Raw genomic sequence first — 72,089 nt, 5'->3', positions numbered from 1 at the left:
GGTCTAGGCCTCAGAGACCCCTACATTCTGAACCAAGTAATGGGAGAAAAATTATGGTGGAGATGATTAGGAGGAGGGATGGACCTTTGGAAACAAATATGGACAGGAAATATAACATGTCAGAGATAACAAAAGATATTATTCGATATAGGGACCCTCCCAAAGGATAGACGATATGGATCTTGGCAACCCAAAATAGGAACCTCATCTAACATCATGCTTTTTGGGAAATTCGCAATGGAAAAACACCACTATTCTGGCAAGACTCCTGGCAACAAAGGGAGCGACTAATTGGAAGGCAAGACCTGAGGGACATACTTACATACACCAGAGATAGGAACATCCACTCGATTGAGCAATTCTGGAAAGAAGGACATGGGGAAGAAGGACGAAGGAGATGGAAGAAGCAAGCAGATTGGCCATAGGCACCCACGAAAGAACAGTGGAATCATCTAGACAAAGAACTGGGATCTAGAAAGTTAACCATCCTCATTGGCCCCGATATATTAAGATGGGGACACACCACTAAAGGCACTTTCACCATAAAAGAGGCATACGATTTATAGATGGGGAAAGATCTGGAAGGGGAAAGCCTTATATGGAAAAAGATATGGAAGGGAGGATGGTGGCCGAAGGTGTCACACTTCTTATGGCTAGTAAGTAGAGGGCGCATTTTAACATGGGACCAACTCCAAAGAAGGGGGTTCCATGGCCCTTTGTTCTATTAGTTGTGCAGACAACACAGTGAAGAGCTTGAACATATGCACAACACTTTCCCGTTTGCAGGACAAAAATAGAGACAACTGCAAGGAGTATTTGGAATAATGGACCAGGGTAACCACAACATCCGTGAAACAATACTCCTATGGAGAGCCCATATATTCTCCAGCCCTGTGGTAAATGGAGCTTGGGGGCTGGCTTTGGGATTAACCTTATGGGCCATATGGAAGGAGTGTAATCACCGATTTTTTAAGAATCAATCCTTATCCCAAGAGAAAGTTTGGGAAGGAGTCATCCAGAACATCCGGGAAACGATCCTAGTGGAGCAATGGCATCAAGAGGACTAGCAACTACCCCCCAGGAAGCTCGAATCTTGCAGACATTGAATCTATCACCGAAGATGATAACTCCCTCATCTTGGAAAAAACACAATATGGGAATGACATCCTTGGACCACTTCATAGCCTCGATGGAGGGATTTATAAAGCTGAGATTCGATGACGCCTCAAAGGGAAACCCAAGATTGGCTAGACTGGATGGTCTCTTTAGGGGTTCCCAAACAAATACCTGGTTAATTTATGCTGACTCCTGCGGGTTCACTAGTAATAATGAAGTTGAATTTTCTACGGCCAAGCAAGGCCTACAAATAGATATTCGAATGGGATATAGAAATCTAGTGGTTGATGAGGATTCCAGCTTGGTCATTAACATAATGACAAAATTGAACCATGGAACCAAATGGGACAAGCTCAACCACAACTGGCGAACTTCCAGACTAATCCAAGAAATAGGAGAGATGATTCATAAGTTTGATTACATAATGGTCAATCATGTTAGATGAGGGGGAAATAAAATGGCAAACTTCCTAGCCAATTGGGGATGTAGTCACCAAAATGACCCTGTGGAAAAAATATGGTCAATTCAACCCTGGGACGAATGGTACTGGGCCTTGGAAGAAATCTTGGTGCAGGATCAGAGACAAAGTTTTTAGCATGGCCAATCAGTAGGCCAAACCCCCAATCAGGGCGCGAGCCAATGGATTACCACATTAATATGGATTTAATGGTTAGTATTGCAAGGTACAAAACCACTGCCCCCACACGCTTGAGGCGATGGGTGCGGTAGGAAATGTGGCAACGAGAGGAAGGGAAGTGTTGGAGTTTGTAATTTCCCCGGAGAGAAGTTTGGTGAGTATCAGAGCAATTGTGGGCAAGGAGACTAGAGCAACGGGCTGGTTCTGTGGATTACGGGCATGTTATCAACCATCTCTCTTCTCTCATTATGCTGCCCTGTTTCTGGTTTCGTTTGAGGGAGAGGGAAGGAATTTTGGGGATGGATCATAAGGATGTGGGGGGCTGGGGACATGTGTCTGCTTCTTCTTTTGTCTTTGGCACCCGATAGACACCCTCTCCATCTCGCTCTGCTTCGAGATTCTCCTCTCCCATATGGGAATTTTGATGGCTCTGGGCAGGGGGCATAGTGTTGAATCATGCATGTGTGTTGCTGGAGAAGCTAGGGGGTTGGGCTATGGGGATAATGTCTGCAAGTTCACCCACATTTTGAGAGGAAACCTCTGTAACATGACCATGCACAGCTGGAGGGGGGTTTGTAGAAACCTAGGAATGGGGGAGAAGGAGGAGAATTACTGCGGGCAAGAAACCTAACAGGGAATTGAGATTGGCTATGGTAGGAGGGCTGGTGATGGTAGCGTTATGGGGCTGAGGGATGGGTGGATACCTCTGTTGGGTGCTCTTTTTGCTAACTGGATGGATAACAAAGGGCATGCTAGCCAGGTTTGGCCGACGACCCATAGGCAGTTGCACCTCTTTACCTGGTATTGGGGAGACAATGCATGCTGGACTGCTGCTAACGGGGGGATTCTTTTGAGAAATACAACCTCTGATGCAGGTCATGGGACTATCCTTTTTGTGGAACCCCCCTGTAACCATGAGGGGCATGATATTGCAATTCACAGGGGGGGTTTGATGTTGTCAGGATGGAGCGAGACAACCCTACCACCTGTGTGCATGCACCTTGTTGTAATAATTTGAAGTTTAATCAGGTTATAGTTTGCATCATTGTACAGTATTGGGCAAGAGAGACCATGGCACAACCTGCAAAAACTCGAGGCCGCAGTAAGAAACCTCGCACGACAAGGAAAGACATGAAACCTGGACCTTCGGGTGGTCGACGGGGTCGGAAGTCTATCAAACGGTTAATTAGTTAAGTGGCAGTTGCTTACAAGAGGGAACCAATGAAGAAATTTGAAATTTGTTAGAAGAATGGGAAGCAGAAGTGAAGCAGGAGAGTGAGACGAATACGGAATTGGAGGATTGGAGAGTCCTCGTCCCAGACCCTGGAAATACAAGAGGCAGAATCACCCAATTCAAGCAAACCCTCTACCTATACTGGCTGATGAAAAGCCTGCTAGGAAAGGCGATGGAGCAAATCTCGGTAGGCATGGCAGTCACAGTTCAAGGAATGTCGAATTACAAGAAGGAATTTCAGAAGGTGTAGCTTCAACTGGACAAACAGGACGTCCTCCTTGGCTGAATTGAGCAGCACTTGCCATGTGTCTTGGTCTAGACAGAGTTTCCTGGTACGAAAACTAAAGATCCAACACTGGTGGAATCAGCATCAGCTGGCAACATGATTAGCATGCCTACTTTCTGAAAGTTTTGTTTATATATGTGGATAACTTTAAAATTTGTCTATGCAATTATATACCTAGGGGGGATAATATGGGGTACCAAGGGAGGTACCCAAGGTAATAATGTAATAATGGGATGGGCCATAGTAATAAATAAGGTGGTTAACCCATGTCATGTAAGGGACCACAAGTAGTTAATAATAATGTAATGGGCCCATGGTATTAGTTGATGGTATGAGGGAACCATGGTAATGACCCATGGTATTGTATGTATGAGGCCTATATAGAGGCTAAAGACTCCACATGGGAGATAGTGAAGGGTTATTGTATGAACAGGCATATGGCTTGTGGAGTGTTCTCCTTCCTTAAGGAGTGAATGTATGGTGTTGCCCTACCTTAAGGGTTTTGATAATAAAGAAGCATTTCTATCTATTTCTCTCTTATTGTTTATGGGTTTATTGCTATTATCTTATATTTCTGGGTCAGATCTATAACACAAGCCCTCTACCTATACTGGCTGATGAAAAGCTAGCTAGGAAAGGCGATGGAGCAAATCTCGGTAGGCATGGCAGTCACAGTTCAAGGAATGTCGAATTACAAGAAGGAATTTCAGAAGGTGTAGCTTCAACTGCACAAACAGGACGTCCGCCTTGGCTGAATTGAGCATCACTTGCCATGTGTCTTGGTCTAGACAGAGTTTCCTGGTACGAAAACTAAAGATCCAACACTGGTGGAATCAACATCAGCTGAACAACATGATTAGCATGCCTACTTTCTGATAGTTTTGTTTATATATGTGGATAACTTTTAAATTTGTCTATGCAATTATATATGTATGTAGAACTCTAGAGTATGGAAGTGGACAAGAATCTGAAACTTATATTGCTTGGATAGAGAAACTTAAGATTTTTTTTCTACTGGGTGGCATATAATGTAGATAGGTGGCCAACAAACTTGGTTTCCCACTGGGCAAGTTGAGGCCACCTAGCGAGTTCTATGTGGTGTAAATTTTCTCTATAATTAATGAAAAAGGAGGATCTACCAAGCTTAACTAAAAAAAATTATTACTAAAAAATGTTTTAAATTTAAAACAATTATAATACAATATCATATCTAATTATTATAATGTTGCTATATTAATTATAATTGCTATATTAATAAATAGAAATTTGAATGAGAGGTCGGGATTCGATCATCAATGTCTCAATTTTATGTACTCGTTCAGATTGACGTTGGTTGAGTTGTAAATGATGGTCAGTGATTATCAATAAATGAAGAGGCATCAATTCGTGCACACAAACATGAAATCGATGTGCCTAATCCTATATCATTTCATTTTAAAACCATTTGAGTCCATGTGAAAATGGAGTGGGTCAACATAGCATTGGCGTTAGTCGCGGGTGTCGTTTTCTCGACATGACAATATAGTTGTCCATGATAGTGACAACAATAATAAGTATTGAATTGTCAGGTTAATTGCTAAGGTAATTAACGGTTAGGACATTTAGTAAAAGTAAGATTTATTTTTTATTTAAATATTTTTTAATCACTGACAATTCTATTTAAAAGTTAATAAAATTAGTCAAATATTGTACATCCACTAATTAGAAAATAGAAATTTACATTAAAAAAAATCAAAAAATATTTTTTAATTTTCAAAATATTCAAGTTTTATAAAAACTTTAATAAACTTTATAAATTGTTTTGAAAAAATTGCAAATTAATTGAAAGTCAAATATTTAGCTTGACAAACTAATTACAATACATCTTACCTTTCGATAGATATAAAAATAAACTATTTCAATTTTATATAAATTTGGTTGATTTACAATAGCATGAATATCCACCATTACATATATTTACTTTCAAATAACATTCAATATTGTATACACTTTAAATACATATCTCACAACCATTTTATTTAATTTAATAATTCCACATGCAAAATGTTGAAAATGCAACAAGATGATGGAGCTTAGTGAAAAGAAGTCGCCTTGACTAAGTGGGCCCGCAGGCTATTTTTGGCGCAAAGTCTATTTTTAGACATATGGATCATGGTCTACGAGTTGCAAGATGCTATTTATGGATGATTGGTCATGTTGGTAAAAATAGATGGACTTCTATTTTTAGACATATGGGCGGAGTCTATTTTTAGACTGCCAGTCTAAAAATAGAACAGTCGAATATTATTAGCTCTTAATAATGTCTGGACTATAAACATTATCTTATCCTCTTGCAGCACTTTAGTTCGAGCTACGGATGTGGCACATGCAACTGCCAGAAGGAAATACGCTTTTCTTATGGGTTAATTGAGCTATTGCATGATGGACTTCAGTTAGAACTCAAGTGATTGAGTTTGGTGGAGTTGATTGAGGAGTTGATGGAGTTGTGTTCAGTTTGACTTAGTTGAACTAGTTGTATTTAGTCTAACTGCCAAATACACTAGTGATGAGTGATGTGAATTAATTATTAATTAATTCACTAATTATTAACTCATAAAGCAACTAAAGAATACATCAGTTAACTCAATGCATGGACAGTTCAGTGGAGACAAGTATTAGAGGTGGGTGAAAGGGTGAGACTACTATCAGTTGTGACTATAGTTGTTTATGAGATTTGCACAATCATTGATTGAGATTGCCAATGAAGATTGCGTAGTACAAGCCAAGGGAAAACGATCTTGGATCATTCCTATTCTCACATTAGATTGCGCAGTAGAAGCATGCAAACATCAGAGGAGATTTGAACCTGTGACTTGATTCAGATCTGAGCTAGTTTGTGTGTAGCAGGTGGAGATAGTACTGAGTACTTGTGAGGAGTATTTTACTATGTATTGTTACATGTTCTCTATCATTATAATATACAGATAGTTGGGGGTTTTCAATTGTATGCTTTCCCCAGTACATACTGTGTTGATATGTGTGATTGATGTTTCAATGTGCGCATGCGATTGTTTTTAATTCTGCAAATTGATGATCAACGTAGAGGAGGTTATGTATTATGCATGCATTCCACAAATAGTGTATAATCAGGATAATCTCTGTGAATAAGTGTTATATTATTCAAAATTTGTACATGGTATTAGAGCTAGATAATTTGTAGAAAAAGTTCTACATGGTATCGGAGCAGAGTTGATCATCAGATCTATTATTCAGAAAGTGATTACATTTTATTTCTTCAGGTAGAGTCTGTAATCGGGCCAGGTAGCCTTTGGATTCATCCTTCTTTTGGAAGGTGAGATATCCGGTGAATGTCCATACAGTCAATCTCTGTACGAGAAATACTTTGTTCTCACGAATTTTAGATTAGAAGCGGTTGAGTTTTGAGCTGGTGGAATTCGAATTTGCAGCAGTGTTTTCTTGGTGTCAAAGTTGAAATGTCTTTCAATAGATTGCGATTGGAGTATGCCCTTGAAGGCAGCTGGAATTATATTGCATGGAAAGATAGGATGGAGGCGGTGTTAGATGACAATGGGTTGAAGGAGTTCATAGATGTTGAGGTCCCAAAGCCTACTGATGCTGCTCACATTGAGGCTTGGCAAAAGAAGACAACAAAGTGTCGAAGGATTCTGTTGGAGGGCGTGAAGGATCATATTGTATCCAGCATGCATGGAAAGGCTTCTCCATACTTGATGTGGAAAGCGTTGACAAATTTATTCCAAAGCAAGAGCGACCAGAGGAAGTTGGAGCTCAAGGATAAACTCAGAAACATTATGTGTGAGAATGGAGACAGTATGCCCAAGTATCTCACGAAGTTCACCCAATGCTGGGATGAGCTAGGAAGTGTGGGGGTGACTGTCGATGATGAGGACTTGGTGAGCTTGGATCTCCTTGGTCTTCCGAAGAGTTGGCATTCCTATCAGGACTGTCAATGGTCGGGAGAAATTGCCAGGATGGGAGAGACTTTGGTCGGATCTTGTGCAAGAGGAGATCAGGCAGAATACCAAGGACGGATCTTCATCAAAGGCATCTGATGAAGAAAATTGCACTTTGGCTGCCAAAGCAAAGAAGGGGAAGGAGAACGGTTCTCTTTCCGAATCCAGTTCTTCCAATGATGGGAAGAAGGCTGACAAATCGAAAGTGCGATGCTTTTGTTGTCATGAGGTGGGCCATTATGCTGCAAATTGTCCACGGAGGAAATCCAAGAAGGGATCCGGGGAAGGATCTGAAGGTGAGGCACTTGCTTCACAGTTTGAGTTGGATTTCACACTCTTTGCATGCATTGTTTATCCATGGTGGGAAGTGGTTGGTTTCTTGACAGTGGAGCTTCTTTCCACATGAGCGGTGACAAGAGTTTGTTCAGTACTTTGGAGGAGAAAGATCTCCAGATACTCATAGCGATGGGTAATGATGAGAAGTATAGTGTCTCAGGTGTAGGCACGGTTATTTTTCAGAGGGAGCATGGAGCTCGCCTTACCTTGACCGATGTTAAGTATGTACCAGGACTGAAGAGAAACTTGGTGTCGATCGCGATGCTAGAAGACAGAGGCTATGATGTAGTCTTCAGTAAGGGAAAGGTTTTCCTTAGACACATCATCACTAGACAGGTGAAGCAGATTGGTTCACAGGTCAAGAACCTGTATGCTCTTAAGGTTCAAGATGCATGCAAAGCCTTGAGAAGCGAGGCAATTGATGGAGAATTGGTGGTTGAGAGGGAGCGTATATTACCTCTCAACATGCAGAGCCAAAAGAAGTCTCAGACGACTATGGAGGAGCCACGATTGGTGCATCAGCTTCAGGAGGTTGTGGAGCAGCCACAACAAGGGAAGCTGAGAGGAGATCGAGTAGAGACATCTACTCATGCAGAGACCTCCAGTAGGGGGAAACTTCGAGCCAGGTGGGATGAGGGATCACATGCAGCCATACCTCCAGGTAGGAGGTGGGGCGATATAGAGTGACCGTCTCAAGGAGGAGGGGCAGGATCCTTGAGGTACCCAACCTCTTGGATGAGACCTTGCTACGGGAGCCCCGATGTGGAGTAGCAGGAACTGACTGATTGGGTAGAGACATATGCGGATGGAGCGGCAGAGAGAGAGACAGTGTAGGGAATCCCATGACATCACATAGTTAGCAGGCTGCAACAATGCGAGAGGCACAAGTGTTTTGCACAGTGCTAGGTGGCACAAAGAAGTGTGCAATGGTGCGAGATGCATGGAGATGTTGCAGTAGCGCAGATGTCAGAGAGGGAGTACTTGTCAGCAGCAGGTAGAGCTTTAGCATCAGAGTATGTTCCTAGCCCAACAGAGTGGTCAGTTGGGAGTGTTTTTGTTCCAAGTGTTGTTGGAGCAAGTGGACCGGGCAAATGTGTTGCATGCAGAACATTCTAGAGTTGCAGGATAGGGGTTGCAGATAATCCATATCTTGTTGAGAGGGAGTGTTGAAAATGCAACAAGATGATGGAGCTTAGCGAAAAGAATACGCCTTCACTAAGTGGGCCCGCAAGCTATTTTTGGCGCAAAGTCTATTTTTAGACATATGGATCATGGTCTATGAGTTGCAGGATGCTATTTATGGATGATTGGTCATGTTGGTAAAAATAGATGGACTTCTATTTTTAGACATATGGGCGGAGTCTATTTTTAGACTGCCAGTCTAAAAATAGAATAGTCGAATATTATTAGCTCTTAATAATATTTGGACTATAAACATTATCTTATCCTCTTGCAGCACTTCAGTTCGAACTACGGATGTGGCACATGCAACTGCCAGAAGGAAATACGCTTTTCTTATGGGTTAGTTGAGCTATTGCATGATGGACTTTAGTTAGAACTCAAGTGATTGAGTTTGGTGGAGTTGATTGAGGAGTTGATGGAGTTGTGTTCAGTTTGACTTAGTTGAACTAGTTGTATTTAGTCTAATTGCCAAATACACTAGTGATGAGTGATGTGAATTAATTATTAATTAATTCACTAATTATTAACTCATAAAGCAACTAAAGAATACATCACTTAACTCAGTGCATGGACAGTTCAGTGGAGACAAGTGTTAGAGGTGGGTGAAAGGGTGAGACTACTATCAGTTGTGACTATAGCTGTGCATGAGATTTGCACAATCATTGATTGAGATTGCCAATGAGGATTGCGTAGTACAAGCCAAGGGAAAACGAGCTTGGATCATTTTTATTCTCACATTGGATTGCGCAGTAGAGGTAGGCAAACAGCGGAGGAGATTTGAACCTGTGACTTGATTCAGATCTGAGCTAGTTTGTGTGTAGCAGGTGGAGATAGTACTGAATACTTGTGAGGAGTATTGTACTATGTATTGTTACATGTTATCTATCATTATAATATATAGATAGTTGGGGGTTTTCAGCTGTATGCTTTCCCCAGTACATACTGTGTTGATATGTGTGATTGATGTTTCAATGTGCACATGCGATTGTTTTTAATTTTGCAAATTGATGATCAACGTAGAGGAGGTTATGTATTATGCATGCATTCCGCAAATAGTGTATAATCAGGATAATCTCTGTGAATAAGTGTTATATTATTCAAAATTTCTACACAAAATATCTCTTAAATGTGACAAAATCTCATAAATATGAGCAAAATAAATTAAATAAAAATTATACAAAATATCTATGCTTTTGAAATTCTTTGAACTCATTCCAACAAACCAAAAACCACATTCTACATCTTCAAAACATTTTATACTCTATATTAATGTATACGTCCTTGGATGTAAAGCAACCTTAAATATGACGAATATAGAGCATTGAATATGTGTAATAAATTTCTTATTGCTTGTACTTGTCCCCACTCATGACCTACTTGAAGGACGTTCATGCATGCTTTTGCGCTTCAAAGAAGCTCTTATGATCAGAATAAAATATTATAATTTTAATCCAAAATATCGACTCATTTTTTGAAATTTCCTGTATCTTTCGTGTTGAGTTCAAACCTGGGTGAAGCCATGGCTCGCTTAAACGTATAGGCATACACACACAATGCATTGTAAAAAATCAACATAGTTCCATCTTAATTCTGAATCTATCAAGTATAAAAAAGGATTGAATCAACATAGTTCCTAAAATTTTTCCCTGAGAAAGAGGATCACAACTTCAGATATTTGATGCCTTTTGGTTTTTGGTAAATATGGATTTTAGATGAATTTATGATAGTATTAAAGAAGATATAACTATTTTGATTTTTTGTAATAAACTTTGAATTAGAAAGTGAATGAGTGATGTGTTTTCCCCATGGTGAGTGCTCGCATGGGGGGAGACCTCTGCAACTTGATATGAGTGACATTCTTTTAATTTTAGGTAGCAAAGCGCCTACCAAATGGTGCTTTGCATGGGATAAGGTATAGGTGCACCTGAAGGAGAATTCAATTTGTTCGTGGGAGGACACTAAGGTGATGACCTTCGCTTCGTGGGAGTTTAGAGAAGAACAATCCATCTTGCATTCAACTTGCAGAGGCATCCTAGTGGCAGTCATGGAAACTAATGGGAGATTGATAAGGTACCATGACATAGGGTAGCATAAGAAGGTTAAAAAAACGCAGGTTGATGCTCTCTTTACTGCTTATTTCACTCCATACAATTGTTCCTTGTGGGCACTTTCAGGCTTTTACAGACTTACCATTCCTAAATCATATTGGTTTAGGGGGAAGGAATTTTAATCTCCTACAATGGAGATTTTGCTACATGTAGGCATGGCTATAGTTTTTAGTTGGAAATTAGCCACTATGAGGCGCACAATCTTCGATTCATTTCAGAATTGGCGATTGCGTTCCATTTTTGTTGTAGTTGTCATTTCTATTCTAAACAATCCTTCAATTGTGAATATCTTGCTCTCAATGTTCTTCGTGAGTTATGGGTTTATTCTTTTATTGATTTACCTCCCTTCCCTTGGACTCTTAATCCTGGGAGATTTGTTCCTTATGACTTCCCTTTGAGTATTTTTCCCTAAATGAATACCCCCTCAACTCACATGTTTCTCCTTACTTGGTGATTTCAGGTTTGCTATTCATTTCCTTATCCTTTTATGGCCAACTCTATTTTCCATTTACTCATCTTGGTGTGACTAAGGTCCCTCCCTTGCCTCTTCACTTTGTCTACTCTCTAATTTTAGTTCTACCCTCCTTCCTTGTATTTCCCGCCTTTGTTTCTCCTCTCCCTAGGCACCTTGGACCATGGCTAGATGTTGACTCTCCTCTACTCAATTTGGACGCATAAGAGGTTGATTAAGGCTCTCCATAACCTGCAACCTCCCCCGCCTCTATTGGCTAGACCCGTGCTTAAACTACAACGCGTGATACCCTTACCAGATACATGATATCATCCTTAAAACGGTCTTGAGAGTGATCTTCGAAGTGGAAGATCAAGTTAGCCAAGTTAGAAGGTTTATTATTGATAGACAAGTAGATTGAGATACTAATGAATGGATTCCTTATGTGGGAAAATCCAATAGAGCACACTCCTCCTACATGCAAACTATTAATCTTTATTAGCATATCAAATCTCTTATGGGTAAAGTGCTTACTAACAAAGCATACACTCAACAAGAAATGATAATTAGCATGGTTGAACTAATGGACAAAGTGGATAGGCTCAACAATAAAATCACAATTATGGCCAAGAAATTAGCAAAATTTGATTTTTCCTCATTGGACACTAATAGTAAGCCACAACCATCATACCCGATGGACTGTCCAACTGAATTATGATCAATCAAGCCATATATTTCAAGCAAAAAAACTATGATATTGCAACCATTGTCATGTGCATTATCTCATGGATTTTTTTTTAAATGAAACAATTATCATATTATATTAAAATAGGGGCTAGTTACAAGGCCAAAGCCTTCTACATCTCTTAGTGTTTTTAGAGGCTTCACTATTACATTACATCCATAAAAGTATTTTCTTATCTCTTTGATATATTCTAACTACAATTCTACATTGATATCTACCATAATATTTACAAAAAACTTCTAGATACAAAACATATTTGAAGAACATTATCCATATCTAAAATTTTAACTTGTGTTTGATGGCCCAACCTTTGATGTTATGTCCATTTTTTCCTCTACTGCATTGTGCACCCTTTCTCCTTGCTCAACCACTCCTCTAATATCTTGCCCTGGTTTATCCTCTTGACTTATCACAATCTCCTGGTTGGGGGGTGTCTCCATTCCATTCAGTCTAAGCTTCAACATTGCAATCTCTATCTCAATAATTGCTCTAACTTCTTATGTAATTTCTTGTGAAACCAATCACAATTTTCTTATCTCTTTGAAAGATTCTAACTACAATTCTACATTTATATTTACCATAATCTTTACAAAAAACTTCTAGATACAAAACATATTTGTAGAACATTATCCATAGCTAAAGTTTTAACCTACACTTGATGGCCCAACCTCTGATGTTGTTTCCATTTTTTCCTCTGCTGCATTGTGCACCCTTTCTCCTTGCTCAACCACTCCTCTAATATATTTCCCTGGTTGATCCTCCTGCCTTATCACAATCTCTTGGTTGGGGGATTTCTCCATTCCTTTTAGTCCGAGCTTCAATATTGCAATCTCTGCCTCAATAATTTCCAACTTCTTATGTAATTTCTTTTGAAATCAATCATATTTTTTCTCTAGCAATTATAGCTTTTCCTCCTTCTCTTGGTTTGTCATCTCAATTCTGTTATTCTTCAACTCCACTAATGAAACCACCACCTTCGTCAGGTTGTCTATAGATTGACTTAGACACTCCTAATCTTTCTCACTCGAATGTACCTCCATAGTTGTCATTTCTAATCGACTATGGCTTAAAACCCTTGAAATAATTCTATTCTAGTTCCATAAAACTTGTATTGTGCTCACAGGTGCATATTGTATATAATCAGACACTCAACTCAAGTGGTGATGTTGCCAATAAATTAAGTTTATTACCGAATCTATCCAAATCAGCTCATCGTGACGAAGATCCATTCCTGGCAGAGGATTAATTTCACTAGTTAATATAAGTATGATTGCATTTAATATTGATGTGTGAGATCTTGTTTCTTTGATCCATGCTATTAATGGATAATGTTAGGCATGCTCATAAATTCTCCACGTTTGTCCTTGTTGGAAATGTAACTAGGTTTGCTCTTCATAATTATCATTGTACTTGTATCAATATGTATTTCATGTAAAATAAAAAAGAAGAAAAATAGATTATTATTATTATTATTATTTATTAGTTATATCATGTTCTTCATGCTTATAGGGTCATTTGAGTTGAAAGATAATTTATTATGAGTCAAAGAAATATAATTGACTCAAAGTCTCATTTGGAGTTTTGAATATTAGAATTTTTTTTTTTTGAGTCAAAAATGTCAATTTGTCATCCACAAGACCAAGTCGGCCCTCTTGGACAAATTAGCTTAAAGAGGCAACTATTCAACCTCTTGGACATGTATAATTAGAAGGCAATTCAACTTCATTTTCTCACCAACTCATCACATCGATTTATGTGCAAGAAAGAAGAATAAAATCAACGAAGTCAAAATAGAGAGAGAGAGAGAGAGAGAGAGAGAGAGAAGTTAAAGGAGAAATAAAGTTATGCTTTTTTCCCTAGTTCTGCTCACATGTGCAAATTTGTTTTAGGGTATTGTAGGCCCGATATTTCAAGGAGCCAAAATTTCAGGAATTGACCAGATTTCAAAAGTTTGACTAGCATTGAGTTTTATTGACTTTGACTTGTTGAAGAGACTTGGAGGAGGGATGACTTGGGATCCTTGTGGTAGTCTTGGCTTTGGTCTTTGGTCTTTGGTCTTGGATATCTAACTTTGATATGATTCTTTAAGAAGAGGATTTTCTTGGGTTTTCCCCCTTGTTGGATTTTTTCCCTTGGTTGGAGCCTATATCTTTGTGTTCTTGTCTCTTGTGATCTTCATGTTTTGTACTTTTGGTAATTGCTTGATGAAGAAGAGAATATAAAATTTAATAAGAAGCCAACAAACATTCACAAGTAATTATCAAGTAAAAGAAACCTACCCTGATCTATTAGCATCTTGGTTTCTCAACATGGAATCAGAGCTAAGGAAGATAGATTGAAGATCACATCTTGTTGACTTATTTGAAGAATCCATTGTTGCAGTTATACTTCGAGATATCATTACAACAATTACATATCTTTCTATCTAAGAAAAATAAGAAGACTTGAAGTGACAATCATCACTTACTTTTGAAAAGGATTATTACAACAACTATATTTCTCTCTCTTGAAATCATTAAAGGCCTCTGTCTCTCACTCATCAACACTCAATGCTCTTAGAACAACTTCTCCTTGACAAGTAAGTGCTTCACTATATTCTATGTCTTATTTGAAGCATATATCCGAGCTCATCAATGAATAAAGGACCATATCCATGCGTGTGCTAGACATATTGTATCTTCTATATATATATTCTAAGTCTAATATTTATAATGAGTGCAATATCATTGCAAGGGATAATCTCTCAAAAAATCAAAAGCAATCCAAGGTCACTAAAATTTGGCATTCAATTTGGAGTTATATTTATCTTTGTGGCACCCTGTGTGAAGAAAAAGGATACAAGACATTTATTATCTCTGTAATGCAGTAATGCAAGATACAGGAAGGCGAAATAAATTTTGTAGCATACGAACTTCAGTGGCATGCGAAGTACTACTAAGCATTATATATCTGAGGTATCCTCTCTCCCTATGAAATGCAAGTCTGTTGTGGATCATATTTCTGTGATTTTACGTCTCTATGATCTGAGCCTTCTACATGAATATATACAAGATTTAGAAGAACCATTATCGAGCTACTAAAGATTACCATATTTGTGAGACAAGGATCATAACACTCAAGGCAACGAAGAATAACGAAGAAAAGAGACTATTGAAGGACGAATATAGAGACTATATTTAAACTTTTGACTATTATTTTTTATTCATTTTAATTATAATCTTTTTATTTTGATGTTTCTATTTTTAATTAATTTTATTAAATCAAAATTTGAATAAATTCCCAAAATTTTAATAAAACTATCCGAAATTGCATTTTTCAGCACTTTGGCAGTTTTGAAACCCAATCTTTGATTGGCTTTATCTTGAGTTTTACTAAGCCAAATCAGACCGAGGATAGCTCGTTATAAGCATAAAATAATGTAGAAAAATATGGAGGCATTAACTCATGTAAATATGAACATTTAATATGCCTAAAATTTAGCAGTGTATGAAGCTTTAAATTTGCAACAAAAAAACCAATTTTCTAAATCTTGTTTTTGGAATTTCATGAGCTAATAGTTTTGTTGTTACAAAATCATTCGAAGGTTGCCTTCTTGGGCCATAGAAGATTTGACAGAGATCAATAGGAAGCATTAATTTCGTTTATTTTATTTATTTAATCATATTTTAATTGAAGAATACATTTTCCCAAATTTGATATTTTGTATTTTCATGTGCATTTTTAATTGGTTTCAATTTCAGTTTTTGATTGTTTTTTTTTAGGAGATTTGTTGAAGAGGATGACGCAAAGAGATGTAGAGCAATATGATTGAACTAGCGGAGAAGGAAAAATAGGATTTGCAGCTCCAAATTTGATGGATCAAATCTATTTGCAATAACTCTCCATTTTTGATAGATTTTTGTAAATTATAAATATGAATTTGGAGAAGGAAGAGAGGGTTTCAAATATGAAACCTTGGGGGGGATTTTCTGCAAAAAGAGGGCTTTTTGTACTACTGTAGACAACAACAGTTTTGAAGAGAATTAACTAGTTTGAACCGGTTAGAAAGAAATGTATTACAACTTGAAAATTTCATTCTATCATGAAATTTTGATAAATTATGTGCTCGAGAAGCTTTGATCGAATCTTTTATTTTTTGTGCACTTTTTTCAGAGACAGAGGCTGATTGTTGGCCTACATTTAATAAAAAAAATTGATGCAATTCTTGATCCAGATGAGTATGTGATTTTTTGGGTTTTGCACTATTGTAAATATTTTTTATTATATTCTCATCTAAGTCATTTGAAAGCTATCTTTTAGAGATGGATTTAATTCCTATAAAGTTAAATAACAAATTTTAATACATAAACATAACATAATTTTTAACTATTTAGCAAATTCATGCCAATTTTATATTTGTTCTAATGGTGATTCCTTTATGAGAACTATTTCCTTAATGCAATCATATTATTGAGTTTGAATTCATTTTATTTGAATTTGGATGTATGTGCGACAAAGATCTAATGACTATTCATTAGATAGCTAAATGTGTATACTTGTTTGAATTAGCAATAAGTCTTGGAACTATGTCCTTGGCTTATTGACTTCATTTTTTATTCTATATTCAGAGTTGGTCCAAATCTCCTTTTACCTTGCTCTTGATTTAGAGAGGGACTAGTCCTTCTTTTAATAGAGATAGATTTAGAATTTATTATCTGTTACTTGCATCTTAGAGTATATTTTCACTTAGAATTAAATTCATTGCATTGTAGAAGTCTCCTTACGTAGGAGAAATTTTAGGTGCAGCTTGGTTGAGCCATTAAATCAGCTTAAGGGTTTCTTTCATGCAAGAGCTCCGCAAGAGGGTAGATCCAATTTCTCTCTTCTTGTTGATTAATAATTTAGACATAACATAAGTCAACAGGAAGGGTGAGGGTGTAACTGGACACAATATAACCAGTTGGAGCCATAATCATAAACGGAAAATAATCTGATTTGGGACTCTGACCGGGTGATCTTCCTAGATGTTGATGAGGTAATTTTTGGCCATCATCATTTTTGGTGCTAGAAGGAGGGTTAACATTAAGTTGTTTTTTTTGAAGTTTTTGTGTTTTAAATTTTTTATCTCTTTATAATGGCCCAATCTAAACTGCCTATTTGGAGTTGCTTAACTGGACTTTCACCCGCCACCACTCCATTTATTGTAGTAAAGCTTTTGTAAAAAACAAAGTTTAATGGTAAGGAAAATGTTTCTGCTTATAATCATATCCTTCAATTTATTTTAAATTGTAGCAATTTTAATATTGATGAAGGTGTGATGTGCAATATGTTTACACTCACTTTGACAGGCTTAACTAAAGGTTAGTGTAAATCATTTCCATTTTCCTCCATACACACATGGGATGAATTCACAGAAAATTCCCTTCACACTTTTCAGAATTACAACTATGAAAAAGTTTGTGATCAACTTGAGGAACTCCGTTGATTTGAAGATGAGCCTCTAGATGATTTTCTCATTAGATTTAAATTGATTTGTTTTCAGTTTCAATCTGAATATTTACCTTCGAGTTTCATTTAACAAGATGTTTTAGAAAGTTAGTCTCTCTTTCTTGCATTCGAAATTCATACAATGAAGCAATTTCAAGCTTTGATGAGTCACCTAATGTTTCTAATAACATGATTGAAAATTCACCTACTGAAGATGCACATGTCAATCACAATGAAATTTCATCAACTATGTAGACATATTCTTACAACTTGTACATACTTCCTACAATGCAAATGATGATCCTAAAGAATCCTTGAAACACGTTGTTGAAGATCGCGATGCTTCCTCTCATGTTACTAGTCTACAATCACAAAGCTTGAAAGAATATAACGATCAACTTCAAAAGAATATAGAAAACATACTTGAAAAATCAGCTACTAATAAATCTGAAAATCAACAAGCAATAAATTTAGCAAATAATATGCAACAAGTATTGCGAATTGAAAATTCCAACAATGAACTTTTTGCGGTAAATGATTCTACGCTAAAATTTGTGATCAACCATAAAGATTTTGGTCACTGAGCATTAATCTTCAAGAAAGTACGATCAACCAAATACATGATCATGAATTTGAAATTTTCATGATGGAAAAGGAACAAGAATAGACAAGCCGAGAAATTTTCAGGTACATTTCTTCAAACAACCACTTTTTCTTTATCGTGATCTTTTTGCTAATGATAATTCATTTTCTTTTCATTCAACATTTTTTCTTTGCACAAATGATATTTTAGAAAAGATAGAGGTTTCCATATATACAAATGATGCATTTCCAATTAGTTATGATCAGTATAAAGAGCCATTTAATGATCATTCTTTCAACAATGCTGAAAATTCATTTAATCTTTCTTCTTGTTTTGATATATCTTTTGGGAAGGAAGGGAATGCTAGTGAAATTAGGCAGTTCAATAATGACGATTATTTAGAGTTGGAGGGAAATCAATCAATTCAGCCATTACCAATTCCTCACACCCTTGATAGTTATTGTATGTTTCAAAATGAAGACTCTCATTTTATCGATATTACTATTGAAGAGTTTCATTTTGAAATCACATCAAATCAAGATGACTTTTCCATTGCTCTTTATGATTTTGAGAATCTTCAAGTTCCCATTTCTAGTCATAGTCCGAGCCTCTTCCTCATTTAAATGAGTTGCAAGTAATTCTTCTAACTACATTATTATGTCCAAAACTTGTGAGAAGGAAAATATTTTAAACAAGTCCCAACTGTGTTGTAGCACTAGCTGTAATAATACTGTAAATAATGATCAGATTTATTATGGTCATCTTCATATTTTTTTTTCTTTCATTTTTTTTTATAGATATTCTACACTGGCATATTGAGCAATTCAACATTAAACAACTGTCAAGTGCATTACCTAAATGTGAAAATCAAATACAAAGCTATAGTCATGATCATTGTGAACTTCTTTTCTTCCAATTCATTTTGATGATCACATCCTATCAATTTACTCTTTCTTCTATAATAAATTTTCCACATGAATCAACACTTGTGTGTGCATCATTACAACGACCATCCATTTAACCCAACTAAAAATCTTCTGATAGATTCATTAAATTCACACTTCATTGATCCATTTGAAAGTTATTTGGAAAACTCAATTCAACTGAAGATTTCTAATATTTCACCACATGTACATAATGCTAATTGTTTCATGCAAGCTCCAACACTAGAAGGTATATCGTTAAAGCTTTCCATGTTATCCTCTCTTTTTTTGAATTCATTTCAACCATTAATTTAGATTCATCCATATTTTTATGATCCCATAGAGTTTTGGTTGGAGGAAACTTTTCAAGAGAGAGTGATTGTAAATAAGCTTCTTTTTGTAGATACGTTAGAAATAGATGTACATATTGCATTCATGTTTATTTTTGTTAGTTTAATCATATTTTTACTTTTGTTACTGATTTTCGATATGAACATATGTGCAGGTTGTAGGCTAAGTGAATGGCTTCACTGGAAGTATGATTTCACTTGGGTTTGGACCAGTTACAAAGAAATGTATTACAACTCAAAAAATTTATGCTATCATGAATCTTTTGAGAAATTACGTGCTCAAGAAACTTTAATAAGATTTGTAATTTTTTGTAAACTTTTGTTAGAGATAGAGGCTGATTGATGGCTTGCATTTTATTAAAAAAAATGATGCAATTCTTGATCCATACAAGTATGTGATTTTTTGGGTTTTGTACTATGGTAAATTCAATTAATTATCTTCTTGTTTAAGTCATTTGAAAGCTATATTTTAATGATGGATCTAATTGTTATCAAGTTAAATAACAAATTCGAATAGATAAGCATGGCATAATTGTTAACTATTAGCAAGTTCTTGTCAAGTTTATCATGGTTCTAATAATGACTGTTTTATGAGAACTATTTCCTTAATGTAATCATGGTATTGAGTTTGAATTCATTTTATTTTAATTTAGATGTATGTGCAACAAATATCTAATGACTATTCATCAGATAGCTTAATGTATATACCTGTTTGAATTAACAATAAGTACTGGAACTATTTCCTTGGTTTATTGACTTAATTTTTATTCTAAATTCAAAGTTGGTCCAAATCTCCTTTTACCTGGCTCTTAATTGAGACAGGGAATAGTCATTCTTTTAATTGAGATAGATTTAGAATTTATTTTTTGTTACTTGCATCTTAGAGTAGATTTTCATTTATAATTAAATCCATCACATTCCATATCATTTAAAAGCCTAATTACCTATCATTCTGCGAGATTAATTCATCAAAATATCAACTTAAGAGAAACATGTATTCTTCCTTCATATTTATTCTTTTGTTGAGACATTTTCAAAATCGGTCTTGTTGGAGTTTTCTTTCAATCATGGCTTTCCATTTACCTTGTCTTTTAGGTTTTCATTATCTTTATTTATATTCTCCTGTTCTTTCATATTTGCATTTTCTTTCTTTGATTGTAGCCTTTGAAGTGTGGTTCTCTTTATATTTTGGATTGGATTGAGTGATATTTCTGAAACCTTAATGGGGGAATACCTTTAATGTTTTCATGTTCTACTTAGCATGATTATTGGACAATCGGTTTATGCTCTATTATCCATAAGCAAAATCTCATCTTTAAGGAATATTTCTGCAAAGATGATGTCATTATGCTAACTTTCAACTTTCCTAATTAGTCAAGTCCTAGATTTTTTTAATAGTTGTGACACATTGTGCTTAAATCTTGTTGTCATTGTCCAATGAACTATCTCTTAACCCCAATTTTAAGAAAGAAAAATATATTTATCAACAATTATTTTATGGTAAGTAGCTCTTGGGAAGCAAGGTTATTCAAGTAAATATTAGTTACCTAAAACTTGTTACGTCATCCCTCTCTCTTAAGGAGCTAATCTATCTCCCCATCTATTAAGTAATCTCTAAGATATTAACAATAACCATTGTATAACACACATCAATGCGCAAGCTCAAGGGAAAAATATTTGACGATACTCCCACACTTGCAACAATAGAAAACATTAAAGGCCCAAGTACAATTTCCTAAAGGAAGTCAATGATCAAGACTTTTCTCTATTGCCCAAGTTGTTTCACTATGCATTCTTGAATGATTGGGTAGTGGAAACATTGTGACTTTAGCGTAATCAAGAAAAGATTATAGTTTTAGAGTTTTGTATTTCCATTTATTTTGTATCACTGAAAATTTATTATTGTAAATATTATTTAGTACTACACAAAACATCTCATAATAATATAGTTATAGTAACAATGATGGAAAAATGTCAAATCTTTTGAGCTTTGGATTGTATTGTAATATTCAATAAATATTATGCAATCTTGTGCATTGAATGAAATTATTTAGAGCTTTACCACTTGAATAAGATATTTTGTGCCATTTCCAATGAAATCAGATAGTAAGTCTCTATATGTTTATGACTATTATAATTCATTTTGTGGCGAATACTTTAGATAACATTTCAACTTTTCCAATAGTTTTCATGGGTTGACAATACTTGAAGGAGCTGACAGAAAGGCATTTGAAAGAACAGGAAGTTTGGGAGCCTTGGTGCAATTGAATATGTACCGACATTGTCAATAAGGTATGTGACCATCTCAGTTTTTTATTTTCAAAATGCAATCGATTCCTTGGTTTTCTCCTTTGCTTAACCCCTTTTGTGTTCTTATGGTTCACTCTGTGCCGTGAGGAATATGTTTATATAAAAGCTCATGGTTTTTCTTGCCACTATTGAAAAATCCATTTAAAAAAACATATGTGTATTTAGCATTTAAACAAGACTTTACACTTTCATTGTCCATTGTCTGCAGTCAGGCTACCAGATATGAATATTTTCCACATCTGTTTCCATTTGAGTGTTGTAGTTGCATTTAAAAACATTGTAAACATTAAGTAATGTGAATATTTACACTAGCTAACTTTAAAAAAAAAACTTTAGAGTTAGTCTCATGTACGACAGAGAACATTGCTACACAACCAGGAAAAAATTAGAAAGTTATGCCATAAACAAACTTGAATTTCCTAGGAAGTGCATCTTCCTTTAGATGCTATAAGAAATTGCACATAATAAGTAATATCTTTAACCTACTAGGGAACATAAACTAGAGAAAGGATAATATGCTTAGTCCACACAATGGTCATTATTCCACTTGCTTGAATACTTCAATGCTTTTGTTTTATGTCATAAGTCAATAGTTTCAGAGATATAAACTCATATGAAAACTACATTGTTCTCTTTTGCGTTTGTGTTTTGCAAATACATGAAGGTGTCAATGTAGAATTAGTTGCATGTTTCATTGTATCATCTCTTTCTTTTTTCCCATGTTTCATTGTGAGTACAATTGTCACAAACACATGGAAATTTCAATTAGCTAACTAGTTTCAACGAAAACTCTCACGAGACAACTATACAAAAATTCCTGCAATAATTGATGTTGACAGTTTGTAATAAAAAAATCTATGCATCAACCATGCAACTATTGACGCTGTCTTGAAAAAAAATAATATTTTTAGACTTCAAGCATTTTCATACACCCCAGGCGATTATCTTTTCAATGCAATTGAAGTACTTTTGGAATTACACTATACGTCAACTGAATTGCGAAAAGGCACAATTGACCACTTCTTGATATGCCTTGAACAAGGCTATATAGAAGCAATAGAATCCTTTTATTATGAGATAACACTTGATTTCCTATATCATCTTCATGGACTTCATGAGGTTGAAACATATTTGTGGAGGATACGTCTTCCTAATTCAAATAGTCTCATTGACAATGAACGAGGACTATGGGGAGCTACATTTTGCATACACTAGTTGGCCAAATGGTTGAACTTGCAAATAGGGATATGGTCAAGCACAAAAAAAAGGTATATGCTCTTCAATTCAAGCAAAAGAACAAACCCATGGCATTCTTGTTCCATGATGAGAATCCTCTTAATGGTCACTATGAACCATTGTTGTACAAGAAAATAGGCGAAAGCATTGTAACATGCAACAAATACTTTTCTCCTTCTGGAAAAGATTTACAAATCTATTGCAAAGTGATCAATGACAAAATACAAGCCCATGAATCATATACGGTGACAAATTCTATATCCATTTGTGGAGAGAGCATGTCTTTGTACTTTGTCATTTGATAGTTCCTGAATTTGATACAGGGTCCTTGAGACTTTACATTGTCCAATCATTTTACAATTCAATAGTGCACAACCAATAGGATGCATTGCATTGTAATACCTATCAAATGATGTCTTAAAAAGTCAAAAAAGAGTTGCAAATTGGCAAGCATACCTTATTAATATGTCAATGCAATATGAAAAAGGTGGGTTTGAAGGTGGGCCATTTTTCTTGCGATGGGAAACAATAATATTCAGAGTGAATAGATAAGAGTGGTCCTTTCTAACTAGAAGCATTCTTAATTATTTCTAGTGCAACAATTGTTCAAGGCAAACATATGGTTTAATGTCACTTCGAACATATACACTGCATACTCATTATGCACCTTTTCCATTATATGAACATAACAATAGATACAATGTACAATGCCAAATGCTACTAATAGGAACAACCTCCTTGCACATTAAACATGGACCCATGCCAACAAATGCACATAGGCATCAAGACACATTTCAATGTGCCATGCTGCTAATGAAAACACAAAGAATAGTAAGATCAATGTCCATAGATTAAAACAACTTTTGCATTTAGAAACAAAGAACCATAAAAAATCACACAAAGAAAAATTGTAAAGTCAACATTGTTTCTTGTCTAAGAATTATCCATTGACAATTTACCTGGCCAAGATAGAAGACACACTTGAAAAAAAATGTCTGATACATAAACAATTGCAGTTCCATAAGGATGTAGTAAGCATTGGACAAGACTTGGAACAAATATATGTATATTTATCTGATAGTCATAAAAAAAACTTTATACAAGCAAAATATGAAAAGTTTGCAAAAGAAAACTTCAAAGTGAAAAATTGTTGCAGTTTGTGTTGTGCAACCAACTCATAACATAGAATAAAATATAGATCAACGACTTGAGAAATAGCCTCTTTGAGGGAGAAACCTCCTTTACATCACATAAATGAACAATTCTTGGATGATACAAATGACAAGGCCTCCTTGGTATATATAGGAATCTAAGGGGTCACAATATAATTAGAGCCTACATAACAATAATAATGTAAGGGCACAACAATAATAATATGGGGGCTACACTAATAATAACAATAAGGGGTTACACTAGTATTATAGGGACCTAACATTCCTCTCTCCTTAAAAAAGTGTTGTCCTCAATGCTTGAGTAGTTCTGGACACTTATGTATAAAATTCTCATCCTCCCATGTCGAATCTTCAACAGGTAAGTTCTTCATTGTAATGATATACTCTAAAATTGGTCGATTTCGTAGTTGTCGGGTTCTTGTTTCCGTGACTACTTCAAGATTCAATATAATTTTTCCTTCTTCATCAAGTTCTAGCAATATTATTTGAACTGAGAACTTGTCGTTGATAACCTTCTTTAAGCACGAGACATGGAAAATTGGGTGTACTCGGGAAGATGCAGGAAACTCCAATTTGTATGCCATAGTACCAACCTTTTGTAACACTTTGTAAGTACCATAATACTTGGGTGATAATTTATTATCCTTCTTAGCTTGCTTGAGGGACTTTTTTTTTGTATGGTTGTAGCCATAAAAATACCCAATCGCCTACATCAAAACTTATTTCACTGCAATGTTGATTTTCCTGTTGTTTCATTTGATTCTGTGCCTGAGCGAGGTTATCCTTTAAGAGTTGGAAAACTTGTTTTTGATGATTGATGTGATCTTCCACTACTTGAACTGTTAGGCACCTATACTATTAGTGTAACCTCTTATTGTTATTAGTACAAACCACTTATTATATTGATGTACCCGTGTAGTGCACATATTGTTACTATTGTGCCCCATAGAAGCCCACTATTTTTATTATTGTGCCCCTACATTATTATTGTTAGGTCGGCTCTGATTATGTTATGACCCCTTAGACTCCTACATATAGAAAGGAGGTATTTTCATTTGTATCGTCCAAGAATTGTTCATTTATGTAATGTAAAGGAGGTTTCCCCCTCAAAGAGGCTGAATTCTAAGGCGTTGATCTATCTTTTCTATCTTTTCTTGAGCTGGTTTCATAACATTTGGTATCAGAGCTTTGGATTCTAGGGTTTCGCTGCTCCAAACAGGTCATCGTGGCATTTTCGCTATAACTTTTTTTCTGCGACGTTTCAGAAGTTAAAAAAAAACCCATTTGAGCAGAAATCACGCTGAATCTTAGGTTCGATTTTTAGAGCTTTTAGCGCTATATTTGCGGAGATATGATCTGAGAAAGTTGGTCTTTTGCCGACTCCTGAATTACATTCCAAACAGGTGACCTAGGGAAAATCATCATAAATTTCTCTCTGAGCATCAGATTGAAATTTCGTGAGAAGGTACAGAAAGAGGACGGATTGTAGTTTCTTGTATATCGTTTTGAGATCCAAAGGTCAAAATAGTGACTCGTGGCACGTCGTACAAGTTCACTCTACTGAACTAGTCTATAATCAGGTCATCTTGGGAGATTGTGCATAACTCTTCCTTGGAGAATCCAATTTGGATCAGACTAGTGGCATTGGAAAGAGGAAACAGAGGGATACTACACATCGCAATTTTAGAACTCAAAGATCCGCAATTACAGAGTTACAGTCGTTTCAAGATCGAGCTCCTAAAATCAAGAAAAAGCAAGATGAGGAAGTTTGATGGCCAGGATCCGGTAAATTGGATACTTCAGATGGAGCAATATTTTGATCTACATGGTGTACCACTATTACAAAAGGCATGTATTGCATCTTCATATTTAGAACCAATCAGTTTTTATGGTATGAAGGGCTTTGTTCTCGTAAAAAACTTGTTACGTGGTCAATTTTCACGGAGGAAATGATAGCACATTATGAGGATACAAAGAGCAACACCTTCTTTAGAGCAACACCACAAAAATTGGAAAGAGTAAAAGGGATTTGTGACATAGTGGAAAGAAAAATTATGGAAACCAGGAAGCATACCCCTCACAACTATAAAGATGGAAGTGTTGTTTCTCCTAGCCTTCCACAACCTACAAGGGTTACACCACAACAATTGGAAGAAAAAAGAGAAAAAGGGCTTTGTTACAATTGTGATAGAAAATGCACTAAAGGTCATAAGTGTGCTGAGAAGAAATTATTTTACATAGAATATGAAGAGGAGGAAGAAAAGGATCAAGAAACATCAAAAAAAGAAGATATATGCCAGGACGCCACCCTAGAGAAAGAAGAAATGAATCAGACCATATCTTGTAAAGCATTGGCAAGAATTACCACTCAAACGCTCAAGATAGAAGGACATATCAAGAAGAAAAAGGTGCAAGAAGTGAAAGATCACATAGAGAAAGAAGAAATGAATCCAACCATATCTTGTAATTCATTGGTCGAAATTACCACTCCTCAAACTATCAAGATAGAAGGACATATCAAGAAGAAAAATGTTCAAGAAGTGAAAGATCATATCGAGCATCAAGAAATGAATCCGACCATATATTGTAAAGGATTTGAAGAAATTACCCCTCCTCAAACACTAGAGATAGAAGGACATATCAAGAAGAAAAAGGTTCAAGCAGTGAAAGATCACATCGAGCATCAACAACAAGTTCTCCAAATTTTAAAGGATAACGCCACTTCGGTGCACAATCAAATGAAACAACAGGTAGATCAACATCGTAGTGAAAAATGTTTTGATGTAGGTGATTGGGTATTTTTACTGCTACATCTCAAGCAAGCTATTTATGAGAAGGAAATGTTGGCAATACTACATGCACTTAAAAAATGGTGACCTTACCGAATGGGAATACTCTTCAAGGATGAGGATGTGGAAGCATTGTTTTGTGCTATTTCTATTATCCAACCAAATTGGAAAAACAAAGCAAGGGATGAATGGAAGAAGGATGAAGAAGTATGGCCACTTATTCAAAAGTTGCAAAAGATCCCAATTCAAACAATATTGCCAGAAATTGAAGAGGAAGGAAAAATCATATTGGAACCTGGAGGAGTCATAGAAACAAGAACTCAACAGCTACGAAATCGATCAATTTCAGAGTATCTCATCAAGTGGAAGAACTTACCCACTGAAGATTCCACATGAGAGGACAAGAATTTTATACAGAAGCATCAATAACTACTCAAGCGTTGAGGACAACGCTTTTTGAAGGAGAGGGGCATGTTAGGCCCCTATACTACTAGTATAACCCCTTATTGTTATTAGTACAACCCACTTATTATATTGATGTACCCATGTAGTGCCCATATTGTTACTATTGTGCCCCATAGAAGCCCACTATTTTTATTATTGTGCCCCTACATTATTATTGTTATGTCGTCTCTGATTATGTTATGACCCCTTAGACTCCTAAATATAGAAAGGAGGTATTTTCATTTGTATCATACAAGAATTGTTCATTTATGTAATGTAAAGGAGGTTGCCCCCTCGAAAAGGCTGAATTCTAAGGCGTTGATCTATCTTTTCTTGCACTGGTTTCATAACATGAACCCTATAAGTTTCTATTCAATATGATGTGATGGACGATGGATGATATCCATAAAGTACCATAAATGGGGTCATTTTTACTGCAGTATGGAAGGGAATGTTTTACCACCATTCAACCAAAGGTAACCACTTGACCCATTGTGTTTGTTTATCATATTTAAAGCAACGAAGATATCCTCCCAAACATTTGTTCACTATCTCAATTTTCCTATCAGATTTAGGATGATAAGATGAGCTATGAGCTAATTGAGTACCAAGACAAGAAAATGATTTTGTCCAAAATTTTCAAGTGAAAATAGGATCTCTGTCACTTACAATAATCTTTGGGTTTCCATGTAGATTTTGAATTGTTTCCATAAAGTTGGTAGTAACTGTACTAGCTTTAAAAGGATGAGATAATGCACAAAAATGTGCACACTTGGTAAGTCTATCAACTACCACCATGATGACACTCTTTCCTTTAGACTTGGGTAAACATGTGATAAAATCCATTGAGATATCCTCCCAACGCTGACTTGGAATGGCTAAAGGTTGTAACAAACCCAGAGTCTTAGTCGTTTCAACTTTATTTTGTTGTAAAACCAAATATTCTTCCACAAGCTTCTGAATATTAGATTTAAGTCCATCCCAAAAAAATTCCTTCTTGACCTTGTGGTAAGTTTTTAAAAATCCTGAGTGCCCTCCTAAGGGGAGGTGTCTGATTCCAAAATAATCTTTTGTTCGGGTTGGGGATTCTTATAGAGTTACAAGCGATCTTTATACCATAATGAATCATTTTTCCAGATAAATGTAGCAAATGTACTGGGATCTTCCTACAACTTTTGAATGAGTGTCCATATCTTTTCATCATTCTTCCATTCATCCCTTACTTCAGTTATCCAATAAGGTTGGATAATAGAAATGGAACAGAGAAATGCTTCCACATCCTCATCCTTTCTTGAGAGTGCATCTGCAACAACATTTTTCTTCCCTGTTTTGTAGATGATTTCAAAGTCATAACCCAAAATATTTGTGACCCATTTTTACTGTTGTTCTGAAGATAATATTTGTTCCAAAAAGTATTTAAGACTATCGTGATCTATTTTTATCTTGAAGTGTCTTCCCATTAGGTAAGCTCTGTTATAGCATCATTTAGCACTCATATAGACTTGATGCTCTTTTATGGCCTTGAGAAATCCCTTTTTCCTTACAAACTTGATCTTATACTAAAAAATATTATTTCAAATTCCATACACGACTTTTCCAACACTAAATCACGTACATACGTGGGTGATATAACATTTCACCCGCATATACCTTTTAAAATATTAAAAAATAAAATAAAATGTTATTTTTTCGAGCGGGGTTCTGTTAGCTACCTATACCAATAGGTTTCATATTTCATGATTGGCTATAGAAGTCCCAAATATGCTCTGCTTTGATCATGCAAAGATCACATATTTCCAAGAGAATCCAATCTGTGCTTATAGCTTGGTATGGACTCAAATTTTGATGGATGGTCCAACAGTCTAATCTGGACCATGTCATGTTTTAAATTTTCAGTTGTAGAATAGAGAAAGGAGTCTGTCCAAACTGTTTAATCTTGGCAGACAAGTAGTTTAGGTAGAGAAAAAAGGCTCCCAACAGCTTAATCTGGGACCTTGGAAGAAATAAGGGTAGAAGTAGATAGAAAAACAAAAGAAAAGCCAAAGAAAAGAAAAGGCAAGTAAGGGTCTGCAAGTCCAAGTGCACCCTCCAAGAAGAAATAAAAAATGCTAGGCAAATAGATGGGTAGGCAGTTGGGGTTGCAGAGGGGCCATTTCTTATCAGTTGCATGTGTGCTAACTTTGTTTACCAAAGCAAAATCAATGAATTGAGAAGGTGTCATTCTTCATCAAGTTGCAGCAAGCAGGAAGCATGTCTAACCTCCCTTCCTCCCCTCTCCATTTCATTACTAACACTCCCTCATCAGCTGATATTCATGGAAGAGATTATGGTTTCATGGTGGTTCTTAATCTTTTTAGAAGCCACATTTCTTGTCTAAACTCTTTTCATTTTGATCTACTCCCTAAACTAAGTAAGTTTCAAAAGTTTCAAATAAACTTAGTGATTTTCCCCCCTCATTCACATCTTCCCCCCCATATTAACTCTAACTTTACTATGTAAATCCCCTATATTACCTTTCCCCTACTAGTATTAACACCATGGTGTATAAACCCCAAATTTTGTATAAATATCCCTCCCCTTGGCATTATAGCCATATGTTTTCTAAAAAGGAGTCAAAATGACATCTGGTCACTTTGATGAACCTATGCCTCATCTCTCTCCCTTCTTTGAAGTCATTCCACTCATCAAACCATCATTTGTAAAGAAAAACCCTATAAAAACCCCTTCCTACCCCTAAACCCCTTTGAAATTATGAAAAAACCAAAAAAACCCCCTTTTGCCGCTTAACCAAAGTTGGCGCATATATTTGATTTTTCGAAATATATTGAAAAACATTGAAAAATACCATATCTAAACCTTTCCCGCTGAGCACGTGTCCCAAAAGAAATATTTGTTTATTCCTCCGCCCGCGTCCGTATCCACCGATCACATCGCCCTCCCGTCCACCGTCGGATCGAACCCGTGGGATCCAACGGCCCTCATTGATATCGGAGCGGCCCCCACGACAGACGATTATCGCCCGAGAAAATGACGAAGGGATACGTCATTGCACGGCCACGCGTCACCCTCTCGGGTCTCTCGGAGCGGCCTCTGACAAAACCAGGGCCGTATCGTAAGCGCTCCGAGAAACCGTAACCGCTATGGCACTTAACCGTAACCGCTATGGCACTTACCGCCCGGTTTGCTGGTCCCACGTCAGACCCACGTCATCGCCACCTTGCCATCGCATCAGTACTCTTGTCCGCCCCTGTGCCAACGTGTCTGCCACCGCATCATCCCCATGGACCAATAGTAGCTCGCCACCTCACCCGATGACGTCATGCTGACGTCATCTGAGCTTGACCCCACCCTATGACGTCATGCTGACGTCATCCGAGAAAAAGCGCCAAATTTCCAAAAGGTCCATATTTTGGCCAAAAATCACGTTTTGCATACCTTTTGCTCATTCGCTATTGTTTCCGCTGCATGGTCTTTTACGTCCAAAACTGCGCCACCCCGCTGGAATCGACCTGAAGACCTCCAGAGCACCAATCCTGCCCACATTTACGACCACTGCTCGCTGTTTACCAGGTATTTCTCATCATTTATCCTCCATACGCCTGAATTGTCTGTAAATTACTCAGAAGGCTCAAAGGACACTAAAACTCATCATTTTACCGGCAAATTCCCTCTGCAAAGCCTCTATTCCCAACTGCAAGCTCGAAAACCACCAGCTGAGCCTTGATTTCCCGAGTTCTTATCAAAAACTGTAAACTGCTCGCGCAATCGTGAGACAGTTGGTCAATCCATTAAAACCTGCCACATAAGACAAAGTGAGACCAGACATTGGTCTTATTCATAATTCAAACAGTATTTCAATTGCTGTGTGCCCACTTCACCCTCTGGTCCCTGAAATTCACACTTTCATTGCAAGTAATCACTGCTGTGTTGTTTTGCCTACTTCAACCAGTTCACCTACAAGTCAGAAGCTTAATAGACCATGGAAACTCCAATTGCACTGAACATCAAGCCTCTCAATGCCCCTCACAGGGAGTTAGAATGGAAAGCTCTGGGAGATATGGATTATCAAATGTTAGACTGGTTTCCATTAGGCTCTAAATATAATATTCAGATGCTAAATGAGTTGAAAGCCCAGCACCTTAGTGGAGCTGATATCCTAGGGATTTGGGACTCAAACTTGCCCATCTACAACCTCCCCCAGGTAAATCCTATGCCTGAACTGATCCACAGATGCCAGGAGTGCTATGATCCATGCCAAAGAGCTGTCCTCAGCCCTACAGGCTCAATTCTGTTCCATATCACCCCAGAGAGCATAAATGAGATGCTGCATTTCCACACTGCAAAACCATTGACCCCCCTCTACATGCAGAACTTGATAAAGAATGGGAATAAGTTGTCAAATGACCAGATCATCAAAATCAACCAGCTGTTTGTACAATCAGGCTCTGAAACCATCAGAACTCCTCCTATTGGATATGCTTACTTAAATGAATTGGGCAGAATGCTAGTGGATTTGATCAGCTATGTCCTAGGGTTCAAGGGAATGGAGGATGTGGATGAAATTATAATGGCAATGCTGTCTATATTCTCTCCTGGAAAGCCTCCAGCTGTACATTATGACTATGCCACATATATTGCAGATAGGATCCATGACCAGCTGATGAATTTGCAAAGGGAAACACTGTTCAGATATACTTCCTACATTTATCATCTATTCTTGTTCAATCAACCAGGCAGCTTCCTCATTCCCCTGAAACAAGTTAATGCCCAGGGGAATCCAAGGTCAGTTGTGTTTTGGACCTCTGTTTTTCATTGCACCTCTGTATCACCATACACATACTGTGAGTTCATAGACTTATTCATACATCCAGCTATGACATTATTGTATGGTGTTCCTCCTCCAAGGTTAACGGATGACATGAGGAGAATTCTCCATCTATACAAAACCTACAGCATTGGTAATTGGTACCTTTACCAAGACCACACAGTCATCAGAGTATATGGCTGTGAGTTGAAGCCTTTTAGGCTGCCAAGGTATGTCCCCATGAGGCTTTTTGCCCTAGAATACTTCAGGCAATTTGGGAATGCCGACTACCTCCACTTCCAAAGTAAGAACAAGAAGGCACAGTTGAAGGTAAGGAGCCACCTGGGCCCCTTCCTATATAACAAAAAAGAAGAGGGATGGAAAGAGGCAAATAGTATCCTTGTAGGAATTTACAGGGTAAGTTCCACAGAAAGAATACCAAAAGGACACCGCTCACAACCAGATCTCAAATCAATACACCAGTATTTTTGACGTGGTTAAAACCCTCAGAGTGCAAGGAGGGAAACAGTCCACGGCCTGTCCCAACGTGGGTACTACAGGCAATTTATTAATCAAAGAATGAAAATTTTACATAAGCTTCTCTCATGCACGGATTACCCGAACAATGACCCTCCATGCGCTTTAAATATAACTCATGGACCAATCGGGTGTCAAGCCACGGATCAAGTGTCGATAATACCGAGGTGAGAGTGAACCGTCGGATCACTACATATCGTGACCGTCGGATTGTAAGTTACAAAATGTACAACGGTAAAGAAACACACTTTACCTAACTCTAACCTAACTCTATACTAGACCAAGTTGAACTTAACTATATCCTATGTGTCGGAATATCCTAACATCCCCCCTTAAGAACAACTTGGGATAGGATTGAAGTATTTACAAATATGACACAATAGGAGAAGGAAGGAGGCACTAGAGCCTATCCCCCCTTAGTGACAACTTCCTGAACTCCAAGCATATATCGAAGTTTAGTGAACTTCGCCTCTGTGAGAGCCTTTGTGAAGATGTCTGCAACCTGATCATCTGTTGGACAATATTGCACTTCAAGAACATGGTCATGAATGGGCTTTCTGATGAAGTGCATGTGTAGTTCAATGTGTTTGCTGCGCTGATGCTGGACTGGATCTTTGCATAGCTGAATGGCACTTTGATTATCACACCAAAGTGTGGTTGAATGCTGCTGCTCAAAGCCAAACTCTGATAGGATCTGACGAAGCCACAAGGCTTCCTTACTAGCTTCCACGGCACCACGATACTCTGCTTCTGCTGACGAAAGAGAAATGGCAGCCTGTTTCTTACAAGCCCATGTAATAGGTCCTGAACCAAGAGTGAAGACATAACCGGCAGTAGACTTCCGATCATCAGGGTCACCAGCCCAATCAGAATCAGTGAAACCAACTAACAGAGGAGCTGCTTTGGCACTGTAATGAATCCCAAACTGTACTGTACCTCGAACATAACGAAGTATTCTTTTAGCTGCTTTCCAATGACTTTCATGGGGGTTTTGCATAAAACGCGCAACAAGGCCAACAGCAAAGGAAAGATCAGGACGAGTATGGGTTAAATACAGGAGTTTTACGACAAGTTGACGGTATAAGGTAGCATCAACTTCAGGAGAGGTACAAGAGACTGAAAGTTTGACTCCAGACTGAAAGGGAGAAGGGGCTGGCTTACAGTCTTCCATGTGAAAATGACGAAGAATATCACAAGCATACTTGGACTGGGAAAGGAAAATACCCTCTTGGGATTGCAAGACTTGAAGACCGAGAAAATAGTGTAAATGTCCTAAGTCTGTCATTTCAAATTTCTTTTTAAGGCTGGACTTAAGGCTCTGATACCATGTAGGAATTTACAGGGTAAGTTCCACAGAAAGAATACCAAAAGGACACCGCTCACAACCAGATCTCAAATCAATACACCAGTATTTTTGACGTGGTTAAAACCCTCAGAGTGCAAGGAGGGAAACAGTCCACGGCCTGTCCCAACGTGGGTACTACAGCCAATTTATTAATCAAAGAATGAAAATTTTACATAAGCTTCTCTCATGCACGGATTACCCGAACAATGACCCTCCATGCGCTTTAAATAGAACTCATGGACCAATCGGGTGTCAAGCCACGGATCAAGTGTCGGTAATACCGAGGTGAGAGTGAACCGTCGGATCACTACATATCGTGACCGTCGGATTGTAAGTTACAAAATGTACAACGGTAAAGAAACACACTTTACCTAACTCTAACCTAACTCTATACTAGACCAAGTTGAACTTAACTATATCCTATGTGTCGGAATATCCTAACAATCCTAGAGGCTCTCAAACTGCAAACTAGTTTTGAGTGGATACCCTATGACCCTAATCATTTTGTTTCCCTCAGGAGGATAAGATACAAATTGGGTACCTATTCACATGTGAGGCAACCTGAGATTGAGCAGTATGCCAATGCATTAAGCTGGGAAGAGGGCACCCTAGAAGAGGAAATCACTAGTGAAGAGCTGCTAGAAAGAGAGGCCAGAAATATTCAAAAGGAAACTGACTTAGAAACTTGTGGACAGGTCCCCCTCTCATATAAAAGACAACTTGGAGCAGCTGCCTCATCCTCAACAACACATCAGCAAGCTGCCGTGAATACTCCACAAACAGCCAACAATGGCAAAGAAAAGCAGGTGGAACAACCACCTCCTATGACTGAAGAGCAAATGGAAACCCTAGTTCAGCAACAAGAAGAAATGGAGCAGCAGGGAGAAGGGCAGCAGCAGGGAGAAGGGCAGCAGCAAGAAGAACAACAACAACAGGAAGAACAAAGGCAGGAACAGCCTGTCCAGCAAGAGCAAACAGTGGAAGCCCCTAAATCCACTGAACAAACTGTGCCTCCAAGGCAAGAAACTTCAGCTGAGGCATCAATCCTCCAAACTCCACAAAAGGAGGATACAAGCAGGAAAAGGGACAGAGAGACTCCCCTTACAACGTCAGCAAGTCATGGGGAGAAAAGACAGAGAATCAATCCCTTCTCAGAGGAAGAAATGCCAATAGGACAGTCTTTTGGTATGGTCCCACCCAGCGGGGAAGCATCAGCAAGTTCCTTTCAACAGGAACATGATAGAGCAATGGGAGGAGAAGTAAGTTCCTCAAATCAGCAAAGAGAAGGTGGACCCCGCATTAAACAACAGTTCATCGACATTAAGAGGAGAAATGAGCCCATCAAGATACAGCTGTATAACCATCTGTTAAACATGGCTCCCACCAATCAACAAAGACTCATGTCTGCATATGATGTGCAGGAAGGCAAAATGATCATGAGTCATTTTATGCCAACAGCAGTGCAGCCCCAATCTGCCGCTGACTACTTGAGGACTAACCTGGAAGTCCTTGCCAAGGATATCCACCCAATGGATAAGATAGAACTGCATAAGCAAACGGGAGAGATGGTCTATGCTTCCTTGGCAGACCAAACATTGGATAACTACAGGCTACAAAATAGCCTTAACAATACAGCCTCTCAGCTAGAGTTGGAGAGAGCATCATCCCAAGCAAAGGACAACAGAATAAGGTCCTTAGAGGACATCATCATAGAGATGGGGGCATGATCCCAAAGATATCAAGGGCATACAAGAGATATTAAAATTGAGGGATGCAGACATGGCAGCCTTGAGGAGAAAGATCAAACTCCCAACCACAATCCACCCTCAAACAGATGATGTTGCCCAGCAAAGACATGATCAACAGGCCACAACCTTGTTGATATCTCTGTATAAGCAGCTAATCCAAACTCAGGAAAAGCTGGGAGAATCGGAGGCTGCAAAAACAACACTACAGGCAGCCTTAAAACAAAGAGAAGAAGGGCAAACCTCTCAGCCTCCTCCTCAAATCATAAACCTTGAGGAAGTTGCCCCAACTACTGTTCCTCCCCCCCAACAGACTGATCAAGCTGCACCACCTACTTCAGCACCTCCACCAACAGAGCAGGCCCCTAGCTTGGACATGCAAAAGCTAAAAAATGAGATTCAAGCCCTGGAAGCTCAAATGGCAGAGCTGAATGAGACCAGGGATAAATTGGCCAAGGTGAATGACAGATATGATAAATCCAAGCAAGCGGTGGCAGAGAAGGGCAGGGAGGTGAAAGCCCTCAAAGACAGGATAAAAGAGCTAGAAAATGAGCTCAAATTAGATAAAGTTATAGCTGGGCTTAAGGCAATGCTATGGGCCAACATTGGCCAGTCTATTACTGACCAATGGTAGTATATAGAGACAATCCATGAGCAGCTAGAGCTCATCCCAAAAGCACAAGCTGAAATTCACAAGTCAAGGGCTGCTCTAGGCAACATGCCTGAAGTTGCCACCAGGATGATCAATGTGCTGAATAATAGAACAAGTACTCAGCTGGCAAACATGGGAATTCCCAATAGAACTGAGACCATTCAGTTGATCAAAAGGGTTCTCACATTGAGAAATTTGGTGCAGACATTGGAGAGAAGAACCCAGGACATGCAGACCGAGGTGAAAAGGTTCATGGATAAATTCCTGGTGCTGCAAAACAGAGGACTCCCTAGCTTACTGAACAGCGCAGGGAGACTGCTCATTCATGAGCAGTATGCCAAAAGAGTGAATGCATTTTCCACAAACGAAATCAATGAGAAGCCTAGCAACTCAGAAGAAACAGGGCCAGCTACAGGACAGACTATCTACAACAAGGTAGAAAGTCTATTTTTTATAATGAATGAGATCAATCACCTGTTTGAGGTGGCTCCCAATTTTTACAAGTATACAGAGGCAGAGGAGACTATGGATGCAATTCTCAGGCATCAACTCCCTACACAAGACTGGTGGACAAATACAATACAGAAAATTTTATAGACAGTGAGTCATTCACCAAATTTTGTTTTTAAAATATGAATTGTTATGTAAAGCACAGTTTAACAAAATCAGCATGCATTAAAGATTAGAGCTGAGCCAACTCAGCAGAAATTTCGGCCAACGAAGCAAAAGTAGGAAACCACAGGTGGCAAAGCCGAGAAAATACAGCGCAGCAAACTTAAAGGCACATTTTCCAGCATTAAAGCAAAGCGGTTCAACCGACTCACTGACCTCCAAGGGTCAAAATATCCTCTGACAGACTTAAAGAGCAGTTATGCTGCATTCAAAGCTGTAATAACTTCTTTTCTACTTTCTGTACGAAGTAATGAAGATATTTCTCTCTCAGATGACTCAATGCCTGAGATATTTTGTATAAGCATTCCTATAAAGTCCCCTTCGCATGAGTTTGCAAGGGTTGTTGTTGATTTCTCCTGAAGAAGTTCTTATGATGTAATCCTTTCAGAAGTTTAATAAAGAAAGTGATGGAATTTCTCAGATTTCTGAAGTGTTGAATGCGTTCTGGTGTCTGTTGAAAACTGCTGGATTCCTGTGTATTACACAATACAATAAGTCTCTGTAACTCTCTCTGTTATGTGTTTTTGATTTGTTAAAATCCATATATGTTTCTAATTTTTGAATATTTAGCAACAAGGAAAAAGAATAACTTTCAGGATTTATTCAAGAAATACCCTGAGTTCAATCTGTGTTGTTAATGAATGTTTTCTTCAGCTGTAATCTTGATAAGTGTAATTCTTAATTGCTGCACTTTCAGAATACATCTTTCACAGTGGCCTTTGTCTCAGGAATTCAAGTTTGCTCCTGTGCAACGTGTTTCACTTTCACCTCACCAGCTTAATAGAGAATTCTTAATTGCTTTCTGTTGGCTGACATGCCTCACCATTCAAGTTAAATTTGGTTGCCTGAGATACACAATCGGCCCTGCAGTTTGAACACCACCAATCCTGCATTTCAAAGCATTTCACAACTCCAGACTCCATTGCCCAATGATATATTACTCTCTAAACACTACATCTTAAGCCCTGAAAGAAATCCTTCAACCAAAACATAAACCAAAACCTGAGCATAATACCTAGTCTAAAACACCATCATAACAGAGACAAATCATAAAGAGAGAGCCCTCTCTGATTACAGTTTGGCTAGAAACTGTGATCCAAAGATTGGTTAGTGGTTACCCCGGCCGTATTCCCTTGGGAGTCATAGGGAACAACCTGGGTGTTAACATAATTGGCGACTCCGCTGGGGACTTCTTAGGATTTTCCAATTTCTATACATCCCTTAAAGCCTGAAATCAAGCCTGAAACAAGTCAGGAGGCCTTCAAAACTGTTTCTGTGTAACAGTGACAGTTTTAGGGAAGAGATCTTTCAGTGAATCTTCATCTCAGCTTTGAAGTATATATAGCCATTCCAAAATCTTTATCCAGTCCTTACAAATATAAAAATTTTTCCTATAAAATCCTAAAAAACAGTTAGAAACTGGCTCCTAAGAAAAATCCACGGCACACTAGGGCAAATCCTGACCCTAATCCACCCATCATTGTTGATAATCCAAATACCATCCCTAGAAACATCAGGAGGCAGCAAAGGCAGGAGCAGCCTGTTGATTTAACCTCGGACTTAGATCATCCCAGCCTCATCCCTACTCCATGCAAGGTCCTTTTCCGGTCTACCCCTAGTTCCCCTAGTTCACCATCCACATCTCAAAGTCCTCCTCTCACATCTTCATCCACTGCACATATCCCCTCGACCAACACTCTAGGTTCACCCCTACTTGTCACCCCTGTGGTACCCACTGTTCCTATTATCCCAGCTGCCCCTGTCAATCCTCTAAACCCTGTAAATATGGCTAACAGGTATGCACCTCTGCAGATACCAGCTAATGCTGCAGCTTTACCCCAAGATTACCAAACCAAAATTTCATATTTTGACTCCAATGGCCCTCTGACAGCTGTCCAGCATGCTAAGAGGATGCAGGACCATTTTGAGACCTATGAAATAGATGATGACAGTGTCAGAATGAGGATGTTTGTTCAAAGCCTAACTGGGGATGTAAGAACTTGGTTTAGATCCCTGAATGCAAACTCCATCACAACTCCTGATGAACTGTATCAAGCCTTTACTAGCAGATGGGAGAAGAAGAAGGATCCTCTGCACATACTGGGGGAATATGACACTATCAAAAGAGGTCCCCAAGAGACTGTTTTGGAGTATTGTGCCAGATTTAACAATGTATATAATGCGATTCCACAAAATTTAAGACCTCCTCCTGATTTAGCCTTGTACAAATTCCCTGATGGTTTTGACCCTGACATGGCCTATCAGTTGAAGGAAAGAGATCCTCAATCCCTGGCAGAGGCCCAAAGGGTTGCTGTCACAGTGGAAGCCAACCTGATTGCCAAAAGAAACAGGGCAAGGTTGGAAAAGAGGACTGCTTTCAAAGAAGAACCCTCTGCCTTTGATCAGAAGCTGGATGCAATACTCAGTGGAATGAAAAGATTGGGTGATAGAGTGGAATCGGTTGAAAGAAAGTCATCATGGGAAGCACCACAAAATAACCCTCCTAGGAATCCAAATTTTAGGAGAACTCAAAACCCAGGTATTGGCAAGCCCAGTGCTGACCAAGACATAAGACCCCCTTTCCAAGAAAATTATGCAGAAACTTCCACATCAATAGAGCCCAATGAAGATCCTGAGATTAACTTGATGGGTCTAGATGGTGAAAGTCAAGTTTTCTTAACACAAGAAGATCATGAGGATGATGAAATCAAACTGTTCCAAACTAAATCAGGTGAATCCTTTGACTTTAAACAAGGCTATGACACTGCTGTTTATGAAGTCCATAAACAATACAAGCTGAGGAGCAGAACTGTGAATGTTAACCAACCTGAAAAGAAAAAGGATAATCAGCAACCTGAAAGAGTTATAGTCACAGAACCTAATGACAAAATAAATTCACATACAGAAGAAGTGATGGTTGAGGAGATCACTGAACCACTGTCCTTAAAACAGCAGCCTATGGCTACTTCACCTTCTCATCCTAATTTAAATGTTACTCACCAAGAGATGAGTAAAAGAGGCAAGTCCAAAAGTCAAGATAAAAATCAAGAAGAAGATTTAATGAACAAGGAAAGGACTGTTATCTATAACCCCAAAACCCAATCTGAAAAACCTTTTGACCTAGAAACTGAAATTGGTAAACTAAAGATAGCTGTTCCTCTTTTAGAACTAGCCAAGCATGACATCTATAAGCTACAGATCAAAAAGTCCCTTCAACTCACTAGCAACAAAGATAATGTCAATGTGCTGGATGACACCCCAGAACTCCTGTTTGGCCCAGAAGTGGATGGAAAAACGGTAGTCACAGGGGTATTACCTTTCTATGTCAGTTTACATATTCATGATAAAATATTACATAATGCAATGTTTGACTCAGGTGCCTCTCACAATCTCATACCAAAAGCAGTCATGGAGAGATTGAATTTAGACATAACAAGACCATACAAGGACCTGTTTTCCTTTGACTCCAGCCAAGTCAAGTGTCTAGGTCTCATAAAAGACTTATGTGTATCTCTGGTTCAATACCCAAACAAGACAATCCTAATGGATGTGGTAGTTGCTGATATCCCACCTAAGTATGGGATGCTGTTATCAAGATCATGGGGAGCTAAACTCCAAGGTTCCCTACAATTAGACATGTCATATGCCACCATCTCTGTTTTTGGGCAACCAAAAAGACTGTACAGAGAAACACTAATGAAATACATGGTCAGCAGTGAAGAAAAGCCTCAAAACTTTCCTATATATGCTGTCCATTCAGACATAGACTCATACATTCTCTTCAATGACACCACAACTCCCTCAAAAGGTGAGGTTGAAACCAAGATATTCATACAAGAGGAAGACTCAAATGAAAGTATTACCACCCATGAAACAACAGTCAATCAAACACTAGATGTTGCTGCTGCCCTAGTTGTCAAGAACATCCAATCAAACGATGAGACTGTCCTAGAAGACAAGCTAGAGAAAAAACCACAACTGCTACTCACATTGCCAGCCCATGAACAGATCATCAAATCTCCCCCACAACAAGATATTCTATGGTTCCTTGAATTTGATGGCTCAGTCAACAAATTAGGGGCAGGAGCTGGAGTTTGGGTACACAATAAAGAAAATAGTCATGCAGAAGGCAGAGCCTATAGATTGAATTTCAGATGTACTAACAACATGGCAGAATATGAAGCTCTTTTACTAGGCCTCAAGTTAGTAAAGTTCTTACAAGCTGCCAGGGTTTCAATCATGGGTGATTCAGATTTGGTTATTCAACAAGTGAAGGGAAACTTTGTCACCAATGACAAAAGACTAAGGACTTATAGGTCTGCTGTTGCTGAGGTACTAAACTTTTTCTCTGAATTCCAAATCACTAAAATTCCTAGAACCCACAATCTACATGCTCATAGTTTAGCCACCTTTGCAAGTACCTGCAAGTTGCCTTTTGAGCCCCATCATTGTTTTACAGCTGAGGTAAAACACAGACCCTCCATTCCAAACAATGTTAATGATTGGCAAGTATTTGAGGATGACAAGCAAATAAACCAGTTTTTAACCCTGCAACAAGAATTTGCAGGATTAAATATTGACACTGAGACAGCAAGTCAATCACAAATACTTGATGGAGCAAGTCCATCACAAATACAATTTCAACAGATTGCTCACCCAATATCACCCAGAACAGCAAAACAAATACTAAATCCAACTATTTTCAACATAGACAACATTCAGCAAATTCAATCAATCAATTGTGAGGAAGTGTCCAATGCTGAAACTGAAATCATAGAGCTGAAAGACAATTTTCTACCAACAGGCCTAACTCCCCTAGAAGACATCTTTGACTCAAATGATATTCCCAGAAAACCAAAAATTCCGCCCTTAAACGCAGCCATAGAAGAATGCAACATAGGTACAATTGACAAACCCAAAATAATTAAATTGTCTGCTTCTTTACCTCCTGACCAAAAGCCTAAATACATTGACCTCTTTAAAGAGTTCCAGGATGTTTTTGCATGGAGCTATGAGGACCTAAAGTCCTATGACACCTCTGTAATCCAGCACACTATCCCTCTCAAGCCTGATCAAAAGCCCTTTAAACAAAAATTGCGGAGAATCAATCCTATGCTTCTCCCAGCAATGGAACAAGAAGTACAGAAAATGTTTAACGCAGGCATCATAGCGCCAATCAGATTCTCTGAATGGATCTCCAACTTAGTCCCTACAAGAAAGAAGACTGGGGAAATCAGGCTGTGTGTCGACCTAAGAAATCTGAACCAAGTATCCCTCAAAGACAACTATCCCTTACCCAAGATGGATCACATTCTCCAAAGAGTGGTAGGGGCCTCAAGGATCTCATTACTGGATGGATTTTCAGGCTTCAATCAAATCTTGGTGCACCCTGATGACCAAGACAAAACTGCATTTACAACCCCATGGGGAACTTTCAAATATGTAAAGATGCCTTTTGGATTGAAAAATGCAGGGGCAACTTTTCAAAGAGCCATGGATATTGCCTTTGCCAAGGAGATTCATGACTTTTTAGTCATTTATCTAGATGACCTTACACCTTTCTCAAAATCAGACCAAGAACATATAAAACATCTGAGACAGATCTTCCTAAAATGCAGAAAATATGGAATTTCCTTGAATCCCAAGAAATCCCTGTTTGGTTTAGAGGAAGGTAAGCTATTGGGCCACATCATTTCTAAAGATGGCATTAGAATTGACCCAGATAGGATACAGGCTATCCTACAAATGCCCCACCCAAGAAATGTCAAAAAGTTGCAAGGATTTTTAGGAAAAATCAATTTCTTAAGAAGGTTTATCCCAAATTTAGCAGAACTAATCAGATTATTAAATAACATGCTAAAGAAAGATTCAAAAGTCAAGTGGACTGTTGAAGCCAATCAGGCCTTTGAAGGTATAAAACTGGCCCTTACTCAAACCCCAGTCCTGACCAATCCTCAATTTGACAGGGAATTTATCTTTTTCTCTTTTGCCTCCCAACATACAATTGCTGCAGTTTTATTGCAAAAAGATGACCAAGGAAATGAGAAACCAATTGCTTTCTTTAGCAAAGCTCTTAGAGATGCACCTTTAAAGTATCAAATCATGGAAAAGCAAGCTTATCCTTTAGTCAAAGCCATTAAAGACTTTAGGATTTATATCCTTTATTCCCATATTATAGCATATGTGCCAAGTCCTATTGTCAAAGACATTCTCACCCAAGAAAATTTAGAGGGCAGAAGAGGAAAGTGGATTGCCAACATCTTGGAATTTGACATTGAGATAAAACCTACAAAACTAATAAAAGGGCAAGGCTTGGCTAAATTAATGACAGAAGCAAATTTCCAAGCCTTAGACATTAACCAACTGGACAGTGAACAGGAGCTGGCGACTCCAAAGATCAATGTAGCCTTTGAACAATCCCCTTGGTACTCTGATATATGTTATGTATTGCAAAACCTGTGTGCTCCTCCAGGATTGTCCAGAACTAAATGTAGGTTTTTAAAAATGAAGGCCTCTAAATTTTGTGTTATGGATGGAAATTTATTATGGAAAAACCATGAAGGAATATTGCTAAACTGCCTAATTGAGAATGAAACTGACAAAATCATAAAGGAATTTCATGCAGGTGACTGTGGTGGACACTTATACTGGAAGTCCACTGTGGATAAAATACTAAGGGTTGGGTACTACTGGCCCACCATGTTCTCTGATGTCAAGAAATTCACCACCTCATGTCATAAATGTCAAGTGTTTGAGGGAAAGAGACAGTTGCTGCCACTTCCCTTAAGGCCTATTGCAACAGAAAGACCTTTTCAGCAATGGGGCTTGGACTTCATTGGGGAAATTCATCCCTCATCTTCAGGCCAACATAGATGGATCTTAACAGCCACAGACTACTTCACCAAGTGGATTGAAGCTGTTCCATGCAGACAAGCAAATGATTCCACTATCATTCAGTTCTTGGAGAACAACATATTGGCTAGATTTGGCTGTCCTGACAAAATAATAACAGACAATGCTGCTGCTTTCAGATCCAAGAAAATGGTGAACTTCTGCCATAAATTTCACATCACCTTGGGCCATTCCACTGCATACTATCCCCAAGGAAATGGCCTTGCTGAGTCATCAAATAAAAGTCTGGTAAATATCATAAAGAAAGTACTAGAAGAGAACAAAAAGAATTGGCATAAGAAGCTTGTGAATGCCCTATGGGCAGATAGACTAACAACCAAAAGATCAATTGGGACCAGCCCATATGAGTTGGTTTATGGATTAGAGGCCAAATTCCCCTCATCACTAGGAGTGCCTGTTATGAAGCTTCTTCAAGAAAGCCAAGCTGAACCAAATGATATGCAAAGAAGAATCAATCAAATCATATGTCTGCAGCAAACCAGAGATCAAGTTTTCAGCAGAGTGCAAGTGTTACAAGAAAAGCTAAAGAAGGCTTTTGACCGCAAAACTAAGGCAGAAGATTTCAGTGTGGGAGACAAAGTCCTCAAGTGGGATGCAAGAAGAGAAGACAAAGGAAAACATGGAAAATTTGATTCCTTATGGAGAGGACCATTTGCTGTCCAAGCAGTGCAAGGTAACAATACTTACTTCCTAAAAAGTCTTAATGAAACTGACTTGGATGAAGGTCCTGTGAATGGCAGGATGCTGAAGCATTATTTTGAATATCACCCATAAGTGCACCCTGAGTTTTCCCTTGTATATATGCAGATGTATATATTATTTTCTGTTTAGATTGTAAAAATACAGTTTTCCAAGTTTATTGACTGTCAGCAAAAGGCACATAGATTCAGAGATCTACTAAGAAGGAAAAGCACAAGTTTGGCATTTCAAACCAGCACACTTCAAGTTTTGGGTAAAACATGTCAAGGGCCAAGGCAATCTGACCTGCTGTTCTTGGTCTTTCAAATGAAAAACCATCCCCATGTGGAGCCACTGTTAGCTACCTATACCAATAGGTTTCATATTTCATGATTGGCTATAGAAGTCCCAAATATGCTCTGCTTTGATCATGCAAAGATCACATATTTCCAAGAGAATCCAATCTGTGCTTATAGCTTGGTATGGACTCAAATTTTGATGGATGGTCCAACAGTCTAATCTGGACCATGTCATGTTTTAAATTTTCAGTTGTAGAATAGAGAAAGGAGTCTGTCCAAACTGTTTAATCTTGGCAGACAAGTAGTTTAGGTAGAGAAAAAAGGCTCCCAACAGCTTAATCTGGGACCTTGGAAGAAATAAGGGTAGAAGTAGATAGAAAAACAAAAGAAAAGCCAAAGAAAAGAAAAGGCAAGTAAGGGTCTGCAAGTCCAAGTGCACCCTCCAAGAAGAAATAAAAAATGCTAGGCAAATAGATGGGTAGGCAGTTGGGGTTGCAGAGGGGCCATTTCTTATAAGTTGCATGTGTGCTAACTTTGTTTACCAAAGCAAAATCAATGAATTGAGAAGGTGTCATTCTTCATCAAGTTGCAGCAAGCAGGAAGCATGTCTAACCTCCCTTCCTCCCCTCTCCATTTCATTACTAACACTCCCTCATCAGCTGATATTCATGGAAGAGATTATGGTTTCATGGTGGTTCTTAATCTTTTTAGAAGCCACATTTCTTGTCTAAACTCTTTTCATTTTGATCTACTCCCTAAACTAAGTAAGTTTCAAAAGTTTCAAATAAACTTAGTGATTTTCCCCCCTCATTCACATCTTCCCCCCATATTAACTCTAACTTTACTATGTAAATCCCCTATATTACCTTTCCCCTACTAGTATTAACACCATGGTGTATAAACCCCAAATTTTGTATAAATATCCCTCCCCTTGGCATTATAGCCATATGTTTTCTAAAAAGGAGTCAAAATGACATCTGGTCACTTTGATGAACCTATGCCTCATCTCTCTCCCTTCTTTGAAGTCATTCCACTCATCAAACCATCATTTGCAAAGAAAAACCCTATAAAAACCCCTTCCTACCCCTAAACCCCTTTGAAATTATGAAAAAACCAAAAAAACCCACTTTTGCCGCTTAACCAAAGTTGGCGCATATATTTGATTTTTCGAAATATATTGAAAAACATTGAAAAATACCATATCTAAACCTTTCCCGCTGAGCACGTGTCCCAAAAGAAATATTTGTTTATTCCTCCGCCCACGTCCGTATCCACCGATCACATCGCCCTCCCGTCCACCGTCGGATCGAACCCGTGGGATCCAACGGCCCTCATTGATATCGGAGCGGCCCCCACGACAGACGATTAGCGCCCGAGAAAATGACGAAGGGATACGTCATTGCGCGACCACGCGTCACCCTCTCGGGTCTCTCGGAGCGGCCTCTGACAAAACCAGGGCCGTATCGTAAGCGCTCCGAGAAACCGTAACCGCTATGGCACTTAACCGTAACCGCTATGGCACTTACCGCTCGGTTTGCTGGTCCCACGTCAGACCCACGTCATCGCCACCCTGCCATCGCATCAATACTCTTGTCCGCCCCTGTGCCAACGTGTCTGCCACCGCATCATCCCCATGGACCAATAGTAGCTCGCCACCTCACCCGATGACGTCATGCTGACGTCATCTGAGCTTGACCCCACCCTATGACGTCATGCTGACGTCATCCGAGAAAAAGCGCCAAATTGCCAAAAGGTCCATATTTTGGCCAAAAATCACGTTTTTCATACCTTTTGCTCATTCGCTATTGTTTCCGCTGCATGGTCTTTTACGTCCAAAACTGCGCCACCCCGCTGGAATCGACCTGAAGACCTCCAGAGCACCAATCCTGCCCACATTTACGACCACTGCTCGCTGTTTACCAGGTATTTCTCATCATTTATCCTCCATACGCCTGAATTGTCTGTAAATTACTCAGAAGGCTCAAAGGACACTAAAACTCATCATTTTACCGGCAAATTCCCTCTGCAAAGCCTCTATTCCCAACTGCAAGCTCGAAAACCACCAGCTGAGCCTTGATTTCCCGAGTTCTTATCAAAAACTGTAAACTGCTCGCGCAATCGTGAGACAGTTGGTCAATCCATTAAAAACCTGCCACAGAAGACAAAGTGAGACCAGACATTGGTCTTATTCATAGTTCAAACAATATTTCAATTGCTGTGTGCCCACTTCACCCTCTGGTCCCTGAAATTCACACTTTCATTGCAAGTAATCACCGCTGTGTTGTTCCGCCTACTTCAACCAGTTCACCTACAAGTCAGAAGCTTAATAGACCATGGAAACTCCAATTGCACTGAACATCAAGCCTCTCAATGCCCCTCACAGGGAGTTAGAATGGAAAGCTCTGGGAGATATGGATTATCAAATGTTAGACTGGTTTCCATTAGGCTCTAAATATAATATTCAGATGCTAAATGAGTTGAAAGCCCAGCACCTTAGTGGAGCTGATATCCTAGGGATTTGGGACTCAAACTTGCCCATCTACAACCTCCCCCAGGTAAATCCTATGCCTGAACTGATCCACAGATGCCAGGAGTGCTATGATCCATGCCAAAGAGCTGTCCTCAGCCCTACAGGCTCAATTCTGTTCCATATCACCCCAGAGAGCATAAATGAGATGCTGCATTTCCACACTGCAAAACCATTGACCCCCCTCTACATGCAGAACTTGATAAAGAAGGGGAATAAGTTGTCAAATGACCAGATCATCAAAATCAACCAGCTGTTTGTACAATCAGGCTCTGAAACCATCAGAACTCCTCCTATTGGATATGCTTACTTAAATGAATTGGGCAGAATGCTAGTGGATTTGATCAGCTATGTCCTAGGGTTCAAGGGAATGGAGGATGTGGATGAAATTATAATGGCAATGCTGTCTATATTCTCTCCTGGAAAGCCTCCAGCTGTACATTATGACTATGCCACATATATTGCAGATAGGATCCATGACCAGCTGATGAATTTGCAAAGGGAAAGACTGTTCAGATATACTTCCTACATTTATCATCTATTCTTGTTCAATCAACCAGGCAGCTTCCTCATTCCCCTGAAACAAGTTAATGCCCAGGGGAATCCAAGGTCAGTTGTGTTTTGGACCTCTGTTTTTCATTGCACCTCTGTATCACCATACACATACTGTGAGTTCATAGACTTATTCATACATCCAGCTATGACATTATTGTATGGTGTTCCTCCTCCAAGGTTAACGGATGACATGAGGAGAATTCTCCATCTAAACAAAACCTACAGCATTGGTAATTGGTACCTTTACCAAGACCACACAGTCATCAGAGTATATGGCTGTGAGTTGAAGCCTTTTAGGCTGCCAAGGTATGTCCCCATGAGGCTTTTTGCCCTAGAATACTTCAGGCAATTTTGGAATGCCGACTACCTCCACTTCCAAAGTAAGAACAAGAAGGCACAGTTGAAGGTAAGGAGCCGCCTGGGCCCCTTCCTATATAACAAAAAAGAAGAGGGATGGAAAGAGGCAAATAGTATCCTAGAGGCTCTCAAACTGCAAACTAGTTTTGAGTGGATACCCTATGACCCTAATCATTTTGTTTCCCTCAGGAGGATAAGATACAAATTGGGTACCTATTCACATGTGAGGCAACCTGAGATTGAGCAGTATGCCAATGCATTAAGCTGGGAAGAGGGCACCCTAGAAGAGGAAATCACTAGTGAAGAGCTGCTAGAAAGAGAGGCCAGAAATATTCAAAAGGAAACTGACTTAGAAACTTGTGGACAGGTCCCCCTCTCATATAAAAGACAACTTGGAGCAACTGCCTCATCCTCAACAACACATCAGCAAGCTGCCGTGAATACTCCACAAACAGCCAAAAAAGGCAAAGAAAAGCAGGTGGAACAGCCACCTCCTATGACTGAAGAGTAAATGGAAACCCTAGTGCAGCAACAAGAAGAAATGGAGCAGCAGGGAGAAGGGCAGCAGCAAGAAGAACAACAACAACAGGAAGAACAAAGGCAGGAACAGCCTGTCCAGCAAGAGCAAACAGTGGAAGCCCCTAAATCCACTGAACAAACTGTGCCTCCAAGGCAAGAAACTTCAGCTGAGGCATCAATCCTCCAAACTCCACAAAAGGAGGATACAAGCAGGAAAAGGGACAGAGAGACTCCCCTTACAACGTCAGCAAGTCATGGGGAGAAAAGACAGAGAATCAATCCCTTCTCAGAGGAAGAAATGCCAATAGGACAGTCTTTTGGTATGGTCCCACCCAGCGGGGAAGCATCAGCAAGTTCCTTTCAACAGGAACAGGATAGAGCAATGGGAGGAGAAGTAAGTTCCTCAAATCAGCAAAGAGAAGGTGGACCCAGCATTAAACAGCAGTTCATCGACATTAAGAGGAGAAATTAGCCCATCAAGATACAGTTGTATAACCATCTGTTAAACATGGCTCCCACCAATCAATAAAGACTCATGTCTGCATATGATGTGCAGGAAGGCAAAATGATCATGAGTCATTTTATGCCAATAGCAGTGCAGCCCCAATCTGCCTCTGACTACTTGAGGACTAACCTGGAAGTCCTTGCCAGGGATATCCACCCAATGGATAAGATAGAACTGCATAAGCAAACGGGAGAGATGGTCTATGCTTCCTTGGCAGACCAAACATTGGATAACTACAGGCTACAAAATAGCCTTAACAATACAGCCTCTCAGCTAGAGTTGGAGAGAGCATCATCCCAGGCAAAGGACAACAGAATAAGGTCCTTAGAGGACATCATCATAGAGATGGGGCATGATCCCAAAGATATCAAGGGCATACAAGAGATATTAAAATTGAGGGATGCAGACATGGCAGCCTTGAGGAGAAAGATCAAACTCCCAGCCACAATCCACCCTCAAACAGATGATGTTGCCCAGCAAAGACATGATCAACAGGCCACAACCTTGTTGATATCTCTGTATAAGCAGCTAATCCAAACTCAGGAAAAGCTGGGAGAATCGGAGGCTGCAAAAACAGCACTACAGGCAGCCTTAAAACAAAGAGAAGAAGGGCAGACCTCTCAGCCTCCTCCTCAAATCATAAACCTTGAGGAAGCTGCCCCAACTACTGTTCCTCCCCCCCAACAGACTGATCAAGCTGCACCACCTACTTCAGCACCTCCACCAACAGAGCAGGCCCCTAGCTTGGACATGCAAAAGCTAAAAAATGAGATTCAAGCCCTGGAAGCTCAAATGGCAGAGCTGAATGAGACCAGGGATAAATTGGCCAAGGTGAATGACAGATATGATAAATCCAAGCAAGCGGTGGCAGAGAAGGGCAGGGAGGTGAAAGCCCTCAAAGACAGGATAAAAGAGCTAGAAAATGAGCTCAAATTAGATAAAGTTATAGCTGGGCTTAAGGCAATGCTATGGGCCAACATTGGCCAGTCTATTACTGACCAATGGTAGTATATAGAGACAATCCATGAGCAGCTAGAGCTCATCCCAAAAGCACAAGCTGAAATTCACAAGTCAAGGGCTGCTCTAGGCAACATGCCTGAAGTTGCCACCAGGATGATCAATGTGCTGAATAATAGAACAAGTACTCAGCTGACAAACATGGGAATTCCCAATAGAATTGAGACCATTCAGTTGATCAAAAGTGTTCTCACATTGAGAAATTTGGTGCAGACATTGGAGAGAAGAACCCAGGACATGCAGACCGAGGTTAAAAGGTTCATGGATAAATTCCTGGTGCTGCAAAACAGAGTACTCCCTAGCTTACTGAACAACGCAGGGAGACTGCTCATTCATGAGCAGTATGCCAAAAGAGTGAATGCATTTGCCACAAACGAAATCAATGAGAAGCCCAGCAACTCAGAAGAAACAGGGCCAGCTACAGGACAGACTATCTACAACAAGGTAAAGTCTATTTTTTATAATGAATGAGATCAATCACCTGTTTGAGGTGGCTCCCAATTTTTACAAGTATACAGAGGCAGAGGAGACTATGGATGCAATTCTCAGGCATCAACTCCCTACACAAGACTGGTGGACAAATACAATACAGAAAATTTTATAGACAGTGAGTCATTCACCAAATTTTGTTTTTAAAATATGAATTGTTATGTAAAGCACAGTTTAACAAAATCAACATGCATTAAAGATTAGAGCTGAGCCAACTTAGCAGAAATTTCGGCCAACGAAGCAAAAGTAGGAAACCACAGGTGGCAGAGCCGAGAAAATACAGCGCAACAAACTTAAAGGCACATTTTCCAGCATTAAAGCAAAGCGGTTCAACCGACTCACTGACCTCCAAGGGTCAAAATATCCTCTGACAGACTTAAAGAGCAGTTATGCTGCATTCAAAGCTGTAATAACTTCTTTTCTACTTTCTGTACGAAGTAATGAAGATATTTCTCTCTCAGATGACTCAATGCCTGAGATATTTTGTATAAGCATTCCTATAAAGTCCCCTTTCGCATGATTTTGCAAGGGTTGTTGTTGATTTCTCCTGAAGAAGTTCTTATGCTGTAATCCTTTCAGAAGTTTAATAAAGAAAGTGATGGAATTTCTCGGATTTCTGAAGTGTTGAATGCGTTCTGGTGTCTGTTGAAAACTGCTGGATTCCTGTGTATTACACAATACAATAAGTCTCTGTAACTCTCTCTGTTATGTGTTTTTGATTTGTTAAAATCCATATATGTTTCTAATTTTTGAATATTTAGCAACAAGGAAAAAGAATAACTTTCAGGGTTTATTCAAGAAATACCCTGAGTTCAATCTGTGTTGTTAATGAATGTTTTCTTCAGCTGTAATCTTGATAAGTGTAATTCTTAATTGCTGCACTTTCAGAATACATCTTTCACAGTGGCCTTTGTCTCAGGAATTCAAGTTTGCTCCTGTGCAACGTGTTTCACTTTCACCTCACCAGCTTAATAGAGAATTCTTAATTGCTTTCTGTTGGCTGACATGCCTCACCATTCAAGTTAAATTTGGTTGCCTGAGATACACAATCGGCCCTGCAGTTTGAACACCACCAATCCTGCATTTCAAAGCATTTCACAACTCCAGACTCCATTGCCCAATGATATATTACTCTCTAAACACTACATCTTAAGCCCTGAAAGAAATCCTTCAACCAAAACATAAACCAAAACCTGAGCATAATACCTAGCCTAAAACACCATCATAACAGAGACAAATCATAAAGAGAGAGCCCTCTCTGATTACAGTTTGGCTAGAAACTGTGATCCAAAGATTGGTTAGTGGTTACCCCGGCCGTATTCCCTTGGGAGTCATAGGGAACAACCTGGGTGTTAACAGGTTCACAGGTTTTACCAAGAGCCCACCTACAGGAGCCTGTGGAACAACTGAATTAACTAATTTCAGGTGGTATATATACACCCCTTGGGTAGGCCTAATTCATAACAAGAGAAGGGCTATCGACATTATGCCCAATTTTCTCCTAGGTCAAGTCTGTTTTTCCCGTGCCTCCTGCACTCCCAATCTCTAGGAAACCTTGGTTTCCTTTGCATATATTTTCATCATCCTTATAGCATGTCCTTTCACTTGTTAGAGAGGTTGTCTTCGTGGCTCGGGTTGGACGGATTTGGAGGAAGGCTTCGTTGATGCCTTTGGTCTAGATAAAGTTGTACCTTTCTTATACCTATTGTAGTGAATAAATAAAGAAGTTCATGTCTTGTTCTTGATATGTTATTGTCTCATTAATAGTAATTTATATGCCTGTATATGACGATATAACGTATCTTTTATGTATGCACATTGAATTATCTATTATGTATATGCTTATATGAATTGGCTTGCAATCCTGCTCGTTCTAGAGGAAGCAGAGGGTTTAGACCCTACAAGAACATCATCAAACATAAGACCTCTTGGTACATTTCCAAATCCATGTTTAGTAATTCATATGCTTGGCATGCTTGTTTGAATACTCTTTGTTGATTATCTTGTTATGCTTTGTTGAGGTTTTCAACCCTTACCTCAGGGAACTTTTCCCACTAACAAGGTCGCCATTGCTTTAGTGCATGTAGCATTGCCAACATTTCCTTCTCATAAATAGGTTTGTGTAAATACCTTCCCTTGATTGGACAAATTTCAAAAGAAATGAGTCTTACTTCTTGCATTAAAACAACACCAATTCCATTTATTGAGGCATCACATTCCACAATAAATGTTTTTGTGAAGTCTAGTGTAGCTAAGACCGGTGCTTGGAACATTGCCTCTTTATAATGTTAAAAGGCCTCAGTTGCTTATGGATTCCAAGAAAATGCATCTTTCTTCAGTAATGTTGTTATAGGAACTACTATTCTCCCATAATTCTTAACAAACTTGCGATAATACCCCGTCAAACTGAGAAATCCTCAAAGATGCTTTAGGGTTGTGGGGATTTTCCATTCCTTAATGGATTTAATTTTGTCAGGGTCTACGTTAACACCCTCAATAGATACAATATGACCCAAATATTCCACATCCTGTACTCCAAAGAAACATTTGGAGGTTTTTGTATATAATTGTTTCTCCTCCAATAGTTTGAGCACCTTGTCAACATGTTGAACACGATCCTTCCAAGAATTGTTGTAGGTTATAATATCATAAAAAAATACTAACATAATTTTTCTAAGGACGGCTTTGAAAATGGAATTCATCAAACCTTGAAATGTGGAAGGTGCATTAGTAAGGCCAAAAGGCATGACCAAAAATTCATAATGACCTTCATGAGTTCTAAATGTTGTTTTTGGAATGTCTTCAGTCTTCATTCTAATTTGATGATATCCTGAATGAAGATCTAGCTTGGTGAAGTAAATTGCTCCATGTAATTCATCCAACAATTCATGAATGAGAGGAATGGGAAATTTATCTTTAATAGTGAGCTTATTTAGCTCCCCATAATCTAGACACATATGCCATGATCCATCCTTCTTGTGCACCAATGCTACTGGAGCAAAGAAAGAACTTTGATTAGGTTGAATTGTACCGTCCTCTAAAATTTTTGCAACCATATGCTCAATTTCACTCTTTTGAGCATAATAATATTTGTAAGGCCTGATGTTTGGAGGAACACTTCCTAGAATTAAGTTAATAGCATGATCATAAACAAAAACAGGTGGTAGGCCTTTGTGAGTCTCAAATACCTTGGAATGATTGTCCAAGACTTTTTGGAGATCTAGAGAAATAGATGATTTCGATGTTTGAATCTCTAGTGAGCATAATTGTGCAATTACCCCCCGTTGTTCTTTCTTCAAAATATTTTTCAATGCCATTAGAGCTTATTATCTTTCCTGGTTTCCCTACAGTACCCCTTAATTCAATCTCCTTTCCTTCCCAAAAGAAATTCAAGAAGAGTTCTTAAAATTTAAAATCTACCATCCCTAAAGATTGTAACCATTGGACTCCTAGTAAAAAATAAATACCACCCATTGGAATATTAAATACATATTCCCCCCATGGTTAGGTTGATATTATGGAACTTTGCAGAGCAATTTATAGTTCCTCCATTTGCAATCATCACTTGACACTCTGGTGTTGGATATAGAAAGTAATTCAATTCCTTGGCTATCTTGCAATGAATAAAATTATGGGTACTACCCGAATCAATCAACACTATTACCCCTTTCTTCTTGATATATCCTTCTATATTGAGAGTTTGAGGAGCGATAATTCCCACCAATGCATTACAAGATATGGTAGGATTCTTTTCTTCTTTCTTTGGGGTTGGTTCCTGGTGTATATCATATTATTTTGATGTTTCTTGTTCCTTTTCCTCGTCCTTTTCAGGATCTTTGTAAAATAATTTCTTCTTAGCACACTTATGACCCTTAATGTATTTTCTATCACAACTGTAACAAATCCCTTTTGCGATATTTTACTCCAACTTTTGTGGTTGAAACCTTGTAGGTTGTGGAAGGCTAAGAGTAGAAACACTTCCATATTTATAGTTGTGAGTGCTAGAATTCCTTGTTGCCATAAGTTTGCTTTCAAATTTTCTTGCCACCCTAAATGCCTTCTCCAATGAAACATGTTCCCAAAGGCGAACTTCATGTTGCATGTTATCCTTCAAAGTCCCTATGAAGACATCAATCCTATGCTCCTTTGGAATATAAGTTAACTTGATATTCAAATTTTAGAATTTCTCAATGTGATCCCCCATTGAAACCTTTTGCTTGAGAATTATAAATTAGCTAAAGAAGGCACTTCTCTTTGTATCCTCATAATTTTCTATCTAATATTCCATAAAAATTGACCAACTGAAAAGTGGTTTATGAGAACAAATCCATCAATTCCATACAAATTGATTGGGATCTAAATATAAAGATGCAATGCGCACCTTTTGTGTGTGTTGCAATCATGTAGATTAAAATATTGCTCCATCTATAGTATCCATGTTACCAGATCCTTGCCATCAAACTTCCTCATCACGAGTTTCATGGAATACCTTTTCTCCATTAGGAAACTTTTTTTGTAGCAATTTTGTCAAACCTTCCATGCTTTCTTTCAAACCATCCATCTTAGATTCCATGTTTCATTTTAATCCATCCTTAAAACCTTCCATGTCTAATTTTAAACCATTCTTATAACCATCCATCTTAGCTTCCATTTCATTTTTTCTTACTCTTTGTGAGAGCGAATTTTGTTGTACTTGGTCGCATAATTTTGATATATCATGTTGCATTCCTTACTCTTCTTCATGCATCATAGTAAATATTTATAGTTTCTTACTAGGCGTGTCCATTTTTTGTTTTGATACATTTCGAAATCAAACAATGATATCTATGGTTCATTGTGCCCTTTGAATCACTTCAAACTGATTTTTCAAACAAAAGTTATGCAAATTTTTAAAAAACACACACCGTTTTATTGCTTTTTCAAAGCTTGATATTGAAATTGTTGTATCTATGTAATTTTGGATCTCTAAGGACTGAAATTCCATCCTCTGGTAGCCCTCCGTGTCTTCTTTCTAATGCCACAATTCTGACCAATATTGGATTCTTCAAGAAAACGTTATGCCCAATATCCCACGATGGTTGGATTATAGATTAGTTTAGTAGGGAAAATTTTTATGGAGTGTCACGTGTCACTATTTGGACCTTCAGCCTTGAAAATGATACAAGAAAAACTAAAATCCATTCAATTTCAGTCACTTTTTTTGAAATTCAAATCCGATGCTCAGAGCAAAAGTTATGACGATTTTATCTAGGTCACATGTTTAAGATTGAATTCTGAAACTTGAAAAAACCTGAGCTCCTTTAGACCATATCTCTAAAAATATAGCGAACCAAGATCTAAAATGTTTACATGAATTTCACTAATATTTCAGCTGCACGGGGTCAAAATTTCATCTTCTGAAGCCTCGTAGGAAAAAATTTATACTGAAAATACCAAAATGTCATGTTTGAAGCAACACAAACCTATAATCCAAAGCTCTGATACTGTAACAACCGTAGTGGAAATTCCATGTAAACAAAGGAAAAACAATAACCATGGTTATGGGACACTTATTCCAAACTGAATGTTGGGAAAAACATCCTAGTGTGGGTGTTCATTTGGTTTATTATGGCTAAGGAAATTGGCAAAGGCAATGCCAAAGGCTTTGGAAAGGCATGAGGCATTAATTGGCATTTTATTTATGAAAATAATGGAAATTAGGAGCAAAGGAAGGTGAAAAGGAACATGTTGCATGTAAGGTGAAAATTGAAGGAAAATAATGGAAAAATTAAGAAAATAGAGGCCTTATTAATAAAAAGGCTACTCATGATCAGTTTGTAACCTTTTGTCAGTTCAGTTTTGTAGCTCTCTCTCTATTCTCTCTCTCTCTCTCACTCTTGGGCATTTAATTTTTTCTTGGATCACTTCAACATGGGATCAAGAAAAGAAATGAAGGTAATAGGAAGCAAATTATCAAGCAAGGAAGAGCAGGATCAAGTGACTATAGTGGGATTATTTGCAGGTATCGAGTTGCATGTGTGATTTCCTTTCTGGTTTTGGCATGCATGGTTATGCATGTGTGTTCTTGGTTCTCTTATTGTCATAGGCATGGGTTTTTCCAGGTGTGATAATGTTATTTAGCCTTGCCTTTCCATTTCCATATAGCCATGGTGTGATGAGGCTCTCATGTTTTGGTTGAGCTAGATTTCTGAATGGATTCAAAATTGAGTGAGGTGGTCTTTGAAAGAAAGAACACATGACCTAGTGATTCCTGAATCAGATTGTGGATTGTGGTAAATTCTTGGCCGAGTAACCCTTGAACTAGATTGTGGGTTGTGATAAATCCAGATTTCGTGTTACCTCAGTGGGCCTAGGAATCCTCGACCAATGAATGGCGAGATATACGATAAATCCTAAAGGCAGGTGCCCTCGATCAGGCCTAGGAATCCTTGGACGGTGAGTTGAAGGATATATGGTAAATCCTGGAGGGTGGAGTATTGATTAGGCCTAGGGATCATTGACTGTAGTATGGCAGGATGTGCGGTAAAGCCTAGAGACTAGGAGACAGGAAAATTCCTCACAGTGCAGGTGGAGAAATCTGATGGCATCCATGCTTGTTTAGGGCATAGTGATCTAGTGGGGATTGCGATAAGACCTAGTTCTATTGATGAGGATGAGGTGGTTTAGTCTTGGGAAACCCTGGTTGTTTTTTGGTTATGAGTCCCACATTCATGCTTGGAATGTGGCACAGGGGTGACTAGTTGAAAGAAAGATTTGGTTCAAACAATATATGGTTGGGTGGTATGTGGAAGTCCCAAACCTGGTTGGTTTATGCATTCATTAATAAGAGTTCATTCTCCTTGGTATTTCATGCATAAATGTACTGCTTTATATGTGGATTTTATGGCATTTGTATCCTTGTTATTTCTGTTGTTTATATGCCAGTTATGAGTATGTTTTATGATAGTGATAATATATGGCTCTCATCATGTTTTGATTTGTAAATGAATGAACAATGAACATATGACCTAATAGATGATAATGCTGATAATGTGATAAGGCATCAATGCTTCTTAGCGATTCTCAAATAAGTATGATACCCCTATGCTCAGATATGTTGTTATGACATGTAGAATGCATATTTATGACATGTTTGACGAAATGCCTGTCATGGCTAGAAGGGGTCCAGTCAAGTCATTAATCAAATGTTTACATTAGTACCTTTGTTTCTATGTTATTTATCACTTCTATAAGTTTCTTGGAGTTCTGGGCAGTGGCCTTATTCCTGGCCTTGAAAAAGTGGCACAGAATTCAGGGTCGTTGGCACAATACTACCCTAAAAAGACCCCGGTTGCATGGATGCCCTTGCTGTAGGAGTGACTGGAGTGTCCCAGCCACATGCATGCCCATGTCATGGGAGCGACTGAGGCTCTAGGGCAGTGAAATGTCAAGTTACCTTAGGGGTTGGTCACCTGGAAGGGTTGGTTGGCTCCTGAAGGTTCTGTAACATGTGTAGAAGGTCAGATTGGTTGTGTTTTGTCAGTTCCACTTCCTTAACTATACATGGGGAGTTGAATAAGATCATAGTATCCTCTCGTCACATTTTTACCCCAACGGACCAGTTAACTTGGGTAAATGTGGGAGGAGGGTGTTATAGAGTGGTATCAGAGCATGGTTCACCCCTTGGACTGGATGGGCGGTGCGTTGGTCATGCATTCATGTCGGTTGCATATATGTTCTCTATGCTTGTGGTCTATGTACTTGTTGTGTATGCATGGTGGTGGCCATGGTTGCAGTGGTGTCACCATGTGAAAGTTGATGGTATTGACGTTGGATGTGTTTATCATGAGTATAGGCCAGTTATGCACTGGTTATGCATGTTAGTGTTTGTATGTATTGTGTATGCATGCATGTCGTACATATGTTGATTATGAATACATTGACATGGTGATAATTGTCGTCCATAAGGTCATGGTATGTGGTTGGTATGGTCATGCACTGATAATGGTTGAAATAATGTTTATGTATTGTTATGATTATGTTTATTAATGTATTGTGCTAATCTGGTTGATCTTGCAGACGAGATATCCTCCCTTGAAATATCTTGAGGTATGCTGATTATATTATGTTCTAGTTTAGCTGACATGGTATACTTACAGGAAGAATATCAAAGATGCCTAGCAAGATGGTAGACTATAGTTCCCAAGACTCTCCCTATGGATTATATGAGCAACGTGGTGTTGGGAACTCCTCTAACTTAGAAGACACATTGAGAAGCTTGAAGGAAGAAATAAGAAGTTGGAAAGCAGATAATGACAAAATCATGCAAGCACAGAAACAAACATAAGTCAATGTAGTAATCCTTTAGAGTTTGTCAGAATTGAAGAGATAGGGACCACTTTGGATGAACCATGGACATGAGGATAGGATTGATGGGGCATATGGAAGTATATCTCATGGTGGGCATAGGTTGGATAGGGATGAAACGATCAAAGATGGCCGGTTCTTGGACACTCCATATAGGAGAGGTGATGGACACATGTTCTATTCTAGTTCTGGTTTTGACAGGCGCTATGATCATCATCGTTATCATCCTTACAGAAGGAGTGACAAGGGATATTTTCCGGATGAGTTTAAGAAATCTAAACCACCTACATTTGATGGATATTTGAAGAAGACGGAGGATGCAAAGGCTTTGTTATTTTGGATGAAGAAGCTCTTTGAACTGCGTGAGTACACAGATAATATGAAGGTCATAATAGCTATCTTCAACCTCAAAAGGAAATCAGAGATCTGGTGGGAAGATGTAAAACAGGTTAGAGACATCAAGACATAAGACTTGAGTTGGCATGAATTAAAGAGACTTTTCAGGAAGAAATACTTGTCAGAAAGGTACTCTAATATCACAGCCAAGGAATTCTATGAGCTTAAAATGGGATCGATGATAAATGAGGAGTATACATCCAAGTTCCTGGAGCTATTGAGGTATGTACCATATCTTAAGGATGAAAAGGCCAAAGTTCAAAGATTTGTCAGTGGATTTCCATTAGCTTTTAGAGATCGAATTGAGTATGATGAGCCTCATTCACTTGAGGAAGTTATTGAGAAATTGAAACACTATTACGAGTAGTCAAAGCGTAAGAATGAATCTCAACAAGGCTGGAAAGGGAAATATAGAGGTAACGGTAAATGGAAGCCGAAAATAATAAGGCCTCATAATACAGAAGAGAAAGATAATGTTGCACCATACAAGAAGTTCAACGTAGCTAGACAAGGGCATGGGTCACAAAAGCATAATAGAGGTTATGGTACAAGAATGTTGGAGTGTTGGACATGTGGTAAGGAACATATTAAGAGAGTGTCCAAAAAATCAGGGTGGTAGTCCTCAGATCTACGGTGCAAAAGAGGCGCAAACTCTTGGGGATTTTGGGTAGAGCATTCCTTGTATCTATGTTGCGTTGGATAACAAGCATGCATATCACTAGGCATCTATTATTGAGATGGACAGTAAGCTTTGTGATCAAGTTGTTTCTATTTTGACTGACCCTAGATCTAATTATAGTTATGTTAACCTTGAATTGGTGAATAAGTGTGGTTTGAATAAATAAGTGCATGCAGAATCTTGGTTAGTGCATTTGGCTATAGGTACAACGAAGATAGTTCATCATTGGGTAAGAGCTTGTGCTTCTGAGTTGAATGGTATGCCTACATATGCACATTTGAATGTATTGCAGTTGGCATCATACAATATGTTATTGGGTATGGACTGGTTGTATCTTCATAGGACCAAAGTGGATTGTTATGACAAAACCATTGAGTGCTTGGATGACAATGGAGAACATAGAGTCTTACTGGGTAAGAAGAAGACAACATCATTCAGAATGGTTACAACTATGCAAGCAAAGCACAATCACATAAAAGGGTGTTTTTTATTTGCAGTGTACATTTCTAGCAATAAAGGTAAGGAGGATGAGGATGCAGAGGTATTGAGCAGGTCCCTGATCTTGCAACAATTTCAGGATGTGTCTCTAGTAGAGGTTTCAAAGTTGCACCACATAGAGAAGTGGAATTTTCTATTGAGTTTGAACCAAGGGCAACACCAACATCAAAGGCACCATACAAGATGAGCACACCAGAGCTAGTAGAGTTGAAGTTATAGTTGAAGGAAATTCTTGACAAGGGATACATTAGGCCAACTATGTCACCTTGGGTTGCATTGGTATTGTTTGTGAAAAAGAAGGACGTAATCTCAGGTTATGAATCGATTACATACAGTTGAACAAGGTAACCATCAAGAACAGGTATATGTTGCCAATGATTGATGACTTTTTCCATCAGTTGAAGGGAGCAACAGTGTTCTCGAAGATTGATATGAGATCCTGATATCATCAGGTACACTTTAAAGAAGAGGAAATCTACAAGACAACTTTCCAGATCAAGTATGGGCATTATGAGTTTTTTGTAGTTCATTTGGTTTGACTAATGCTCCAACTACCTTTATGTGCTTGATGAATAATTTATTGCATCCTTATCTGGACAAGTTTGTTATTATATCCATTGATGACATCTTGATATATTCTAAAAATGAGGAAGAGCATTCCGAGCACTTAGCAACAGTGTTGAGATTACTAAGAGAGCATCAGTTGTATGCCAAGCTTAGAAAATGCAGTTTATTACAGATAAAGGTGCACTACTTGGGGCATGTGGTTTCCAAGGAAGGAATAATAGTGGATCCAGAAAAGAAAAGGGCTATCACGGAGTGGGAATATCCTAGAAATGTGCATGAGGTAAGATCATTCATGGGGTTAACAGGTTACTATAGGAGGTTCATCAAGAACTTATCTCACATTGCATATCCTATCACATCACTACAAAGGAAAGGCAAGAAATTTGAATGGATAGAGGAATGTGCAACAAGTTTTGAGCAGTTGAAGCAGTTTTTGACAGATGCTCTAGTGTTAAAGATTGCAGATCCAGACAAAGAATTTGTGGTGCGCACAAATTCTTGCAAGGGAGGACTTGGTCCTTATGCAGGAAGGGAAAGTAGTATGCTATGAGTCACGTAAACTGAATGAGCATGAGAAGAATTATCCAACACATTATCTTGAGTTGGAAGCGATCATTCATGTGTTGAAGATGTGGAGGCACTATCTTCTTGGTGGGAGGTTTGTATAGTTGAGTGATCACAATGTGTTGATATACTTGTTTGATTAGCCAAATTTGAATTCCAGGCAAGCTAGATGTTTTTCCATGATCAATGAGTTTGACTTTGAGATCAATTACATTAAGGGTAAGGAGAACAGGGTTGCAGAGGATCTTAGCAGGCAGATACAAGTGAATCATATAACAACTATGAGTTTTTATGGGACAAACTTACAGGATCAGATCTTACAGGTAGGTCAGTAGCATGATAGGTACATGGAGCTTATGCACATGTTACAATAAGGTATAGGTGGTCAGGATTTATACAATCGTCTTACAATAGATGGTTTGATCAGATTTAGGGACAAGATATATGTGGCAGATAGTAGTGAGCTCAAGAAGACTATATTGAGAGAGTTTCATGCGAAACCATATTCAGGTCACCCAGGATATCAAAAGACATTGACATCAATGAAGAAGTTTTCTTATTCGCTGCATATGAAAAATGACATGGTAGAGTTTGTGGCTAGGTGTTTGGATTGTCAACAACTAAGAGTAGAATGTAAGCATCAAGGTCGACTACTACAACTGATTTCGACTCCATAGTGGAAGTGGGAGGTTATTTCCATGGATTTCATCATAGGTTTGCTGAGGACATATAGACAACATGATTCCAACATGGTTGTGGTGGACAGGTTGAAAAAAGTAGCACACTTCATTCTAATGAAGTCTACTTATTTAGCTAGAGATGTAGCACAAGTTTTCATCAAAGATGTGGTTAGATTTCATGGTGTTTCGAAGAAGATTGTGTCAGACAGGGATGCTAAGTTCACTTCTAAGTTTTGGAAGGACCTGTTTGTAGGATTAGGGACATATTTGGCCTTTAGTACAACTTATCATCCGCAGATAGATGGAAAGACAGAGATGGTCAACAAGATATTGGAGGACACGTTGAGGATGTATGTGATACATCAACATAAGAGATGGGAGGAGTACCTTCTGTTGGTTGAGTTTGATTATAACAATGGGTATCACGAGTCACTAAGGATGAGTCTGTTTGAAGCATTGTATGGGCGGAGTTGTAATACTCCCATCAGGTTGAGTGATCCAGTGAACATGGTATTCATAGGACTAGACATGTTGGAAAAGATGGAACAGGAAATGCAGGTTATCAAGAAGAATCTAAAGGCAACACAAGATAAGAAGAATAGTTATGTAGATTGAAACATGTTGTTTAAGGAGTTTTAGGTTGGGGAACAAGTGTATTTTCACATGAAACCCAAGAAAATATCCTTGCGGATTGGATCGCGTGCCAAGCTGGCACCTTGGTTTTGTGGACCTTGTAAGATTCTTGAAAGGATTGGACTAGCAGTCTATCGACTTGCACTGCCTCTGACAGTGAAAGTCCATGACGTTTTACATGTGTCATTGCTTAAAAAGTATGTTAATGATGTTGATCATGTGATTGATTGGTCTATATTGCAGGTGGATCTAGAAGGAGAATTCTAATCAGAACCTCAATGTATATTGCAGAGAAAGATTCCCATGCTCCAAAACCAAGCAATCGAGCAGGTTAAAGTGCAGTGGAAGCACTTTGGGCCCAATGAAGCTACATGGGAGATGGAAGATCAGATGTGGGCTATATATCATTCATTATTCGCTGGTTGAGAAAATGTTTTTGGTATATGTTTTAGTGTGATGTGTGGTATATGTACGTATATATATGGATGTAAATACCGCCATGAGATGTGTTATAAAGCTCCAATAAGTGGTATGGGTGTCATGTTGTTATGTTTTCACGTTGGTTGTTTCTTAATAGGTTGATCATTGTAAGTACTGCAACGAGCTAAGTTATAAATATCCATGGGCAGTATGTTTTGCTTTCAGCAGTCTTGTTGGTTGTAGGTGTCATTGAACACCGAGGAAGGTGTTCCCCCAAGGGGAGGGTTCTGTAACAAACCTATTGAAAATTCCATGTAAATAAAGGAAAAATAATAACCACGATTATGGGAAACTTATTCCAAGCTTAATGTTAGGGAAAACATCCTGGTGTGGGTGTTCATTTGGTTTATTATGGTTAAGGAAATGGAAGAGGCTTTGGAAAGGCATGAGGCATTAATTAGCATTTTATTTATGAAAATAATGGAAATTAGGAGAAAATGAAGGTGAAAGGTCACATGTTGCACGTGAGGAGGAAAATGAAGGAAAATAATAGAAAAATGAAGAAAATAGAGGCCTCATTAATAAAAAGGCTTATGAGGATAAACTTGTAACCTTTTGTCAATTTAGTTTTGGAGCTCTCTCTATATTTCCTCTCTATCACACTCTTGGACACTGAGAGTTTTCTAGGAGCACTTTAGCATTGGATCAAGAAAAGCAAAGAAGGTAAGAGGAAGCAAAATATCAAGCAAGGAAGAGCAGGATCAAGCAACTACAATGGGATTATTTGCAAGTATCGAGTTGTATGTGTGATTTCCTTTCCAGTTTTGGAATTCATGGTTATGCATGTGTGTTCTTGGTTCTCTTGCTGCCATGGGCATGCGTTTTTCCAAGTGTGACAATGTTCTTCAGCCTTGCCTTGCCATTTCTAGATAGCCATGGTGTGATGGGGCTCTCATGTTTTGGTGTAGATGGATTTCCATATGGATTCGAAATGGAGTGAGGTGGTCTCTGAAAGAAAGAACACATGGCCTAGTGATCCCTGAATCAAACTTTGGATTATGGTAAATCCTTGGTCTAGTAACCCCTAAACTGGATTGTGGGTTGCGTTAAAGCTAGATTTTGTGCTACCTCGGTGGCCCTAGGAATCCTCGACCGGTGAATGACGAGATATATGATAAAGCCTAGAGGTGGGTGCTCTCAATCAGGCCTAGTAATCCTCGGCTGATGAATGTCAGGATATACGGTAAATCCTGGAGGGTGGAGTCTTGATTAGGCCTAGGGATCCTCAACCATGTATGGTGGGATGTACGGTAAAGCCTAGAGACTAGGAGACAAGAAAATTCCTCATGGTGTAGGTGGAGAAATTTGGTGGAATCCATGCTTGTTTAGGGCCTAGTGACCCGGTGGGGATTGCGTTAAAGCTTGGTTCTATTGATGAGGGTGAGGTGGTTTAGCCTCAGGAAGCCTTGGTTGATTTTTGGCTATGAGTCCCACATTTATGCTTGAATATTCCATGAGTGTCATTAGCTAAAATAAAGATATGGTTTAGCTAATATATGGTCGAGTGGTACATGGAAGTCCCAAACCTGGCTGGCTTATGCATTCATTAATAAGAGTTCCTTCTCCTTAGTATTTATTGCGTAAATATATTGGTTTATATGTGGATTTTATGGTTGTTGTATCCTTGTTATTTCTATTGTTTATATGCTAGTTATGCATATGTTTTATGATAGTGATGATGTATGGCTCTCATCATGTTTTGATTTGTAAATGAATGAACAATGGACATATGATGTAATAGATGATAATGTAGCTAATGTGATAAGACATCAATGCTTCTTAGCGATTCTAAGATAAGGATAAGACCCCTATACTCAGATATGTTGTTATGACTTGTAGAATGCATATTTGTGACATGTTTGATGAAATGTTTGTCATGGCTAGAAGGGGTCTATTCAAGGCATTAATAAAATGCTTGCATTAGTACCTTTGTTTCTATTTTATTTATCACTTTCGGAAGTTCCGTGGAGTACTAGACAGTGGCTTGAGTACTGGCCTTGAAAAAGTGGCACAAAATTTGGGGTCGCTTACACAAAATTCGGGGTTGCTGGCACAAAATTTCCTGAAAAAGATCCCAGTCACATGCATGCCCATGTCATGGGAGTGACTGAGGCTCTAGGGTAGTGAAATGCCAAGTTACCTCAGGGGTTGTCACCTGGAAGGGTTGGTTGGCTCCTGAAGGTTCTGTAACATGTGTAGAAGGTCAAATTGGTCATGTTTTGTTGGTTCCACTTCCTTAACTGTACATGGAGAGTTGAATCAAATCATAGTAGCATATCGTTAGATGTTTAACCCTGCAAAATAGTTAACTTGGGTAAATGTGGGAGGAGGAGTTACAAATACCAAATGTTATGAAACCAACTCAGAAAATATAAGAAAATATAGATCAATGACTTGATAAATATCCTCTTCGAGGGGGAAACCTCCTTTACATCACATAAATGAACAATTCTGGGATGATACAAATGACAAGACATCCTTGGTATATATAGGATTCTAAGGGGTCACAATATAATTAGAGCCTACATAACACTAATAATGTTAGGGCACAACAATAGCAATAATGGGCTTCTATGGGGCACAACAATAAAAACATGGGGGCTACATGAGCACAATAATAACAATATGGGGGCTATAATAATAATAACAATAAGGGGGATACATTAGTATTATAGGAACCTAACAGGTGATTGTTCCTAAGAGGATTAGATGGAACAAACCATTGCAAATTGTAACCACACTCACAAAAATTGAAGAGCGTCTTTTCATGTTGAGAATTGCATTTGTGCAAATAATACAATGGGGCTATAAATGAGCACAAATGGGCTTAACAAGATCAATTATCAATGTTCATGTCCAAACATACATTGTCCAAAATGATTTTACGTAATCTATGGAGGACACAACAACAATAGTTGTTGCATTGAAAAGACGATTGGAATATAAAAATGCATTTCAAACAGGAAAATTTCACATGCACAATGTGATGAACGCATTGAGAGAACTATGTTCTTGATAGCTTTACAAAGCTGGAAACATAATGATAAAATAGAGATTGGAATGACATTCTACAATCAATTGCTTTAAATGATTCAACTAAAAACATTGGCATTGAAGACAAAAGTGAAACAACCAACGATTCAAAAACTGAAACATCGATTGAAACGTTGGTACATGGATACATAGGGTCCCAATGCATCCATGATTTGCAAGACAAGCTGTTCCAGGTTGCTCTAGATGAAGGACAATGACCCCTTGTAATTGTTAGCGACAAGTATGCAAAGGAGATGAACTTTCCATCCCTTTTCTTTAGAGACCCACGTGATAGTGACACTGTTGAATGATTCCACTACCAAAAAATTGTGCAATGGGAGCTGATGCATTATAGTGGTGATTTATCTTACCACACAAATAATCTCTATTTCAAAACATTGCGAATAATAATTGAAAAAGTCCTTTCATGTATTTCAATAAGAACCAAAAAAGGAAAATTAAAACGAAGAAAGTTACAAGCCAAATATGTTAAATACAAACACAACTTGGACAAGATTATTAGAAGTGACATTGGTTACATGGATTTCAAACACATAAGAATTTAGGACCGCCAATTTTCTTTATCACATTTACAAGTGATGAACATCAGTGGGCTCCATTGTTCAACACATTGACCAAATTCCATGAAAAAAGAAGAAAAAGAAAATATACTGAAACAATAGAGGACTGCAATATTGACCATCTGATAAGGAAAAATGTAGTAACGTGTAGTCAATATTATAGGCATAGAATTAATGCATTAAAGCAAATGATATCTCGATATAAAAAATTCTTTAGAAACATAGCAGATTACTACTTTGTAACCAAGTTCCAAAATAAAGGAAGCGAACATGAGCATGGGATGATATGGGTAGAAAATGCACCGATATATGGAGTCAATAGTAACATTGACATTGAAAACTTTGTTGACAATTATTTGACTTGTAACACAAACCACCTTGATCCAGAGCTTGCAAAAATACATCAACACCATCATACAAAAAGTTGTAAAAAGAGAAAGAGCTCACATTGTAGATACAATTTTCTAATGCTGCCAATGAGAGGCAAAAAAGTTCTCAAATCAATTGCCTTGGTAGACAACATAATGAATGGAAAATAAAAACTATTATATGGTATCCTTGAAACCAGAAAATATGATAGCAATAACACTTTTGACGATTTTTTGGATGATATACATTTGACTGAAGATTATTACATTGTAACAATACAAAGTACATTCAAACAACTGATGATTTTAATAGAACAAAAACCTTGTCACATTTGGAACAATATCTTTACAAAGAACATGCCACAATTATGGAATGCAAATACTGATGCCTAGTTTATGCTTAATGCATATGAAACGACATAGTATTGCATGGAAAACTATTGCAGGGAAAAGATTTTGCTATATGTCCCATTTGAAAAAACTGAGAATGCATTGAAACAAAACTTGGTATCATGGGAAGCTACTTATATGTTACATGAAAAAATAATAAAAACAAACGAATCTAAATTCAAATAAATCATCAACCCACTATGGGGCAATCTAGAGAATGCAATCTACGAAATTCAAAACAATTTGATGGATTCCAGTAAAATACAATAAAAAAACCAAAAACCATTGAACACCTCGGTGAGAAATATGATTTGGAAATAGATCTGCAATGTTCCCATCACCATGAAAGAAAAATACATTTGAATATTGGATTCCATTTGTCTAAACATCCATTTCTACTTGAGAATGTAGAATATCACAAGATAAGAAGAATGCTCAATAGGGAGCAACAAGAAATTATCAAAGACATTGCAATGAAAAAATGTATGAACATAGAGAAACCATTGTATCTGTTTCTAACTAGAGGAGCCGAAACTGGGAAAACATTCACAACAAAAGCAATATTCCAAATGCTTATATGGCTTTATGATGCACACTATTCAACTGATCCTTTGAAACCAAAGGGATTGATACTACCATACACAAGAAAAGATGCATTAATACAAGAGGAACATCTATCCATTCTACACTTCTCATATCGTTTAACAAATCTTCCCCTACACCACTTAGCAATGAAACACTAGATGCGATGGGAAAACTTTACCAAGAATTGAGACTAGTTTTCATTGGCGATTTTTCACTTCCAGGAAGCCGCTTATTATTTTGCATAGATGATTGAATGAGAAACATTAAACATGTCCAGACAAAGTACTTTAGAAATTTTGACATTATATTTTGTGGTGATCTTTATCAAGCATTCCCTGATATTTGAACAACCTATTCTCAACAAACAACCGTATCACATATGATTTTTGGAAAGAAAATGCAAAATGCTATGAATTGCATACTACAATGCATCAAAAAAACGAGAAATTCATCTCAATATTGAATAGAATGCGCAAAAACACTCAAACATAAGATGATTTGATATATTTCAACAAAAAACGTGTTAGGCTTGAACCTATTGACATTGATTTTCCCTATCTCTTTTATAAAAAAAGATGTTGCTTTGCACAACAAAAAACTGTTAGCACTTGTTCCTAGATAGGAAATTGTCATTAATGCAATTGACTAAGAAGAAGAAAAACACAATTATTTTCCTCCACATTAACATATAGCAACATTGCCTTAAAAAATAGTTATGGAATTAAATATATTAGTTGAAATCTATGCTGGCAATTCTGATTCACAAGATGGCCTTGTACATGAAGCAGATGGAATCATTAAAGCTTAGACCAAAATAAATGATGTTGATGTTATATGGATCAAGTTTGTTGATACGAACATATGACATTTTCAAGCAAGAAAATTGGCTAGCTTATATAGCGAAGGCATTTCAAAAGATTGGATCCCTATATTGCGAGTAGCAAAACCAATAACACCTTCAACACAGACAAGTTATATAAAAATACGAAAACAATTTCCCGTTCAATTGGCATGTGCACACACAATACATAGGTCACAATGCCTCACACTAGACAACCTTGCATTTGATCCTTCTAGAATACAAACTCGTGGATTAGTCTACATAAACTTGTCTTGTGTTAGGAACATCCAGCCCTTGTTCCTGTTAAAGCCTTTACAGATCAGAACTTCAAATTTAAACAAAAAAATAGCAATTTAGATGGACGGTCTATGAAAAAATACAAAATGGGAACTATATTACAAGTATCAATCTATGCACACACATCCATACACATCAGTTATGTATTTAAACACTCGCAACCTAGAAACCTATATTAACGATGTAATCAAATACTATGATCTAATGGACACTAACATCCTGTATTTTCAAGAGACACATTTGAAACAAGATACGCTGCAATAAAGGTTCAAAACCTTCACTCACATATTTGACCATAGAAAATATGGATTTCTCATATGATTCAAACAAAGCATAACAATCCTTGAACATATGCAATTTGAAGAAGGCAATGTAGAAGCACTTATGGAAAATATCATTCTACATGGAATGAAAATCAGAATTGTCAATGTCTATGCAACACCCTATGCTACATTGCCCAATATACTAAGTATTATTAAAAAAACATTCTCGAATATAACTATTGGCGAACCAATGCTCATTGTAGGAGATTTCAATGTTAACATGCGTCAAAGCAACAATAGAACAAAGACACTAATATACTATATGCATAGCCACAACCTTCATTTCCTTCTAGATACAAATTCCTATTTGCACACATCGCTTATTGATCATGTATGGTCTAACATAAAACATAGCTACAAGATCTACAAACTGGATACATATTGGTCAGATCATGACACAATTTGTTTCATAATGGACCATATATATGAAAATGAACCATAAAACATTTTGAACACTTTCCATATTTGTAATTAAACCATTCCCCCCCACCCCATTTTTGTTGCCATTGAACCTTAACCATTTACTAATGTCCTTTTGCAAGCATCCATTGCATCCATATGCAAAGAAAGCTTCTAATGCAATTTCCTTTCTACTATAGAAGCAAAATGGATCAAAGTTGCGCGAGCAAAGACATAAATGGTAAGTATTTACAAATATCATATCTACCTACCTTTTGTTCCTTATATATATATATATATATATATATATATATATATATATATATAGAGAGAGAGAGAGAGAGAGAGAGAGAGAGAGAGAGAGAGAGAGAGAGAGAGAGAGAGAGAGACTAGTTAGCATGTATCCATTGTTACTAATTGAGTTTTTCCTACCCATTAGCACTTGCATTGCAATAAATAAACTTACAGGTTTGAATAGTAAAGCAACACAACAACAAAACAAGAAAAACAATTGCAAAAAGAAGAAAAAAGGCAAGTCAACCTATGCATGTTGTTTTTGTGCATCTATTATATCTTCCATATACACATTAACATTGTCTCAGTGTAATTGACTCTAATTTACATGATCTGTGCATGACACAAATACATTTCCAGTCATTGGGATATCAATTAAAGAACTGAACATCCACAAATTTCAGAAATTGTTTCATGGTGATGTCATGGTAGTCTACATTTCTAGACAAAGAAACAAAAAGTCGTCAAATATTTCATGCTAATTTGACTAATTAACAAGGATTAATGACTCTCGAAGGTTGTTCCAAGTGACCTCATCTAAAAACACAAGAAAAAGATCTTGCTAGGAAAATGAATGCAGTCACAAATTTCCAAATTACACCAAAAACAAAATATGACCGCGTCGATTGTGACCACACTGTTGTTAGACAACACTAGCACTGTAGAAAAAATTGAGACAATTTTTGCAGAATACAAATTTGTTCCCAAAGTAACAATAAAATAGTTGGGAGAAAGCATAAAAACATTCCCAATTGCAACAGATACAGCGCTAGTAACAACAAATCAAAAAGTTGGAATGCAATATATACTACAAATTAAAGACGAAAGCTCATAAGATGACAAGGCATTGGTAAGATGCTCAACATTGCACCACTCATCCATTAGTCTTATGCATTTCATGTTATTGTTGACATGCAATTTGAACAATTACATTTTTTTTTTTAATATATATATATATATATATATATATATATATATATATATATATATATATATATATTTTAATTTTTAATTTTATTTTTTTATGTAGGTGTGCTTTATGATACAACTAGAACTATTCAAAAACTTTGCATCTATATACAATGAAATAGAACAATTCTTTCAAATTGGAGATATGCCAACCATTCTCTTTAAAAACATAACAAAAAGAAAAGATGCCAAGGAAAAAAAATTTCCGTACAAC

The sequence above is a fragment of the Pinus tabuliformis genome, chromosome 8 (genome assembly GCF_031772625.1).
Source record: "Pinus tabuliformis cultivar Carrire ecotype Pingquan chromosome 8, CPIR1, whole genome shotgun sequence".
NCBI classification, from domain to species: Eukaryota; Viridiplantae; Streptophyta; class Pinopsida; order Pinales; family Pinaceae; genus Pinus; species Pinus tabuliformis.
This window is presented reverse-complemented; position numbering follows the sequence as displayed.